The sequence below is a fragment of the Manis javanica genome, chromosome 7, assembly GCF_040802235.1.
Source record: "Manis javanica isolate MJ-LG chromosome 7, MJ_LKY, whole genome shotgun sequence".
NCBI lineage: Eukaryota > Metazoa > Chordata > Mammalia > Pholidota > Manidae > Manis > Manis javanica.
Window position 1 is genome coordinate 17,300,928 of NC_133162.1, and position 72,089 is coordinate 17,373,016.

Below are 72,089 nucleotides of genomic sequence, written 5' to 3' on the forward strand. Positions count from 1 at the left end.
GCCAGGGAGCAGAGGGGGCCCCTGAGCCTACGCTGGGGAGCCCACTGGTGTGCAGGAAAGGCTGTCCTGGAACCCGATCATTGCCCACCCTGACCTTCAGCCCTGGCCCCCTGGGCCCCTCTGCACTGGCACTGGCTGGACCCTATGCTACTAGACAGACTGGTCCCCTCTTAGCCCAGCCCTCCACCTGACCTGAGTCCTTCCCTCCGTGCTCTACCCTTTCCCTAGAACATGCTGACTTTGAAGATTCCCAAATCAGGTGGAGTAGATGTGGAGGGCCTTTAGGGACATAGCCCGGCACCTGCTGTTGTGTGTCACTTTCTGCCCTGGGCCACTGGGGAAAGAGGGAGACAGAATGAGAACCAGGGAGGAAGGGATGGGTGCCATCCAAGTGTTGGTGCTTCAGTGGAGGGGAACATGTTCCCAGTGAGTCTGGTCAGGTGAGCCCAGGAGTGGGTCCTGAACCCCAGGCTGGGTCAGGGTGCTGGAGGAAGGCACCGTGGGCCTGCATCCCAGGGGGGTCTAGGTGGGAGGTGGGAAGGTGTGGAGCTTCTGAGCAGCAGGGAGGTTAATGTTCTCATGGAGGGTGGGAGGAGCACCACAGAGAGCCTGAGGACACAGCGCTGGGGGGTCCCTGGGCCTGTGGCACCGAGCTGCCGGTCAGGACCATGGAGAGAAGCCAGGAGCAGCGGTGTGAGCAGGGGTGGCCGGCCCCCAGGGGAGGGAGCCTGGTGGTGCCAGGGCATGGGGAGAACAGCACTGCCATGTCTGAGCCTGAGGGGGGCAGGGAGCACACAGCCACTCTTTGGCTTGAGGGACCCACCATGCTTACACTCGGTTTGCTTGTAGGAGAAAGACCTGTGTGGGTTTGAAGTAGAAGAAAGCCATTCCATGGGAGGCACAATGGCAGTTGGAAGAGAGAGGGCAGGGGTGCTGGGCCTGGGCCTCTGGAGGAGCGGGTGCCAGGACACTGCCTCCTCCAAGGTGGGGGGGTCAGAGCCCAGACCTCAAGAAACTAGAGAAGCTGTGGGCAGATTGTGAAGGGCCTCTGTGATCCTCTCTGGGGAGTGAGGGAGGAGCCCACTTCCCCGAGGGGAGGCTTCAGGACAGGGGTGCGTCGAGGAAGCAGGAAAGATGTGCAAACCCGAGTCTTGGGGGAGTGATACTTTGAGCAGCCTGTTGTCCCTGCCGTGAGCAGAGCTGGGGGCAGTGAAGGGGCAGCACTCCCAGGGGAGAGCCAACTCGGACAAGGGAGGTGGCGGGTGAGGGGTCCCTGGGCAGGGGCTGGGGACGGCTCAGAGGGGCAGCCCACATGGTGGCCCTGCTGGCCAGTGGGAGAGCTTCCAAACCGTGGCAAGAGGAGGGAGGGGATTTGTACTGGGCTGGGCAGGGTGTGCTTTGGCCTGAACTGGCCTTGGGTCCCTGGCCTCCCCCACTGGGCTGGGCGGGTCAGTGCTGGATCTGGGGCCCTCAGACCTCAGCCTTGAGCAGCATCTCTCCTGCCCATGGTGAGAACCCAGCCTTCAGGGCCCATGGTCTCCTTCGCCTTGCTGTGCCAGTTCACCTTGTCACGTGGGGCCAGCCTGACACAGGCCCCAATGCCCTCCAGGGTCCCAGTGCCATCCTGAGCTGCCTGCTCTAACAGGGCTGACACGCCGTGAGCCCATGGCAGCCTGCATGGACAGCCCACAGGGCCACTTCCCCAACCCCTGCTCTTTTCTTTGGGGGTGCTCTAATTCGGCAGCTTGTTACCTCCTAAGCACCCATCCAGAAGGGGGATGCTTCGAAGGGATTGAGTCACCCCAGGAGACAGAGACAGGGGAGGACAGGAGAGGCCAGTGGTGAGCCTTTTCCAAGCTCTGCCTTAAGTGTAGGAGCACAGTGTGCCCTCACCAGGGTCTCCGGGGGGGCAGTCATGCTGCCAGTTGGGCTGTCCCCGTTTTCACCATGGACAGTCAAGGTATATCCCTGGGTGAGGTGCCCAGGTCTGCCTGGCTTAGAGCCGAGCACAGAGAAAGCCAGGCCACTCCTCTGGGGCTAGAAAGCAGTGTCCCCTCCCCACCCTGCTCACTGGATGGGGCACTGGGAAGATGGGAACTAGGCCAGAAGCGCCGGGACAGGGCTCCTTGACTTGGCCCTCTCTGGTCCGGCAGGGCTGCATGTGCAGATGGAGAAGGACAGCCTGGGGCTGGTTGTAACAGGCAACCCCTCATTCCATCTCCCACCTGCAAACCCCGCCATGTAATACCTTCCGGAGGCAGAAATATGATGTACGGATTGGAAAAGGTACAGAATGTAGACTGATGAGACCTGGGTCTGCTTTATCAAGTTCTTAGAGGGTCATCACTGGGTTATCTCACTGGCCCCCTGGCCCCTGTTTTCCTTCATTTTGTTGCAGGCAAATGCACAGATTCGAGAAATGAGCGCTGCAGGTAAGCTGCTTGCTGACTTCTTTGCGGTCGTGGTTGATGCAGACCTTCCCAGGCCACGTCCAAGCCCTGACTGCCCCTACATTGTCTCCAGGTATAAACGTAAATGGTACATGCCCGTCTGTGAGACTCTGCAACACCCTGTGTGGAGAAATGTATCTGTGACTTACTGGAGAGCTCAGAGACACCCTGAGTGAGAGCAACGTATATGTTCATTAGTGGATGTAGTGTTCTTTTTTAGCCAGAGGGTCCACCACGCCTTCCTCCTCCCAGAGCTGAAGAGGGAGGCAGATGTTAGACCAGAGGACATCTGGGAGGGACAAGATCCCGCCCCTTACCACCCCACCCCCACCCTGCCTAGCTGCTTGTGGAGCACAGTAAGAGGAGGGAGTGGGCAAAGGGGGTGTCCTTGGTGGACCTCACTCAGCCCCCTCTGCAGCCCTGCCTTTCCCGGTTCCAGTCAGTTGTCCCCTCTGGTGTGGCATTAACCAGGGCACTGCCCACCCCCACAAGGAGGGAAGGAGGTGGCCTGCAGCTGTCCCACTCCCCCCACCCCCACCCTGCCAGAGTCCTTAGATGGGGCAGGATATTTTTAGAAAGTGAGTCTCCCTCTGAGCTGCCCCCAGCTGAGAAATGTACGGAGGGAAGTATGCTGGGCAATGCTTACTCCTTACTTTAGACTGGGACCATCAAAATGCACATTTTCTGAGTGCCTCTGGGTCATGTAAAGCATCTCCTTTTGATTCAGGGTGAACCTCCAAGCTGGCCCAGAATCACATGCTTTTGGGAGCTAGGACCCCCCACCTCAGATCAGCCGTAGGTCTCCTATCCAAGCACACAAGTGGGGGCACATACACTCCTGCCCCACATTGGAACGTGCATACCTAATGGAACTGTGGCCTTAACAGTTTCCCCCAACATTGTCTGTGCACCAGGCCCCCCAGAGTGGGCCCAGGGAGGAGCTGGGGTGGCAGAAAGGAGCTCTATTTCTCAAGCCCTGCCTGAAGGCCCCATCTATGCTCTGCTGACAGTCTGCACGCGTAGCAATCTGCAGGGATGTCCATTCGGGGTCGTGCTTTCTGTGTTTTCCATCCCACATTCCAAGCAGATAGGCAGGTGTGAAACATCTGGCCAGAAGTCAACTTCTCTTCCATCTGGTGCCAAGACAAACCCCTGAGGGGCTTGGTGACTCTGAGTGAAGGAGTCGAGTGGAGGAGGAGGAAGGACAGAGGTCCGGGGTCAGGCTGGTGGCTGCCCACTGCTGGAGCCCAGAGGGATGGCTGGGCTGTGACCAGCCCAGGGACTCAGCCTCAGCAGAGCCACCAGGACTCAAAATATAGGGCCACGCAGGCCCGATGCTGGGTGACGGGGCAGCCGTGAGGACCACTAATCAGGGTCTCTGCATGCAGGACTTGGGTCCAACCCTGGAGGGGAGTCCTCAGGAGCATACAAAAACTTCCTTTGTAAATACAAAGAATCCCATTTTTAAACCATGGATCCTTCAGGTCAGTCACAAAGCTTGCAAAAATGTCAGAGACCACTTCAAAATGTGCCCCAGCTTGTTCACATCCTCTGTCAGTTGGGGGATTTCTGTGGAAAAATTGATGTCCTACCATAGGGGCTCCTCAGGCAGGAGACCCCGCCTGACCTTGTCTCTGGGCTGGGCAGGCCCTGCAGGGGACCCCAGGGCTACACAGGCCTTGGTGCTGACCTGTGCCCACATAGGCATCCAGGCCCCAGTGGTACCAGGTGGGGGAAAGCCCCCGGGCACCTTGCCCAGCCTTGTCCTGTAGGCTCTCTGCCCTCCATCTCCACCTGCCTGTGTGCTTGACTGCCTACTGCCCCACAGGCCCTGGTTGCTGGTACTCTGCTCCTCAGTGCCACATTGCTGGGACACGTGGCCACGATGCATGTCTAACCACCAGGGTCATATACAGACACGGCTGCAAACATGATCAGGCCCAGCCCGGGGCATGGGGGCAGTTCGGAGGGAGGCACTGTGTCTCCATATGGAGGAGCCCAATCCACCTGTCTCTCCATGAGCGGCCCTTCTTGCCCCACACCCCTCACTGCTAGTCACCCCCCACCGACATTCTCTCCCTGCCCCAAGGAGCAGGGCTGTGGTAGCAAGGGAGAGGCCTTCAGTATCTGCTCACAGCTGTCCTCCCCCCTTTAGCCCCCTCTGTGTGTGTCTGTGTCCTAATTTCCTCTTCATATAAGGACACCAGTCACGTTGGCTCTAATGACCTCATTTAATTTAATTACCTCTGTAAAGACCCTTCCTCCAAATAGTCACAGTCTGAGGTACTGGGGGGTTGGAGCTCCAACAGATGGATTTGGGGAGGACACGATTTGGCCCATGATACTGACATCAGCTGACACTGTCAGGAGGCCCTCTTCAGGTGGTGGTGTAAGTCCAGCCAGAGGAAATCCCAGGGCAAAATACCTCTAAAAACCGAAACCAGTCAAAGGGAGAAATTAAGTTTAAAACCCATTTATTGCTTACAAACTGCAGTCCTGGGCCATCTCTCTCTTCTCAGGAAGGAAGCAAGCAAGCAAGCCAGCCCCTCCCCTTAAACTCTCAGGTTCAGACACGCCCTCAGTTGCCCAGGTGAATTACCCATTGACATGGAGATGACCTCTCTCCACCCCTGAGGATATGCAAATGAACCAAAGCCCGGCGAGATACTCTGGAAATGTTAGAATTTTGCCCACAGGTGGGTTCTTGGGGTCAGAGGGATCCTGTGGAGAGACTCCAACTTTGTTTTTCTTGTTTAGACTTACCTTGGCTATTCGTGGTCGTTTATAATTTCATATATTTTAGGATCATTTTGTCAAGTTCTGCAAAACATGCTGAAGAGACCACATGAAATCTATTGAGTTTGGGAAAATGGTTATCTTAACAACACTGAGTCTTCTAATCCATGAACACGAAATATCTCTGTAGGTATTTTAATTCTAATCAGTTTTAATTTCCCTCAGCAATGTTTTATAATTTCCAGTGTCTACGTCTTATACTTTTGTTAAATTTAAATATTTTATTCTTTTTAATGCTATTGTGAAAAGAATAGTATTTTTAATTTCTTTCTTAGATTGTTCATTGCTCATCTATAGAAATACAATTGATTTTTGTTTATTGATCTGGTGTACCTGTAATTTCCTATCATTATTTTTATGCTTTTGTGGATTCTATGGGATTTTCTAAATATAGGGTCATGTCATCTGCAAATAAAAAATATAGGGTCATGTCATCTGCAAATAAAGACAGTCTTGCCTCTTCTTTTCCAATGTGGATGCATTTTCCCCTCCCTTTTCCTTGTCTGATTGCCCAGCCCTCTTGGGGCTGATGGTGCTAGACCAGGACACATTTGAGAAACTCCTTGTGGCCACAGACCCTTGCTGTGGCCTTCAGTGGCTTCTTGGACAGCAGCAATGGGTCAACGCAGCCCTCCACCTTTGAAAGCAGGGAGGGTAACCCTATGCTTACTTTTTCAGAGGCCTGCCACATAGGCTCATGTGGCCAGGAAGCCCATGAAGGGCACAGGGCCTTTGAACCCCCTAGTTTGGGGCTCCCTAGTTCTGAGAGCCCTGCTGAAGATTTTAGGTGCTTTATTCCTGTCCATTCCTCTTAATACACACTGCAGCAGGTGATGACTGCCTGGGACCCAAATGGTGATCCTTAATTGTTTTAATAAGATTCATCTTATATTTCCCCTTTTCAGTTACAGAAATAACAGGAATCTTAGGAATAAAGCACAGAGGGATATGGGAAGCTGAGCATGCCCAACTGTAGGACCTGTAGATATGTGCTCCCCAAACTGAGTGTAGAGCTTCATGCCTAACATATTTTTTTTTGCACAGGAAGATCTGGAGATGTCGGGTGGGCTGGGGAGCAAGAGATTACTTTTCATGGGAACCGAGGAGCTTCAGGGAAGGATAAACTGCCTTCAGTGGGGTGACGTACAATGTCTGACAAGGGTATGCTTTAAAGAAAGAATATACCATTCTATAATTTGATATTCGTGTTTCAAGCCTGAACTTGTGCTGCAATATAAACCAAAAAACTAAACAAAATCATCTTTGTTATTGAAAAGCTGCAGAAGATACAGTGCGTCTCAGAGGAAACACGGAGTTTGGAGACTCCTGCAGTTCCACAGCTGGGAACTGCACTGGAGAAATACCACTACTCGGGCTCCGGGTTTGTGTGCAATGAGGGAGCTTGGTCACATCGCCAGAACTAATGTTGGTTGAGGGCTTTCTATTTGCCCAACACAGGGTTAAATGTTTTATAAATGCAGCCATGACAAATGAAGGACCCATCTTGTGTTGATGCAGGGTGAAACGGAAAATACTAACAGTCCAGCAGCCAAAAGTAAGCTCACAGTAATGGAAAGTCTTTACTTATTTTGTTAAAAGCTGTGATGGAATCCAAATACCTGGTCTGCTCACCGACATTCCTAAAGAAGTGCGTCCAGCCCACTTCTGCAAACCTTCCCCACACCCAGAGCTGCTCTGAGGCATCTTTCTGCGCTGTGCGCCCATCACTTATCTCCACACCGAGTCCCTTACCCCTAGAGCAACAGGGCCAGGAGTCAGGCTTACAGCCTCACACTGACAAGCCTGAGGAGGCCCCATTTCAGACATCTTAGATACTCACAGGCACAGCAGTACCAGCCTTGGTGTCTAAATTAGCACCATGCCAAGCACTGTGATGGGTGCTTTATATGTTTATTACAACGACAATAGCCAATAACCCTGATGTTCAGGGTGTGCTGGTCATTGATCTAAACACTTTATATATTACCCTTTAAATCTCAAAACAATTCTACGAAGCAGGTGCTAATATCTCTGCTTTACATATAGAAAGCTGAGGCTCTGAGAAGTTAAATAATCTGCCTGAGATCTCACATCTATTAAACGGCTCAACAGTTTGAAACCAGGCCATCTGATTCAGAGTACGTGCAGTTAATCACAAGGCTATTGCCACTTCTCAAGGTGTATTTCATTTCAGTTCATTTTCACAAAAGTCCTTCCATTCTCACATCATTTAAGAGAGTTGGGATCTTAAAGGTCACTTGCCCCAAATCACAGTTATTAATAGAATATGCGCTGGTGGGGTTGAAGCCAGTACATTGTATTGCACAATTCTGCCATCTAGTGGTAAAATATGGAAACTTCCATGTACATAGAATACCCATTCCCAAAAGACTTCCAAGTTTCTTAAAATTTCAGACAGAAACCCTGCAAAGTCTCCAAAGTGCCTCACCAGGGCGCGGAGCACGGAGCCGGGGCGCGGGAGGCTCGGGCGAGCGCGCTGCCGCCGGGACCGGGGACGAGGGCCGCGCCCGCCTTCGTGCGGCCGAGACCGCGGGGCCGCGCTGGGCCGGGCGGCGCCGTCTCGCCTCCCTCTCCAGCCGCCTCTGCGCCGCGTCTCGCCGGACGGAGGTGCGGGTGTGAAGTTCCTCGGCGCCTCCCGGGACCGTCAGAGCGGTTCCAACAGCACGCTGACCGTTCGCCTGCATAAAGCTTGCGCGGCACCGCTCTCTCTCTGAAGTACTTGCATCTCAAAGAACGTTTAAACACGTTTAATACGTGCTCTTGAATATACCCTTTAGGGAAAGACCAAATTACCTTTTCATTTTACACAAGTACAACTTAAGAATCTGGAGAGGAAGGGACTTCGTTCCCCAACACACACACACACACACTCACACTCACACAGCCTCTTGTACTCTGTTATTTTCTAACCTTTCTCTCTTAGCAAGTGCAGTTCAGAAACATATATTATGTGAAGAAACATAGCTGGGATGATTGGTCCATAAGGAATGATTTCTGGAAAATTATTGACAGTATTGGATATTTTATTGTCTTACATAGTGATTAACAAAAATATTAAAAGAACTTGAAAGTGCACTTGGAATTTAAAAATTAAAAATCCCTCACATTTTAAATAATACCAGTTTTCTTCAAACCTTAAAGAAATGTCTTGGATAGCAAATGGAAATACTGTTTGCTAAATCCAGGATTCTGCCTTGAATTGGGCTTCATTATTGTTAACATCTATACATAACAGTTGTCCATTCCCAAAGGGCCGTCAGGGTGTGGTGACTGTTACTTCCCACATCAAGTACATGTGAATGTATGGGAGAAAGTGGAAAGAGAAATTATTATGTTCACTCTTTTACAGTGTAGTTCTAATCTTGCCTGCTTTTTTCCCCCCTTTCTGTTAAATTGATTCAGATCACCATATCTCTTCTATCTGGTCTTTCACAATTCCACATATATATTTCAACAGATGACAATGATTCTAACTAATATTGATATTTTAGATTGAGTTTACAAAACCTCTAAATGACAATCAGAGAATACAGATTAATGCCCATATAAATATATATGTACATTCTATATATACATAAACAGACATGCTCTTTATAAACTTATTAATATTGGGTTAGTCAAAATCCTTAAATTGTTAAAATCAACCTCATTTTCAAAGAACCCCTTTTTACCCCAGTTTGCTCCTCTATTTTGTTACAATTCAGCTGGCAACCTCAGGTAATCAAAGTCCCAGGTGCCTGGCAATGTGTTAATTGCTATGAGGACACGTGGAAAGAAAACAGATCAGTATCTGTCACCTTGAATAACAGTGTATTTGAAAATGAAACATAAAGTCAGTTGCAATAAAGTACAAAACCTTAGCTGTTTGCACTAACCTTAGAGTTAGCCAAACAAACTTAAGGCCTTACTTGAAAAGAGACAGAAGGATATTGCTTTAATTATACCTCTTAAAATCTGGCCACTTAAAACAACTATTTGTCTCTCTTAGCATTTGAAGGGGGTCAGCTGAGTAGCTACTCTGCAGATGCCATGGCCTGGGGCCAGGGGCCTGGTCCGTCTGGGCCCTGGCTGGAGGTGGGCCTCTATCAGCCAGAAGGTCATCTGGGGTGGCCATTCGGAGCTGCTCAGTTCTCCTCTATGTGGCCTCTTCACACGACCTGAACTTCTCAGAACATGGTGGCAGATCCAAGAGGGAACATCCCAAGAACCTGTGTTTCAAGAGAGAAAAGAACAATGGGTCAATCCTCTTAAGGGCCCTCCATTGCTGCAGCCTCACTACTGTAACAGTCCAGGACCAGCCTCCATTCAAGGGTGGTAGTCCAAGCAGAGGGATCAGTGAGGGATGTGAGGGGGAATGCGTGGCCATCTCTAATCCTCAAGGGATGTTCAAAGGCCCAGAGGTGGGAATTCCAGAGCAAGGCAAGTAGATGAGGAGCAGCAGGGACAGGTTTTCATAGGTTGGGTTGAGACAAATTATTCAACTGCTACAAAGATAGTGAATTTGTTTTAGTCTAAAAATAGGTTTATTACTTCATTTTCCAGTTGTAAAGATAGATGTAAACTAGATATGTAACACACAGCCTGACTGTCGTCCCCATGGCCACTGTATGGTGTGTAGGAAAGCTGTTAGGGGAGTGGATCCTAAGATCTCGCATCACATGGAGAATTTTTTCTTCTTCTCTTTTTACTGTATTTATATGAGATGATGGGTGTTACCTAAACCTATTTTGGTAATCATTTCACATGTACCTAAACCAAGCCATTGTGCTGTACAACTTAGACTTGTGAAAGTGATATATGTCTCTTATTTCTCCACAAAAACGGACACAAAGTAGGTTTGTTACTTCATATTTAGAAAGCCAGATGACATGAGCCATTTTAGCAAATATTTTCGTATTTACTAGTTTACAGCCTGACATCTGAAAAGATCACACCTGGTGAAAGTCTGTTATTTAATAAGTCAAGGAGAGATCATTACCAACAATCTTTGGGGTTTGTGTTTTCATGCAAATAAAGCCACAAACTAATAAGCACTTGCTAATAAATATCACAGATAAGACTGTAAGAGGACATTAAATTTATTTTTGAGGTTATAATATATTATCTACATTTTTAAGTAGTTATATTGAAATTTATCAGTAAAACAGTTAATACCATTGTTTACCTTGGATTTTAATATGATGGGGCTTGTTTTCATTTAGATAGCAGTTTTTTAAAAGTTTTTATCAGAAGGCACAGAAACTAGAGCATAAAGGTGATGTGTCTGAAAATGGACATATATTTCATTCTTCGTTTGTCCAATAATGATGTCTGGAATATGAAAATCTTGAACGTTCACAGTCTGAATAAAGTACTACGGTATTTTGTGATTGGTCTATCTTTGGCTAAATTATCTCAGTTTAAAAAAATGTGCAATGAAAATTGGGAGGTGAATGTATTAAATAGCCACTTTAATAAAAGTAAATTTAAATTATACAATTCATTTCTATATAATTAAGACACATTAGAAGAATTTTCTTCATAAAAATAAATTTAAATTCTATAGTTCATTTCTGTGTAATTAAGACACATATTATAGGAATTTTCTTCACTTTTCTTTCTGAAATTTCAGTGTTTGCCACTACACAATGGTGTAAAATAAAAGTAATCTTAAATATTAAAATGTGGTAATACCCCACCTCTATCAACACTGGAATTCTTCACCAAAAAGGTCCTGAGTCGATTTCTATATATATTCAAGTGCTGTTGGGTGAGGATATGTGGAAGGACACTCTCACAGGATCTCCAGCACACAGAGGAGTTGAAGGGTGTTATCAATTAACTGTGGTACAGCATTAAGAGCGACAAATGCTGAAAGAAAAAGGAAAACGTAATTTCCTCTTGACCTAAATATTTTCTAACTATGCAAGATTTTTGCTTTATGGTGCTTAAACAGTAATCAAATTTGCCTCTATGTTTTCCTCTACCAGTAGAATACATTTTGACTTGAATATATTTTCTTTCCCAATATATTTAGTCATCATTTATTTAACACTTACTATATGCCAGGCATTTAGTAAGCATTTCTTAAGCATTAAGTCATTTCCTCTCATATGTAAATTCTGTTGCCAGATCCACTTAATAGCATAGAAAACTAAGGCTAGGTGTTAGGCTGGAGGAAGGAAAAACAAGGATATGCAAACAGAACAGAGAGATACCATAAAAGGAGAATAGACCAGACCCCAAAGTCTGTGCCTTATATGGAAAGGGGACAGCTCTTCCTGAATTCCATCCTTCTGATGTGCCAACTGAGACCCGGATGTCAGCCTCCTCCCTCTTGGAAGGAAAAAAGTTTCTAGTTGTCTATTATGTCACCTTTAGCCAATCATACCTCTCCACACCCCCTAGGATAGCTTGCCCACTCCTCCCCCTCCTAACCCCTTATAAGCCCCCACCTCCCTGACTGGGTGTGACTTCCCCGGCCTGTAATACCCAGATGGGAGAACATCACCCAGGAATTGTGCTCAAATAAATTGCCTGGCCCTTTGTTGCCTCTCGTCGCCTGCTTATTTCAGCTAGAATTTATCTTACACTAGGCATCTGCAGATATACATGCCAGTAACTGCTAGGGCAAGAGTGTTAACTCAGACATTTGGATCAAGATTCAGTTATCTTAATTACATCATATTTTCCTAAAATTTTGCTCTTTTGTTCTGACAAAGATGTTTAATCCCCCCTTTTCTCTCTCCCTCTTTATCCCTCCTCCTTGCCCCCTCCCCCTCCATTTTATGTTATTTTTACTTCTGTGAGAAGATTAAAGGAGCTAAACAAAAAAGTTGAGTTTGGAAAGATGTGAGCATGGTTTTACAATCTAGAAGCACCTCTGTTCACGTTTGTGTGTTGTGTGTGTGTGTAGTGTAAAAAAGAAGGTTGTGTTGAAGGTAAAGTTACATAATCAAGTATTCCTCTATATTTTACATATAACTATTATTAGATCACATATTAGATTTCTAGCTTCAATTTTACCTTTAATCTTCTCAAATGCAATGTTTGCACCTTCTCAAAATTAGTGTCTTAACTCATATCATGACTTTAAAATATTTAAAAATATTTATTTCAGTGAAAAGTGTAAATTACATTTGGGAAGATGAAATCAGTTGGTAATAAAGTTAATATTAAATTTGAAGAAAAGATTTTTCATAACAGCTCAGTAAAAAGTATAATAAACGAAAATACAAAAGATACAATAAATGTAAATGAAGCCAGTAAAACATGCTTCAGAAGCCACTGAGCAGTGTATGACATGTTCTCCTTTTTTGATAGAGAAAATGAAGAACATCATACACATATTATGTATAGAATATGATTTTTTCTGCAATAATATGTATGGATATGAAAAAATACATTTAAAAAATGTTAAACTTACGATTGCATTTGAGATGTACTTATATCAACTAACATACATTTACTGAATACCTGAACTACCCCAGGCCTGGGGACACAGCAGTGTAACACCACTGGAAAAAAATCCCTGCCTTCAGACAACAGACAGCTGAAGCCAGTGGAGCGGAAGGGCTGATGGCTGGAAAGAAGGCCTGGAGAAAAGCCAAGAGGTCAGGGAATGCCAGCAGGGGAAGTGGAGCAATTTCAAAGGAGAGGGGACGTCCCTCCTCAGGAAGTATCGTTTGAACAGGTGCCCGAAGGACGCAGGCAAGTGAACCTGGGAGGTGTGGAGAGACGGAATTCTAAAGCGGGGTCCGGCTAGCAGAGGCCCTTGGGTGGGACGTGTCTGGGGCAGCAGAGAACGGCATGGAGATGTTGGGAGGGGCGCACGGCGAGGCGGCAGCCATTCAGGGCTTCCCGCCTATTGTACAGATTTAAGTCTGTGGCAGAAACGTGGCTCTCAGTCCCATCTCAGTGAGATGGGAGCCCCGGAGGGGCCTGAGCAGAGATTGATAGGCCCTGACTTACTTTTTAACAAGATCACCCCAGATACTGTGTTGAAAATCGATTACGGGTGGCTAGGAAGGAGACGAGTTGCAGGGACCCAGACGGACGGCGTCTCGTGTCAGGGCGACGGAACAGCGCTGCGCCTCGGGGTGGTCTCGCTGCAGCGGCGCCCCCCAGCGGCGGGCACGGATGCGGGGCTGAGGGAAGGGGCGGGCCCACGGCGCGTGCATGCGTGGTCCGAGCCCGTGCCGGCTGCGCTGGCCTTTGGTCGGGCAGGAAGACCTTGGCTGAAGGCCCTGAACGGGAGGGCCGGGGTGCGGCTGGACGTACTGGCACGGACACGGCACAGGGTGGCACCGTGGAATTCGGGTCTGGATACAGGGAGGGCGTGGACCAAGCGGGAGGCGTGAGCCCAGAGCTCCTCGGAGCCTGTGAAGCCGTCGTGGCGGGAGTTCATCCAGAGGCGGAGTGCAGACAGGCAGCGGTGGAGGCGGACGCGCCCCGACAGTAAGAGCTTGGGGGGCTGGGCAGGACAACCAGCGGGAGGGCCTGAGAGAGGCCGTCAGTGCGGTGTGAGGAAGCCCGGGGCTGTCCGATGAGGAAACCGCGTCGCAGAGGAGGCACGGAGCAAGCCCCTCAAGGGAAGCAGGTAAGTCAAAAAAGATGAAGTTGGAAAAAACATAAGTGGGTTTAGCAATTGTAAAATTCCCTTATTTCATTAAGGCGTAGGAAGGTAACAGCAGTAAATGCAGCCGAAAGTCACAGTTTAAACACAAGGAAGGATGACCTCCACAGAGTCTGATAATAAAGTTTTAATTAACACGACTGCGTTAAGCATTTAATGACCACAGCAAGGGATGTGTCGGATTTTGTGCTGTACAAGTGTGTTTATCTTTGAAAGTAATGATCAAAACAAAATGAAAGGATTCCGAATATTACTAGCTTAGGGGAATTTAAATTGTTTTCTTTCTTACTGTGAAACTAAGACACAATGGATTTTGAACTTACTGCATGTAAGCCTCTCAAACTTTTAATAGGAGCATTAAAAAAAGGCTAAGAGTCAATGGGTCACCATCCTTGCCTTCTGAACCGGTCAGACTAACCTGAGCGTTGATAATTTGCCACTCATTAATATGCTCAGAAAACTCGGAGAAATTACTCCCTGAAGCCTGTGCTGGACTAGTTTCCTATCACAGAGAAAGTCAAAGACACCGGGCTGCTCATAGTTGGTGAAAATGAGACCTGTAGCCCAGTCCTAGTTCCGTCATTAATTAGCTATGCACTTCTGGGTAAGTTAGCTAACCCAGGGCCTAAAATTATTTTCCTGTGATATTGTGGTGTTTTTTAATTATATACTAGTTATGCTTTAATATATAGTCTATATTTTGATATTCTTCAGTCAGTCCTCTATTAAAAAATTGAGGGGAACTACAATATATACAAGATCCACTAGATGGCAATATATGGCTTTGTAAATGGATGCCTTTTCATAGAAACTGAGGCTACCTAACAGTCAACCAAGAGCGTATTTAAGGTTCTCCAGGAAACAGACAGAAGACATTAACTAATTTCTCATACTGAAGTCATTATTGATGTTTGCAATATAAAGAGAAAGCATATGTTTTTAATCCTTTTGTTCTGGACCCACAGGTATTAATAGGGCTGTTTGGACATTTCATTTTAACCTTTTACTGCCTGCGTGGGTTATTTCATAACAAAGTAAACACAGAATTATTTGCATAGAGTCCAATTCTGAATTGAGTCCACGCAATACCCCAAATACTCTTACCCTCAGTCAAATGTACCAAGTCAATTATTCTTAAACTTTTTCATTGTAAAGAGCCATCATACTCCTCCACTAGAAAAGAAAAGGAAATATTTCCTTTTCAGCATATACATTTTTAAAATGGTGTTACCATTATCATTTTTTTATAGTAAGAGTAAAATATCCTTACTTTTAAAATTATGCTACTCATAAAACTATAAAGAAGAAAATAAAAGTCATCCTCAAGCAATAACAATGTTAATATGTTTCAGACAAACTAGTTTTGGTAGATGGAAAAGACAGATAGATGCATCTTTTTTATGTTAAAAATATTCTGAAAGCTTTCCATGTTAATAAATACGTTATTATATTAATGATCAGTAGCATTCAGTCATTTACAGGTAAATATTTACACAATTTATGCAGATAATGTTCTGAGGCAACATACTTGAGCTGAAATATATGGCTTTTCCCAAGAACACTATTTTTCACCAAACTGACAGAATTGGTCCCATTTAAAGATGATACCTGTCAGAGAGGGCCTTGTGCAGAAAGAAGGAAAAAGACAACAGAACACACCAGAACCTAACAAATGAGCTAATGAAAAATACATATCAGAAAAATTTGCCAGAAGTGGATTAGTCAACAAATATCAGGCAGCAACTTGAAAACAGTGAGGGAATGTATGACCTCTCTGAACATCTCATGGAAGGGCGCAAAGGAACACTTTTGAAAACGACATGGGCGACATGGAGAAAAGGCCAGAAAAAGAAAGTACAAAGTAACGCAAAGACCTGAGTTGAAGGTGAGTTGAGACAAAATGGCAGATATGGAAGGGAGATACTTTGCATTTTTTTGACACTCTGAGATCATAGTAAATGGAACAGAAATAAACTGTCAAGTATTAGAAGGAAGCTTGGCTGAAAATAAGGAAAAAGCTGAATTTTTAAGTCAAAAAGTGGACATGTCCCATGAAAAACTGACACAAACTATTAATAAGATACGTCTTTATGAAATTAATAGATTTGAACAAATACAAAAGAAGTGCCACTGAAATAAAGCATCTCCGACAGGCTAAAAGTAAAAAGGATGTACCAGACAAATGAAAATAAAATCTAAAAATGAGCATCTCATTTATCAAAGTTGATTTGAAAAGCAAAACAAAATTCGAATAACAATAGAAAGAGAGAACCTTAACAGTTAAAGGGTATAATTGCAATGAAGATATATTATTAATCAAATAACATGGTATCAAAAATGATAAAGCAAAAATTGCCCCAAAAAACAGGAAAGATGGAAAGAAAGACAATAATAATAGGAGAATTAAGTTATCTCTCAGAACAACACAGTTGAAGTACTCAAAAATAAATAAGGATATAGATCTAAATAAAATTAGTAATTAGCAGTCCCTTAAACATCTTAGGAGTCAGTCCATATGGTATTGTGTTATATAAATCACTAATACAAACACTGAGAAATGCTTTCAGAATGAAATGTTGAAGGATCTCTCATCACATACAAGACTATGTAGCTTTTAAAAATTGGAATATGCAATTTACAGCACAACAGAATACACTGACCAATAACTGTGTTTTTAAATGTTATATTATTTAAGTCTCAAAATCAATCCTGTTATTAGAGACTCCATGGCAATAAATTATCCTACTTTAAAACAGACTAGAGGCAGACTCCTGAAAGGGATCTTTGAAATTACTTTTCTACTTTTCTATAGCTATCTAATAAACGTTCCAATCCCTTCTTTATTATTGCACACTATAGTATAAAAGAAGCTGTATTGTTAGTGCATGGTAGAACTGATATTCAAGGAAAAACAAATTGCTTTCAAGATGTCATAAGCAACTCTATTCTTTCTCAGAGAACAATTTCTATTACAGTTCTAAATCTAAAGTCTATGAACCATATTTATTACCAGTGTTATTTCTAATAGTGGCATAAGCAGCCATTTCTCACTCAAATCCAATATCAATGTTAGTCTTGGAAGAGTCAAAGGCTCCAAGCATCTCAATATCCACCACCATCCCACATTCCCTAAGCCTTAGCCACTGTCCCCAGGCTCTGCTTGTTACAGCTCGTGGGTTTCAAGGCAAGTGAGTATAAGTCTTGGGACCTGGGTCTCACCTTTTACCTGGCTTCTCCCTCCTCCTTTAAAAAAAAAAAAAATATATATATATATAAAACAAAATCATAGTATATGTATCTTAAATACTATACAATTCATATAAACCTAAAGAAAAAAATTCTTTAGGTTTCAGTTTGACCTAGACTATTATCATGAACCAAATCATAGTATCAGTTTTTAAACATGCAAATCAATAGAATCCACAATATATCCTTTGCTTAGAGAGTCAAACTGAATTCCTGTTCTTCGAAGAACTCCCATTCCCTGAGGTAAACAGCACAGGCTGAGGCTCACTGTTCACGATGTCACCTTGAAGCTGCAGAATTTGAGGAACTGGCATAGTGAGGAAAACAATATCAAAGTGCTCGGGGGAGCCTGTTTCCTTGGAGACTTCCCACTTGTCATTTCTCAGGCTGATTGGGTCACACATCGTCTGACACAGACATCAGCACTTGTTCCAAAAGCAAAATCATGCTCATATAATCGGGGTTGTCCATTTGCATGAAGGGGAAGAGAGGAGTCATAAACTGGGTCCATTCAGGTCAATAAAATAGTGAAGTTCATCTTCTGCAACCCCTGGGGTTCACTTTCTTTACTTTCTTGTTTACTGGGAATTCCTCTCCTCTGGCATCCTTTGACCTCCCTATCAATGCCTGTTCTGGGGAAAAGATGACTACTACTATAATAAATACTAATAGGAACCATACTGCCTTTAATTAAGTGTTTACTGTATGCCAAGACTATGTCAAGCACTTAATATACATTATACCCATTAATTGCACAGATTCAGAAATGCCATGATTTAAAACTACATCCATGTAGCACTACAGCTCATTATCTTTGTAGGGCAAGTATTCATTTTAGTCAAGGTATTAGCAATTCTCTCTCATAGTAGAAATAAGAGCAATATTCCCTATTAAAGGAATTAATATTCCCTGTTAAACCTGAAAAAGGTCTCTGCAAGAGAAATCCGAGTCCTAATTGATGGAACAATTACCTTTATTAAGAAGAATCAGAATTAAGAGAAATACAATCTAAAACATCCTCTCACCACATTTTTCTCCTTTGCACTTATCCCATAGGTATTTTAACAATTGAGTAGTTCCTTGATTCATATTTTCTTTCCTTTTTATCTGTAAATCCCATGGCCAGGAATTATGACTACCTTGTTTCTATGTATAGTAGGTAGTATATATAGTATAGTACTTGGCACATACTCAAGTGTTTGTTTAAGAGAATGAATTCTGAATCATAAACTGAAAGATAACATAAAATTGGATCATTATCTCTCCTTGGTACATTAGCATTTACTTCACATTCCAATTTTCAGAAAACTTTGATTAAAAAACAAATCCACTTTTATGCAGCCTCAGGATTGGAAATGAAAAAAGGAACAAGGAAAAAGCACACTGAAAAAATGTTCCATGTTTCCTGGGATGCCTCATGTTCCTGGCCACTGAAAATTTAGCGGAAGTCCAAACTTGGCCATGAAGCTTCCTTTCTGTGTAGTTACTCCAGCTCAATGTGATCCTTCTCATCTGTGATGCCCTTCAACTGTCATTGCTTTTACCTCTCACTCTGACACTCATCCACAGTATCTGTGTGTTTTAGGTAGGTCTCATCTATCCAAAAATACCCCTGGCTCCTCCATGTCAGGTCTCCACAGCTCATATGCCTTTACATCTCTCACTTGAATAATGCTACAACATAGTAAGTACTTCCTAAACCTGTTTGTAGAAAATTAGAAATCAAATGCAAGTGTGTTAGAAGAAACATGGTGCTAACTAGGCCCAGGGGTCAATCTCTTGGAGGCAATTAGCATGCATATGTTCAAAGAATAGAGCAAGGGCTTGTAAACAGCAATCTGACTTGCCTGGAGTTTTCTCTGAAGCTGCTGTTTGGGGAAGATGCAAATAATTAGTGCTTTCAGCTCACACCCACCATCTACTTTACTCCAACCAGGACAGCTCCACTTCACTCTATTCTAATTTTTTAGGATGTCTCACCCCTGACCAAGTCACTGCTCCTGCCTCACCCTAGTCCTCACCCTCACCTGGATCTCAACTAAGTCAACTGCTTTTACATATTTTATTCCATTATGTCTTCACATAATATCCCCTTTAAAAAGGGCATTACATTGTTGGTGGTGAGCAGGTGTGTCTGTTTAAGGGAACTGAAGTCCATTGACCTGGAAATTCTCCATATCCAGACAAGCATCTTGGATATGTATCCCAGTGGTCCCAAAATGTTCTGAAGGTGTATGCAGTGGCTAAGTGTGGACCTCAGACCAGCAGCATAAGCAGCAACTTGGGACTTGTGAGAAATGCCCTCTCAGGCCCTCAGCCAGACCTACTGAATCAGAAGCCTTGAGGTTCAGGCCCAGCAACGGGTATCTAACAAGCCCCTTCAGGCTTGTTACAATGCACACTACAGTGTGAGAACCACTGGGGTAGACAGATAAACCCAAATCTAACATCATAGCTATCAAAACCACCCAAAAAGTGGTCTTTATCATGAGTTGAGGCAATGGTATTGCTGCACTTACTAGCCAGGAACTTTTCCTTTCCAGCTGCTAGGAGTGACATTTCTGGGAAAGTGGCATTTCCTTGTGAAGGTAATTAATGACTTTCAAAAAGACCACATGTTAAAGTCGATAGGCTCTGGAAAGTCATTTTAAAACAGAGATCTACATAAAATCTCTCAAGTGTCACTTCTGGCTCAGTAAATCTGGCCATGTCCCTCCCTCTTTTGTTTACTATCTGTTTATGGCTCCCTACTGCGCTGAGATGAACAATAAAATCTTTAACGCTGCTTACAGAGCCCCTGCCTCACTTGAACTTCATCTCCTACCGCTTTCTTCCCCATTCACTGCCCTCCAGCTACAAGGACCTTTTAATTCCTTGAATGCATCAACTCCCTCCTACTTTAGAACAGTTTCGATCTGACGTGCCCACTGAATGCAATTCTCATCATTCACCTATTGACCTAGTTCACTCTTGTTTACTCTTTGGGCACCAGTGAGAACAGTAATAGTTCTGCAAAGACGCTTTCCCTGACACACATTCCCCCACACTCTTCTGAAACTCACATTAGGTTTGGTATTATTATATGCTCTCTCAATGTTCTCATTCATTCTTCTTAGCATTTATTATGCACCTTGTGTGTGTGTGTGTGTAAATTAATTGTCTTCCCCCTCCCTGTCCCCACTGCGCTTTATATTAACAAAGGCAGGGGCTGTGTCTCTTATTCATCACTGTTTCCCCAGCACATAATATTTAATAAGAACTTAAAAATCTGCAAATAGCTATAAAGATATCAGAATACCAAGAAGGTTTAAACATTTTATAAAGACAAGTGTGTTTCTGTTATACACTTATTCAATTTATCCCCTGCCTTCCTCCATTTTAGGGAGAAAATACAAATTCATTTTCCTCCCATAATTTCCTTCAAACAGGTTTCAGGGAGCAGCAGTTCAGAACTGTTGAGATGGAACAGGAAGAGATGTGAACAAGGTCTAACTAAATGCATTGCCTAAAGTAAACAGAAGATTCTTAACCAAAACTCACAGGCTATCTGCCAGCTTCTCTGAAGGGACACTATTATGAATAAGGGCCATGATCACCTGCCTGGGAGAAATTTTAAGGCAGAACTGCCCAGGCTCACTTCCCCTACACCAATTTTATAAAGAAAATAAACACAAAAGTAAAAGGTTTAATTTTCAGATTAAACCTATCTTTTCTAATGAAAAGATCCTGTCAATTTTGATAAGTTACATTGCACATGTTGACTTTCCAGATTGTCCCTTTTAGAGTAGGCAATAAAATGAAAACAAAAGAAGGCAGCAATAGTTCTTCCTATTGGCGGGCAGGCCAAACCAAAAAAAAAAAAACCAAAAGAAAACAAAAAATGTTATCACCCTGACCTGGAAGCTAAATTCATCATTTTATGAATGATTTGAAAATATAGGTCTTATTCAAAAGCAAAAGGACTTCGTTCATCACTTCCCAAATGTCACTAGGAAGGAGCCACAGGTGAGTGCTCTCCCTGGGTGCATAAAGAAAGAAAATGGCTTTATTCCTTCCTGGGCCCTTCCCCTGGCGATGAGAGAGGGCAAGTACAAAAGGCACTCGGGGACTGTTCTCGTTGAGCCATGTGCCCACTGACCTGGAGCACCAGGGTGGGAGGCGAGCAGTCTTTCGTATTGTAGAGGAAAGGTCAGGAAGGAAATAGAAAGCCCTACAAAATAAATGTTAAATCAGAGAGTATGAGCACCCCTCGTTGCTTTACATGTGCTACTTAATAGAAGACAGCAGGGTCAGCTAGAATGGCATTCTGGTTTGTCACTTACTAGCCAAGCCTCCCTAGGCAAAGTACTTAACATTTTTCTCATTAGTGAATGGGGTAAAGATAACTATCTTGAACAATTGTTGTGAGAATTAGAAATGACACCTGTAAAGTGCCTAAAGTAGTGTCAGATAGTTAGCACTTAGTAAATGATAGAGGAGCTTTGTTATTTTGAATTTATCCTATCCCAACAACAATGAAAACCAAAAATATAAAACAACAGAAAATCACATTTTACTCATTCAAGGAAAAGATTGTATTAATGAGGAAGGCAGGCAGTTGGTAAAACTGATGTCAATAAACATAGTTTTCTCTAATATGTTTAATGGGAATATATCAGAATAAGAATAGAATAGAAGATCAAGAAGCACACATCTATTTCACAACCTGTTCTTGTTCTAATTATATATTGTCTATAGAAATTTGAACCTGTTCCAAAGTATACCTGATTAGACATCATATGTAGATAGTTTCCCTGGAAGTTGGTCCCTATCTAAATGACTATTGGTTGGACCGTCAGATTATGGGGTTGCAAGTTCAGCTGATTCCAAAACAGAGAGTATTTTTGGAATGACTTGGCCATTTGGATTCTTAGGCACTGGGGACATAAAAAGGTCAGCTTCATTCAAGTAGTTCATTATTTAAACTAATATTTATCAAGTGATTACTATGTACTTGGCCTGTTATTTGCTTGGCTCGACAAGTACATTATACCCTTTATTCCTCACAACACTTTAAAAGAGGTACTGTTATTACTTTCATTTTTCCATTGAAAGAATTAGAATATAGATTTTAAACCTTTCCTAATATTACATAGCCAGGAAGAGGTGGCAGAACATAATCTGAACCCAGGTCATTCTGATTCCAAGAACTCTCAATGTACATTGTGGAAATGCTAAAATACTTCTGTGGGCCATTTATAGGCTATTTTAAAGAAGCTTAAAGGGTGTTTAAAGGGATATAACAAAACAGAGAGTATTTTTGGAATGACTTGGCTATTTGTAAAGTTAAAAATGGTACAGACAGGGTCTACAGATCCCATAGTACTAGATCTGGTTAGAGGGAGGAAAGGACTCTTGAAACATTACAAAGAGAATATTAAAATAAAGAAAAAGTTTATATATACTCAAATTATATAGACCTTTAACTAAATTATATAAAAATTCATTTCTTAAGTAAAGCAGAAAGTATATCAGAAAATAGACTTATTTATTTATATAAGGACTTTTATCCTGCTATTTTCCTGTGTTTTCCAAATTTTCTACTAGTGTGTCTTAAAAGTTACTTTTTGAAATAAACAGTATTTTACATAATGATAAGAAAATTTATAGATGTCATTGTCCCAAGAGGCTATACAAATTGAAAATAAAATGTTTTCACTAAGAATTGGCTAAATTAGGACTGTCATCTAATATACATAAACATATGTGTTTTTAAGTTTATCTATAAACAATATATATATATTAGAAATCTATATCACTATACCTACCATGTGCAAGGTACTATTAGATTCTATGTGAGGTACAAATAACAAGATCTCTTTTTCCAAGAGTTTCCAAGGCAAAATTGGAAGATAAAACATAAATTCTCCCAAATACCTAACAGAATAAAGATGTAGGTATAATGTATACAAGGACTGTCCCTCTGCCAGAACATCAGCTATATGAGGGGACAGACTGTGGCTCTCCTATCACTAGTGCCTAAAATAGTGTCTGGCATATAGTAAGTACTCAATAAAAGTTTTAGAAAGAGTGGATGAATTGGTGTGTACATGCACGGATAGATAATCGGTAAGCAGTTCAGGATTTCAGTAAGCATGCACATCTAACGGGTCATGTGAAAATCACGATAGAAATGTATTTTAAAATGCTATGTGGTGGCAACATATGAAGCTGATGGTGACATTCTACAAAATATCCAGCAATGTCAACATCTGTGATAGTTAATTTCATGTGTCAGCTTGACTGGGTCATGGGGTGCCCAGATATTTGGTCAAAATTATTCTGGGTATGTCTGTAAGGGTGTTTCGGGTGAGATTAACATTTAAATTGGTAGAGTGAGTAAAGCAGATCTCTCTCCCTAATGCAGGTAGGCCTCATCCAGTTGAAGGCCTGAATAATACAGGAAGTCTGCAAATACAGAATTCTTCCTGCCTGAACAGCCTTTGAACTGGGCATCAGTTTTCATCCCTGCCTTCAGATTCAAACTGTTAACATGCTCTTCTTGGGTCACAAATTTGCGAGCTTTCAGACTAAAAATACACTGTCAGCTCTCTTGGCTCTCAGGCTTTTGGAGGGGAATTAAATCATTGGTTTTCCCAGGTCTCCAGCTTGCCAACTCGCCTGGCAGATCTTGAGACTTGCCAGCTTCATAATCACATGAGCCAATTCTTTATAATAAATCTCTCTCTCTCCATACATATATATGCACATATATATGTATATATTATATATCCTATTCTTTATAATAAATCTCTCTCTCTCCATACATATATATGCACATATATATGTATATATTATATATCCTATTGGTTGTTTCTCTGGAAAATCATGAGTAATACACATCATAGATTGAGTCCTAGATGCAGAAATGGTCTAACCCAGAATTGTGTTCTCATGCTGGATATTCAACCTCATTGACCTCTGCCATGTCAGTGATGATGCAAAAATATATAAATCATCCATTTTTACCAGGGTTAAACTTTGCCTCTTTTAATAGTTTTTATAATAGTTATTAGCTAAAATAATAATTATATTATCATTTTTTATGATAATTATTATATCAGGGATTCTTGGGGTTCTCACTAAGTAATATTTAAACCAAAACATTAAATATTCTAGAAAGAGCTTATGAAACAAAATAAATTCTCAGCTTATACCTTTCATCAGAGATCTTGAATTGGGCACTTAATTTTGATTCATCAAGAAGCCTACTTCTGTTAAAAAAAAATCATTTATTATCCAAGATCACTATCATCTTTTTTTAAAGTACACTTTCAAAACACTCATTAAATACGTAAAGACCAAATGAAATCCTAATAGAAAATGAGCAAAGATTATAATAAGAAATTCACAGAAAAAAAATTCAAAGAGCTGTTTAGCAAAACAAAGATGCATAAAGTCACTCGTAATTAAGTAATGCAAATCAAAACAAAAGATGATACCATTTTAACCTATTGGCAAAAATTTTCAATGTCCATAATATGAAGATGTGCAGATGTTCTCATTCACTGTTGATGATTATACAGTCTTTAAGAGAAATAGATGGCACAGCCTAGTTATATGAAAAATGAATATACTGTTTGATACAGCTATGGTATTGTTAGCAATTAGTCCTACAGATACGCTTACAAAAATATGTTAGGGTCAGACACTGCAGGAATATTGGTGTTAGCAAAATCCAAAACAATCCCACACCTTCCAAACCTAAATATTTACCAAAAAGTTAATAGTTAAATAAATGATGGTACAAATATACCATGAATAGTGAACAGGCACTGCAAAGAAGGACACTCCTTGAATCTGCTGATATGAAAATAGACCCAAGATGTGATTCAGTCTATCATGATGTATTAGGATTCTCCAGAGAAATGGAACCAACAGTATATATATAGATACAGATAAAGATAGGTAGGTAGAGATACTGATTTATTATGAACATAGACCAAACAAGGTATACAATGGTTATGTAAAAAAAAATACTGTGTGTATATTTAAAAAAGTAAATATAAACGTACATGATAGATAAATAGAGACAGTCATGTAGATCAATAGATAGATTCATAAACAGCTTTCTGGAAGCATACATTGGAAACTGTTTTTAATGATTCCTTCAGAGGAAGGAAACTAGCTTTGGAGTCATGAATATGAGAACAGCTATTTTACTTTATAACTTTATAGTATTATTTAATTATGTGTATAACTTTTATTTTTAAATGCTAATTTAAAAAGAAGGCAGAGAAAATTCTATTCTCACCTGTCTTTCAAGTAATGCTTAGTAATTGAAGAAACTCCTTGAGGTGCCACAAAGTTAGAATCTCCTTCTTTCATCACCATTCCTTCAATAGGAGAGGCCAGAAGCTTCAAAATGCCATGAGTTATGTTGGTTTTGAGGAAGAGGACAGAGCTGTGATGAAATAAAAACTGAAATAAGACAATATATATGTAACATAATTATATACTATAATTAGCTATAAAATACTATATTCTCTTTCAAGAATTCTTAGAGATTATAATCCTAAATAATAACTAGAAATCTTCATATGATCAACTCAACATGTTTTGTGTTAATAAAACTTATAATTCAGGCGAAGAACAGATATGTTTTGAGAATCCATAAGTCTTTTGCTGACATTAGCCAAAGGCCTGTTTTCTCATACACTTCAAAATTAAAGTCAGTGAAGATAAAGACAGGTATTCAGTATACCAATTTTAAATTTAAGATTGACTTCCATCACAGCTCTGTCCTCTTCCTCAAAACCAACATAATTCTTATTTATTGAGCCTTTATGTTCCATGTAACATTTCATCCCATCTTCACAAGAACCCCGTGAGCCATATAGTACAGTTTTCCCACTTAGGTCAATATTTTATTGTTAATACTATCAAGAAGGATAATATAATTATTATTATAGCTACTATTATAAAAACTATTACCAGAGACAAAACTTTAACCCTGGTAAAAATGGGTAATTTAAATATTTTTACATCATACAATTAGTAAGTCTGATTCCAACCCTTTTAACTAACTCACCTTTGGTGTTTTTTGGCATAATGAGGAGTACAGGTGACATACTATGCACCCAAGTCGATGGTGCTCTGTGGATTCTGAGGGTTGCTGGCAGGAGTCATTCTTCCCCCTTGGGTTAATCCACAGGAAACTGTCTTAAGTGCATTAGAATCCATCTTTTGCAATTTAAGCTATTCACCTCAGGCTACCCCAAATGGATTATTTTACAGCTGTTTTAGAAGACGTTTGGGTTTTTTGTTTTTTGTTTTTCAGTTGAAGGCTTTGTCATCTAGTCAGGAAGTAGTTAATAGAGACAATCTGGTCTCCTATTTTTTAAAAAGGACACATAAATAATGCAGCAGTGTTCAGCACTGTGCCTGCAGCATACATTTACCAATTTAATTAAAATGAATGGATACGATAAAACAAAATAATGAGTGAAATGTCAGAGTGAATCCCTTTCTGATTTATTCATTCAGGCTATCACTCTTGCTGTCAGGTTTCATGAGAATAACATAACTGTAAACTAGATCTTTGTAAGTCCTTGGTCAGTGGGGTCTTCGGGATTCTCATAATCTGGAGAAAGCTGCACAAGCACAGACGGGCCAAGATGAAAAATCACTTATTGGCGATAGGCCCAAGCTTTGCAGACTGACCAGAAGTCCTCCCAGCCCTCCTCCGAAGTGTGCGCGATGCTCCCGCCGCGGGGCCTCAGCCCGGCCGGATCGGCCCCCAACCGGCTAGGGATCAGGCCTCCGCCCGGCGACGAAAGCCCCCGGCCACGTGACGCGGCGCGTACTGCGCATGCCGCTGCCAGGCCCGCTATTCACAGACTTAGCCGAGTGGGACCCTCGCCACCTCAGGAGCCGGGGGCCAAGCTGGCTTTTTTCCCCATTTCGTTGGTTAGAGACCCACCTGAGTCCTCAGCCTTGCCCCACACAGAGAGGTGCAGAGGGCCGTACGTCTCTTTCCTCAGCAGCGCAGCACCCAGGCTTCCTGTGAGCCCGACGCCCACGATCAGCACCCGCGCCATGGCCCTGCGTCTCCGCGGCCAGGCTGGTGGCCGGCAGCCGGTGGGACGGCGGCCTGGGGCGCCCTCCGCGCTCCAGACCCCGACGGGCCCCTGAGCAGTACCCCGAGCCGGCCTGCAGGGGGCAGAGAGGAGGCGACCCGAGCTGCGTGGCCGGTCAGCCTTGAAACCGCGGTTTGCGGATACAGAGCTGGGTTCCCAGGACGCTGGAGCCGTCAGACGAGCTGTCACCTCGGGCCCGGAAGAGCCTGGAAATCTTGAAGGTTGGAGTGTGAGGGCCGCCTCGCCACAGGGCTGACCCTGACTACAGCGGAGGCCCAGCCGAACCTCACTGCTAGGGTAACTGTCTGTCTGTTGGGGCCTTTTCTGTCTTAATATTCCAAGTCTGATGCCAGAGCAAGCTTCCTTCCAGCACCTTCTTGGCCACTGTTCACATGCTAGAAAAAGATTTTGGAATCAAGGAAAGCGTTTTCTTAAACTAGCCCTCTGGCTTTGTGTATGTTATGTAACCCTTATCAACCTCAATTTGCCCATCCTTACTTAAATGGAGACAATAATGTTCTATATTCCAAATTTGTGGAAGTTAAAGATATTTATTTGGTTGACCATGAAACCGTAGGTAAGTCACTCCTCCAGTGAAATTTTATATCAGATCACATTCTAAATGTTCTAATGGATGCACAGATGAACAAGATAAGAATTCATGCCATTAGCAGTGTTTTTTTCCTACCTAACATTGTCCTGAAAATTCTCAATGAAACAACAAAAAACAGAAGTCTGAGCTATTTAAAAATAAAGAATTAAGTCATATTGAATTGTAAATAAATTATTACCTGGAAAACTAGAGAAACTGAATAGCTCTCAGAACTAATAAGAAAATTGACATTGTTAGCAAATTATAATGAAAACATTTAAAAATCAGAAGTTTTACTTTATGTCTACATAAATAACCAGGTATCAAATTAGTGATGGATTAATATTGTGTGTATCTAATAAAAGATAAGAAAACTTGAAGAAAATATAGGTGAACATATATATAGGCTAAGAAGACATTTCTAAGCATAAAAACAAAAGATGGAACTGAACAAAAAATGTATACATAATAATTTACAACCTGTATGTTACTAAGTACAAATAATGGACAGATTTTTGGAACATGTATTAAAGATGAACATTTAATAAATACTCTTGTATAAAATATTAAAAACATTAAATGCCAATACCCAAAAGGAAAATCTTCACAGATTGAATAGAAAGAAATAGAGTCTGATAAACATATAAGAATGTTTAACTTTTCTATATTCAAATACAAATTAAAATGTAATACCATTTTTCTTTTTGGGGTAATTACTTTTGAAAATGTTAGAAAACATTTTCTTGCTTACATTTGGCAAGAACATAGTAAGATGCACCTTAATGTGTTATTGGTGGAAGTGTAATGGACAAGTTACTGGAGTACAATTTGATAATATATCAAAAGTCTTAAACCTATGCCTTTGAAATGAGACATTCCAAATCTAAGCTTTTAAGAAAATAATCCACAGATATACATTAAGATTTATGTAAACTTTTGGTTACCTCAATGTTATAGAAACATTGAAGTATACGAATCAATAAAAGATTGATTATATTAATCCATACATCTATGTAAAGGTACTAAAAAACATGTTTTTGAATGTATAAGTACATATAAGAAATTAATTATCCTATAATGCTGAAAAACAGGCTACAAAACTAATAAAATTCCAGATTCTTGTAAACACACAGAGACACAAATACATAGACAGTATTAGAGAAATATGAAAGGAAGCAGATGTACTTAATTAAATTTTAAGCATTTTATAAAGACCATATATTTATAACCATTTACTTATTTGTTAGTTAAAAATAAAGTGAGTATGCTAGACAGAATAAGCTAATAAATGTCTGTCTTAAAGTTGTTCATAGTGTCAGAGATTTCTGTGAAATTAAAAACAAATAATGTGATTCACAGCCATATTCTAGAATCTCCAATGTCTAGCTGGGAAGGGTATTTGAGGTAATCTATTTCAACCACCCCTACCACCACCATTTTACATACGTAAATATAGATGCCAAGTTTAATTGAATTTGCCCAAGGTTACACAGTATCTCAATGATAAGACCAGGACAGGTACTCATGGTCTTTTGAGTTTGTACCCCCTTTTCCATTATCTCCTCCTGCTTCCTCACTTCTTGTTAACAGTCTTACCATCTTGCACAATCAGGCCTAAACATCATTGTCATCTTCAATAGCTTCTTTTTTCTCATCCCTAATATCTATCAGTCCTCTGGTGTTTTTGGCCTCTTCCATCTCTTAAATCCAATCCCATGCAATTGTACACTAGAGAAGTCCAAATACTACTTCCACCAGCAATGTACTAAAGTGCTAGTTTTAGTACATTCTTGTCAATGGTGAACATTTAGCATTTTGGAAAGTACTCACCAACAAATTAATTTTTACTTAAGTTCAAGCAGTAACTAGTTCTCACCTGAATTTTACAATAGCTTTCTAACTGGTCCCCCTACTCCTGGTCTGTATTCTGCACCAAGCATCTAGATGGGTCACTACCATCCTCAAAAAACTTTCAGTAGTTCTCAATTTCATACAGTATGAAGTTCAGCTGCTTGGCATTAAAAGAATTCAGTGATAGGATTTCCCCAACCCATGTGTATCTTGTCTTGGTAACCTTTATATGTCCTGTGCTATGGCCAAGTTGATTTATTGTATGTTCCCCAAATACATCATCAGATTTTCCACTTCCCTTTGCTTATGCTGTTCTTAAATATAGAGCATACATTTTGACTTGTGTTTCCAGGAGTTGTAAATTGCATTAATTTTTCACTATCTTTTTCTTCTCCTCTATGACCAACAAAGAGTTATCCAGAATTTTGGATTCTTATGAACCACTGAAGAGAGGTAGCCATGGTGGCTTATGACTTCTCATTATCTTAGTGTTTAGGATTGGGATAGCCACCCCAACTTCCAGCAAGGATTATATTAGTCCAGAGCTATAACCATAGGGTTGTGGATCTACAGTTGCTTACTGGTACTAGTGTATCTTTTGGGGGAGATTTGGGAATGACTAGCTGGACGTACAAAGAGTAGGATTGAAAATAGCTGGGACAGATTTACTGATATTTAACCCTTCCTAGTCACTGTGACCTTTTCTCTCCTTTCGTGTTCCTGATCTTTGCAAGGCTGTCTCCTTCTGACCATTCAAGTCCAGCTTAAAAGTCACCTGAAACAAGGCCTTTAACATTTGACCTAAAGAATGGCTACCCACTGACTCTCTTTTCCACTAATGTTTTATTTTCTTTGTATCACTTTATCACTTTTAGAAGTTATCTTGCTTTTTTGCCTGTTTATTCATTTATTTGGTATTGTCTTTCTCCTACTAGAATTTAAACACCAAGAGGGCAGAAACATTGTCACATTCAGTAAAGTATCCCTGGCAACCAGAATCAGAGACTGAGTTCACTAACTGTTTGCTTAGAAGGTTTACAGCCTTTCGAGGACAATGCTTAAAGTAAGATAGGCTGAATGGTGATATGTCAGTTGGGTGATTTCAGTGTTAAATATCTTTTATGTATAATGTGACTGTAACAATATGAAATACCATGCCAATCAGCAAAGAATATCTACTTGTGTGATTCACAGCTCTGTCCTTACTTAACTGTGTTATTAACAACTTGGATAATCATCGATGGCATGTCTAACAGGTTTTGGAGGGCCTAAAATGAAGATGAATAGCCCTATGAGGCTATTTTAAAATCAGTATTTTAAAGATTTCAATAGGCAGTCACTGAGACAAATTTAACCAGAAGAAAAGTGAACAAAGGTATTCAAAGTTTTACCCTTGTATTTAGAAAATAATTTTACAGAATCAGGAAAAGAGAGTTTAGAATTTTAGTTAACCCTAAGCTTATTACGAGTTAACTATACTAGAGCAAAGAACCTGAGCTATGATAAATGAATTGTAGTGTGCAGAACAACAGAGGTGATAGCCCCACACTGTTTGGACTGGCCGGACCACATCTAAAATATTATGTTCAGTGCTGGATAGAAGATTTTGAGAGGGTCATTCAGAAACTGGTGCCATTCCAAAGAAAAGAGACCAGGATGATAAGCAGACTTGAAATGTGTGAGCAGGTAAAGAGGATGGAAATTTCTAGCCTAGTGAAAACATTGGGGGAACATGAAAGCTATGTTTGAGTACATGAAAAATATTAAGGGAGAAAAACAGTTGGAATATTTACCTACATATCTACCATTTCCAGTGTTCTTTATTCCTTTTTGTAGATCTGAATTTCTATTTTGTGTAATTTGCCTTCAGTTTAAAGAAATATTAGTGTTTTAAGTTGAGCATATCAGCCTTTAATGAATTCTCTTGGGCTTTTATTTGCCTGATTATGTGTCCACTTCTGGATATATATATAAAAGAAGTGAAAGCAGAGACTCAAACAGATATTTGTACACCTATGTTCATAGCAACATTATTCACAATGGTGAAAAGGTGAAGTCAACCCACTGTCCATTAACAGATGAATGGAGAAACAAAAGATGGTATGTACACACAGTGGAATATTATTCAGCCTTTAAAAGTAAGGAAGTTCTGATGTATGCTACAACATAATGAACCTTGAAGACATTTAAGTTTAGTGAAAAAAGCCAGTCACAAAAAGGCAAATACTGTATGATTCCACTTCTGTAAGGTAAGTGGAGTAATCAAGTTTATAGGAACAGAATGGGGAGTTGTTTAATGGTCGTGAAAAATTTCTGGACATTGGTTTCACAATGTAAATATACTTAACACTGCCAAACTCTACACTTAAAAATGATGAACATTGTACACAATTAAAACTTGTACAAGAACAAATGTGATAGAATTACCAATACATTTTTCAAAATTAAAAGTATAGAAGAAATTCCAATAAATCTAGATTCCTGAAATTAGATAGCTGGAACACTGTCCATTATGATAGAAAATAACTTCTTCATATCTAGCTGAAATTCCTTATAAAATGTAAAATATTTAAAAAATATTTCCACTGTGAGTTTGATTTTTTTTAGATTTTTTTTTACAAGCTACAGATTGACATTTCTTTATAAAGCCATCTTATACAAAATATACCAATTATTAATTGCAGTCTTATATATGCACATCATCTAAAACTAAAGAAAAGTATTTAGAATCTTTCAAATTTTAAATCAATTGATTTATATATTCTTAGAAAATGTTTGTATTATATAAGCAATTGGTGGCTTAATTGAAGATCTTCAATTTGTAAAATTTCATTTTTAGGCTTTTCCTTATAATTCTATAACAAAATTTCCATAAGTGTAATAATTTTTGTTCAGCATTCACCTTCTGAAGATTTTTGTGTGTGTGTGCAAGACATCTTATAGTGGTCTAAATTTATAGGTATAGATTTTGTTGAAAATGCTCCAGAAATGTTTGTTGAACATTAAATTCTTGTTTTAAATATTTTTCTTGATACTTTCTGACTTTTCTTAGAAACTCCTTTTCACATTCACTGTGTAATTTGTTGAAAATGTCTCAACATTGTTTACTGTGTTGTCTTTAATTTTTTTTATTACAAGAATAAAAGGCTTTTCATTTTGGTCTGCATGGCAAGTTGCAATTGCTATTCAGTATGAAAATAGGGACATGGCTTTTTCCAGTCTTATTTTTTCATTTACTGACCTGGTTGTAATACTAGCTTCTGCCTCTCCACTCCATTTTGCATCAGTAATGTGATGTCGTTTAATTTAAGAAATTGTCCACACTTAATTTATAAGTTAGAAAAATAACTAAAATAAATATTTCAATTGAAATACCAACTATGATTTATATGACTGTCACTGTAACTCTTGTTGTCTGCATAAAATGCTAAACACATTACAGGTTATATCAGTGAATACAGTATATTATCCAAACAATGAAATCCAGTGACACTGACTAGATTGGTGGTGTATTTAGATGTAATATTACAAAATACACATGCCCAATATGCACATTACGATAGCACAATATCTTTTGTAATGCAGCAATTCAAGTGAAATATAATCTTGTTAAAACAAGGAAGTTTTGTTTAATAGAAAAACATTCTATGCTGTTTTAGTTAATAAATTAAAACAATTTAAATAAAATTAAAATTTCAGTTCCTCAACTGGCCGTATTTCAAATGCTCAGTGGCCACATATTGAACATCACAGATATAGATTTTAATGATCTTTTTCTTTAGTTGCTTATGTGCACTTGGTAAGTTACTGTAAACAGCAAATAAAATGAATTATTTAATTTAGTTTAAACATATTCCATTGGTGGTTATTAGGACTTATCAACACCTGTATGCCAAAGGTTCATCCTTCTGTATTTTCTTAGGATAAAAATATCAAAATTTGGGGAAATAAGGATATAAGTTGTGTGGCCATGAGTTCTACTTGCCTAGGACAGTCCAATTTATGCACGTTTTCCAAGTTAATTCTTAACATTTCATTTTCAAAAGTGTCTCATTTTGGGTAATAAGCCATGTGCTTGTTCTAAATATAATGCAAAGTACTTTAAAATCTCTGCTAGGAAACAAGCAGTGTATCTATAGTAAGATGCAAATCCAGTTAATACAGACAAGAGGAAATAGCCCTTTCCATCCTGTTTGCATGAAACTATCCAAGATAAGTAAGTAACCTTGCTGCCTGACTAGTACTGTTCCAAAAACATAGCCAAGGAGGAATATCTAGGTTGTGGGTACAAATGTCAATTTTTTTTCTTTTGCGCTTAAATTAGCAGTGTTCTCTGTCTTTGGCAGAAAAACTTGGAAATGCCATTTTGAAATTTGCTTTTCACTTTCAGTGAAAAGCACAAAAAAATTGTACCAATTACAATACAAACCTAGACCAAAAGGGGAGAAGTCCAGTTTCCAGAAACTAAAGCTTTAAATTGGAAAATATTTTTTAAGAATGCCATTTGAAACTTTCAGACCCACATAATTTGTGGCAAGCTATTAAAATGTTGCACTGGAGACTAGCCTAATATGTGAGAAAGACATATCAAATATTTGCATATAAATTATTTTCCTAAATTGCTAATAAGTAGTTTGTTTTGTTAAGTGAGGAAGTCTAATACAGATTAAATGTTAGCTGTGTAACTGGTATACTAAAAAAGCATCATACCATATTTATCAAATTTAACTTCTATAGCAACTGTGGCAAGTAGGTATTATTCACATTTTTATAAGTAGTGAAACTGATGCTCAGAGATTTTAAGTAACTTGCTCTAAGTCACTCAGCTTGTGAGTGGTGGAGTAGGGGTTTTATAAACTCTGCATTATATCCTTCCAGGTATAGTGACTGGTTTATCAAACAAGACTTTTAAGATCTATAAGCTTTTGGGGAGAGAATTCAGTGATGATCTCTGTGGTTCCCTGGTTTCTACTTTTAGAAAGAACTTAAGTGTCATGGCTTCCCAGAATTTAGTATACTCAAAACTCCACAAGACTCCACAAGACTGAATGACAATTAAGTTATCCAAGCTTCTTAATCTATGCACCTGCCTCTCTTCCCTCCCCCGAACCCAATAACCTTTAAACATACTTGAAATAAATGTTAATCTTGTAAGAATATTGTTATACTATTAATTCAGGTATCAGTTAACTTGCAGTATATGATAAATCTCTCAGAATCAGGCTAAACAATACTATAATGGAGACTTCAAAAGGAATTTATGCTACAAAGTAGGTAGTTGGAAAGCATGGATTTTGGAGTAAAGCAGGCCTGATTCTGAATCCTGACTGCCAATTATACATATTGTGTATGTGTTCTTAGACAATTTAGTCAATTATTCAGAGCTTCAGTTTCTTATCTGAAAATGGTAATATTCACCACCTCACAGAACTATTTAAATAGTCAAATGGTATTACTTGGTATAATTTTAATAGTATTAACATCTCCTTTTAAATATAGATCCCAAATGTGGTACCTTTTCAAAGTGATGTCCGTCATCCTAATTCTTAGGACTACTCATGGTGCCTTTCAATATCAAAGATCTGTGAACCCTGAAGCAAATATGAATATTGTAACTTGGTAGGGAATAAGTTGCTGAAATGATAGGGAATGCTACTTTTGAATTTGGGGTTTTTATTTTAACAGATCTACAAATTTGTATCTCTGCATTATATTTTGATATGGGTCAGCTAAATATTCCACACCTACTATTCTGTAGCTCAGTTTCTCCTTCAACCTTATTCTGTTTCTGTGATGAAAATATATGGAAATATATCCATATCTTCTTGGAGGACTTATAAATTATCTGTTTTATATATGCACATATATACAAATTTCACATACAAGCTTAGCTATATACATAGACATGCAGTCATTTATGGGTAAATATTTTAATTTGTTTATGGGTGAGTAGGTAAAAGTATGAGTGATTAATAGTTACAAAAACATTAATGGGTTAGTTCTTGAGATATCTCCTTGAAGGTGGGGGTTTTACTTTTATTCATGAATCCCTAGTGTATGAAACTGATGCTTAGTAGGTGTTCTATAAAACTATTTATTATTGAATGTATCAGTGAATTTATGAAAATAAAAATAGAACGCAGGTTGATAGAGAATACAAAAGTGCATTGTTACATTGATAGGTTAGATTAATTAGGTTATATTAATTGACTAACAATCTTATTCTAAAAGCTTTGCTTTTTCTTTATCTAGAGCCAAATTATTTCCTACTGGGCTACCCAGATGAAGCATATGATACTGTAACTGAAGATGGTTATATCCTTGGCCCTTATGGAATTCCTTATGGGAAGGCAAACAATGGTAACAATTCAGGTAATATTCATTCCAAGATAAATTGGTGACTGTCTGGGACCTGAAGTTCTTAATTTTCCCATTGCTTTTCAGTGAGTTAAGGACAAGAAAAAGATTTGAATATTAAGTGAATAGTTAACTTCTCATATATCTCTACATGCATCAAGAAGAGTCTGATTTTCCAGTGGCTTCCTGTTCACTGAATAGATTTAAAGTATGGTGAAACACAAGTTGTTTCTCCCACGTTTTCTCTGTGTATCACTTTACACATACATGTTGATTCTCTAGAATTTTCTTTTCTTAATGAGGAGTTAGAAATGCTCTAAAACACAATCATATTATTCCGTAGGTTTTAAGAATGGCTTGTAAATAGTTCCTTCCTTGTCTTTATGGCTCCTCTAGTAAAGCAAAGATATCAAGTTGGTAGCAGCCTCATGGCTCTTTAGTCCAAAAATAGGTACATTACTATCAGAAGAGTGAGCCACAAAAACAAAAGGGGTTGGGAGCTAGAATTTTTCACTAGGTTTATAATCCTACATCTGACCCTTACTTGCATAACATGTAACATTACTTTTGCTTATTCATCTAATTGCTCAAAAGCCAGGTTGTTTTCTTCTTTTCTCTTTAGATTTTCTCATAGGATACCCTCTCAAGTTCTCATTTTTAATAGTAAAGTGCATTTCAGAGAAGACACATTAAATGGAAACGTCAATCAATGTAATTTTGGATTCTTATAAGGTCACATTTACTAGGCAGAAAATGTAAACTTAGATTTAACATAATTATTATGCTCATTCCTCAGGATATGACCCAATTTTGCAAATACTGTAATAAAAGATTTAGAGATAATTTTAAAGTACAGTAAGTGACTTAGAGCTCTATAGAAACAGAGCTTGAGACAGGTTCAGGTGCATGTGTTTTATTGATGGAATACTGTCAGAAGAAAGTTACGTGGAAATCAGGGTAGGGCAGGGAAGGAGCTAAGGAAGCATATAATTCAGCCAAGTCTAACTGCATTATGATCTCAGAGGAGCTCATAGATCTGTGAATTGCACTATAGAGGTGGCCTCATCCTGAAGTTAGGGGGCTAGCTTTTTGCATTCCCATGTCAGTTAATCATTGCCTGAAAGCTACCCACAGAAAGAAGTGTAATCCCCTGGGTGAGGCAATTCTCATTTGCCTGGGGGCATTTCTAAAGAGGAAGAGGTAATAGTGAACCCGCTGAAAGCAATGTAACAGCTAGAAGAATGGTGCACCTGCTTAGTAAAGGAAATCTAGATAGGGCACCAAAATAATCTAATACAGTGCACCCATTGCTCCACTCAGCATCCACTTGTTTTTCATGTTAGTTTTATTTCATCCAGGTACACTTTTCCAGGATTCTGGCAGGTCAGAATTTCTGGGAAATCTACAGGAGGAAGGTTAGTGTGGCAAATCACACCATCTGCTATTATAGCTGATCCTAACACCGTAACTGTACTACTCATCCATTCCCATCTCCACTACTCACTGCTGTAGATTCTCTTCCTTCTCAGTAATATTCCCTGATGTGGTAAGATGAACCCTTATCCCTAATGGGTATATGTCCATACATGTCCATACATGCACAGTTAAAACAAGACATGGGAGTAACAAAAGATACCCCAGTGGATCATCTGAATACCAAATGTGTTTTTCCCTGTCTTCATTATTTATCAGCAGTCCTACTGCTTCATGATGTTCAGCGCCAATTACTCCTATCAGAATAATAATTCATTTCCTTGCCTCCCAGTCTTCTAATATGAGGAGCCCAAATCAACCAGGAGCAGTCATTGCTTTAGGTTATTAAGTTGTTTACTGTGTCCCATTTGGCATCTCCCTGAGCCTTCATGGTGATGTGTCATTGCTCTCCCACACTGGCAGCCTCTTGGTGGTAGTTACGTGGTAGGACCAGTGGCCTTCCATGGGCATATGGCAGTGAGTACACCTTCTTTGACCTGAAGTATCTATCGCTTGATTCGAGGTGATGTTATGAGGGGTCCTATGTGGGTCGATTAGACTCTCCATGTACTCTTGTATGGTGATGCTGGCTGTGGTACTGTGTGGAAGGAAAGGCAAATCAAAGCAGACATGCATATCAATCCTAGTCATAATGGCTAGTTGACCTTTCCAGGAGAGAGAAGGTCTGATGTACCCAGCTTGTCTCCAAGCGGTTGGTTTGGTCTCCTCGAGAGATGGTACCGTGGTGGAAGCTCTTTTGCTGTCAGGTCAGACCTACTTCCCTGGCAGCAGACAGATCTGCCTTGTCGAGGGGTCCCATAACGATGGGCCAGTGTGCAGCCTATATCTCTGCCATCGTGGCTACTGCTTTTTGTGAGCCCATTGCATAGTCCAGGGCTGACTGAAAACAGCATCTGGATGACAGCTATTGGTTGAGTCATCCTGTGCATCTAGCTGGCTAGTGTACCCTGTGTATTGTTTGCTGCCCTTTCTACCCTTTCCCTACTCCACACACAGAGTAAGTGCTGTTCTGGAGGGCAGATCAGGGGAAGGATCAGAGGAGAGTTGTTTGCCCCTCCTGCATAACTGCTGTTTCCTCTTACATGTCTGTACCAAAATGGACACTTTCAGAAAACTCTTCCCAATCTTTTCTGTGAGGTTCATGGGAAAGAGCTTGCAGGAGGGTATGGACTTCCCCAGTTTGCCCTGCACCCAGAGGCTTCTCTCTCTTCTTGGAGCCTATACCTGGCCTTCACCAATTCTCCAGTTACTCTATCTGAACTATTCTGATGTGTCTCCCTCATTAGGGAGTGCTTATGTCTGTCTCCCTGCAAGAACCTGTCTCTCTTCAAATTTTGGGCAAGATTTTTGCCCTGTGATATCAGCTCTCTGAAGAGTTTTTTCAAAGTCTTGCATTTGAACTTAGTTCATTATAAGAGTGGAAGTGGTACTTCTTTCTTGTTACTATATAACCAAAATGGAATCAGAGGTTCTCTACTTCTGAGCTTCCAAATTCTGCTGCTGTCCTCACCAGTATATTTTTTTCAACTCTGTAAATAGAATATTCTCCAAGCTTTTCCAAAGCACATTACAACTGGGGGATTTTCTGATCATATTTAATAGATTAAGCATATCTATATCCAAGACCTTTTATTCTTTCCACCATAATCTGTTCTTGCAGTTCTGGAATTTTCTAAGCTTCAAGGAAATCTGAGCAGAGTATCAATACTGACCTCTGAAACCGTGCCAGTGTGTTAAATCCTGTGTCATGGGAAAATAGTCCCATAAGAACAAAGTCTCCCTTATCCAGGCCTGTGCACATGTGTATGGTCCCCTTTGATCCAACACCTAGGTGTACTCTCCCAGTTTCCACTATTAGCCAGATTTTGTCACTCCATTAGTGTATAATCTCTTCTCTCCTTCAGCAAGCCCAATCCCTCTTCAATTAAGCCATGTGAGAATTCCACAATAGTTACTGATTGAGAATCCAGGAAGGGTTTGAAGTGGATCTTGAGATAGGGACACTTTGTTCTGAAAGATACATTAAGTCAGGGCAGCATTATCCTCTAACAAAGAGGAGTGGGTCATCTCTGTATTCCCATGAGTTCAGGGAAATCTGGGGTTCAAGTTTCTGAAGTTCTACCTGGATATGCTCATCTCAAGTCTCAGAGACCTACTGTTAAAAAGGAGTTTGGTTTGATGACAGAGAAGCTGAACAGAGTGAAACTAAAGTCGAGGAAATTAAGAAAGCAAACAGGTTTATTACAGTGTGTAATAGAGTAGACCCTGACTTAATGTCAGACAGGCCTCAGATATTCGGGGAGAGCTTTTTTTTTAATGGGGTTTGCAAAGGGTTTTTAAGAACAGTAGTCTTATGTAAACAAATGTTGATTGATGAGCTAGCAATGCCATAAGCTAATTTTTACTGCGCATGCTCTTAGAATTCTCCATGCTCACTAAGAGGAGCTAAACTGCAGTGCAGAATTATTTTAATGACTTTATAATGAAGAAAAGTCACTTCAAGACACCCCAAAAATATGCCCAATTAGACTCTAGCTTGTGGAATTTCTCTAGATGGTTTTACTCTTTTTACTAGGGATTTTCTCATTAGTAGAGGCTATCTGTAGTTTGAATCTACTCTGTCCTCTCACTTATCTCTGGCTTCCGGCTTTAACACTGTTTCCCCATCAAGGCCCTGAATATGGCATGGGGTTCTTTCCAGTTCTGAGAATTCAGTCTTCCTACAGTTCTACTGTTCGTAGAATTAGGTTCTGACCATTGACTTTTCACCTCAATTTAGCTACAGAAGAGGGGGTGTCAGATGCTACCAAAAAGGTCTTATGACTTTTACACTTTGAGCTGTGATTGATCGCCCTGAGTCTGTAATTTTCTCTCTTTAGAACATCATTGACACTCAGTAACAGCTACCCAATTTCCCAGACCTGATAAGTGTATTTCCCCTGTACCTCTTAACTGTCAGAGATGTATACAAGCCAGTCATCCTTTTCCTGTATTGTAACAGGAAATGAGGCTATTTCAGCCATTGGAGTGCCACAGCACGAAAGGTTTTTCTGTACTCACCTACAGCAATCCTCTTTGCCAGCCAATCAGCAAGTAGTCCAACCCCATAATCCCATCATTTTTTTCTTTTATGGATTGTATGTACTGTATCATGTGATAGACACTGTCTTGGAATTATTAGAGGAGCTGAGTGCAACGTCAAATCTAACCATGGCTCTGCTACCAACTACCGAGCCGTATGACCTTGAGTAGATTGTTTCTTAACTTTGGCCTTTGATTCTTCATTTATATATTGAGAGTGTTGTGTCTTACATTTTCTTCCAGTTCTTAAATGTGGATTCTGTATTGACAACTTTAGTAGCTAGTACCTTCTTTTTATTTTTATTTTATTTATTTTTTTTGTAGATAATTATTTTTTATTGAAGGGTAGTTGACACATAGTATTACATTAGTTTCAGGTGTACAACACAGTGATTCAACATTTATATACATGATAATTCTAGCTACCAGCTATCACCATACCAAGTTGTTACAATATTTTGACATTTTCCTTATGCTATACATTACATCCCGGTTACTTATTTATTTTACAATTGGAAGTGTGTACTTTTTTTTGTGTGTGTGTGAGGGCATCTCTCCTATTTATTGATCAAATGGTTGTTAACAACAATAAAATTCTGTATAGGGGACTCAATGCTCAATCTATAATCATTAATCTACCCCAAGCCTAATTCTCGTCAGTCTCCAATCTTCTGAAGCATAACGAACAAGTTCTTACATGGAGAAAAAATTCTTACATAGTGAATAGGTGAATAGTACAAGGGCAGTCATCACAGAAACTTTCGGTTTTGATCATGCATTATGAACTATAAACAATCAGTTCAAATATGAATATTCGTTTGATTTTTATATTTGATTTATATGTGGATACCACATTTCTCTCTTTATTATTATTATTTTTAATAAAATGCTGAAGTGGTAGGTAGATGCAAGATAAAGGTAGAAAACATAGTTTAGTGTTGTAAGAGGGCAAGTGTAGATGATCAGGTGTATGCCTGTAGACTATGTGTTAATCCAAGCTAGACAAGGGCAATAAAACATTCACGGATGCAGAAGATTTCTCTCAGAACAGGGGGGGTGAGGTTCTAAGCCTCACCTCTGTTGATCCCCAATTTCTCACCTGATGGCCCCCCTGTGACTGTGCCTGTCTTAGGTTGTTCCTCCCTTGAGGAATCTTACCTGTCTCCGGCTAACCAGTCATCTTCCAGGGTCCTCTTTTTATTTTTAATTTAATTTTTTAAACCGAAGTATCATTGACATACAATCTTACATTGTTTTTAAGTATATGGCACTGTGGTTCAACAACTACCCATATTATTAAAACCTCACCCATTCTACTGTGGTTAATATCTGTCAACATAGAAAGATGTTACAGAATCATTGATTATATTCTCCATGCTGTATTACTATCCCCTTGACCAACTTATATTATGATTGAGAATTTTTGTGCCCTTTTATTCCCCTTCCCCTCCCCATGGTAACCACCAGTCACTGCTAGTGTCTGTGAGTCTAGTGCTATTTTGTTCCTTCGGTTTTGCTTTGTTTTTATATTCCACAAATAAATGAAATCATATGGTATTTGTCATTCTTCATCTGGTTTATTTCACTGAGCATAGCACCCTCTAGATTCACCCACATCATTGCAAATGGCTGGATTTCTCTTTTTAATTGCTGAATAATGCATTATGTATATTGCCACATTTTCTGTGTCCATTCATCTATTAATGGGCACTTAGATTATTTTCATATCTTGGCTATTGTAAAATAAATAATGTGGTGATAAACATAAGATGCATATATCTTTTCAAATCAGGGATTTTGTTTTCTTTGGGTAAATTCCTAGAAGTGGAATTACTTGGTCAAATGGTATTTCTATTTTTAGTTTTTTGAGGAACCTTTATACTGCTTTCTGTAGTGGTTGTCTCAATTGCCATTTCCACCAACAGTGTAGAAGGGTTCCCATTTCTCCACATCCTCACCAACACTTGTTATTTTTTGTCTTTTGGGCAGTGGCCATTCTAACTGGTGTGAGGTGATATTTCATTGTGGTTTTGGTTTGCATTTCCATGATTATTAGCGATATGGAACATCTTTTCATGTGTTTGTTGGCCATCTGAATTTATTCTTCAGAGAACGATTCAGGTCCTCTGCCCAATTTTAATTGGGAACACCATCTTTAAATGTCTGCTTCCTTTATCGTTTTTGGCAGTAACTCTTCTTTTAATTTTTTTAAATTGAAGTATATTGGATATACAATATGATATTGGTTTCAAGTATACAACATACTGATTGAACAGTTACCTACATTATCAAATGCTCACCCCCCACCCCAGAGTACTTACTGTCAACAAAGAAAGATGTTACAGAATTAATTGACTATATCCTCTCTGCTGTGCCTTCATCACCATGACTAATTCATACTATGATTGAGATTTTGTGCCTCTTTATTCCCCTTGGTAGTAATTTTTAGCTCAAGTCCCCTAAAAGCAGAGCCTGTGATGGAGGTTTAAATGTGCATGATTTAATGAGGGAGTCTTAGAAGAAGTAATGGGGAAGCAGAGAGAAGCAAACGTGTGCTCTCAACCAGAGTCTAGCTTCAGCTTGGCCACTTGCAGAGATACGGAACAGGAAGTGCACGAGGGTGCGTCCGACCTTGAAGCAAGGGAGTCAGCTTTTTGTACCTTTGTGTTAGTTGGTCCAAGTGTAGGTCGTCTCCTTCCTCCCCTAATGTGGGAGCTGCCGTTTATCCAGTACCTCCAAGAGTGCTTCTCCTGAGAAGGAGCAACTGTATATAGTTAGCAACTAAAACAACCGCTGGAAAATAGGATCATTAGCTTAGTTAGTTGAATCGATGCCGGGCACCAACAGCATTGCTACAATAGACGACAATGATGTGGATTATGTGTGAATGGCAATTTAGGGCTTCACACAAAGTTAATAATGAGCACACCTTACATTATTCAAAAAGTGCTATTTCTCAGAAACCTTGGAAGTACATAAATTAGGGCTCTGAGGACGCTTGACAGCTGACTAACACAGTGGTTCTAGCAATAACGTCTATATTGAATATGGCTGTGAAGAATGTGATTATTATACAATTCTTTTATGAAATGAAAAAAGTAGAAAATCATATATAATATTTTATGTTTATTTAAAATTTATGAGTGCCCAAATTAGATAGTTGAATATTCTATATCCTTTAAAACTTATATATTTAAGTGGGACATCACCTAATTGTCCACCTGGTCATTTGAAAGAAATTCATTAGTGGACTGTGTTAAGCAACTCTGACATGTAGTGGGATTAAACATTAATAGCTACCCTATTTATGCAATGTTTAAAAATCTTCAAACTGTCATTTATAAAAAGATTGAATTTCAGGTGAGATACTCATGTAGACACTACAAACTTAAAAATGAATTTCTTTGCTGTTTTTTTTTTTTGTAGCTCAGAGAATTGTTGTTTACTTGCAACATGGTTTGTTTACATCTGCCACCAGCTGGATTTCCAGTCTTCCCAACAACAGCCTGGGCTTCCTCCTGGCAGACGCTGGTTATGACGTGTGGATGGGAAACAGCAGAGGGACTACCTGGTGGTCCAGGAAACACTTATACCTAAAAACAAATTCCACAGAATTTTGGGCTTTCAGGTACAAATAAATATCAAGTAATGTTTTATTTTAGTTTACATGCATTGAATATTTTTTTCTTTATGAGTGAAATAAAATATAAGTGTATTTTCTCAACTCAGAGGTTTCAGTAGACCATCAAAATTTATGTACATTTTGGCTTAAAAATTAGTGTTTGTGTGATTTTATACTTGTTTCTCACTTTTCAGCAATAACTTTTATTGACTAACCCTACTCTTTCTTCAGCTCTTCTTTCACTCTGTAACCTATATATTTAGCCTCACTGTATTTAGAATATACAAACACCCTCCTTATAAGACTTTGTGGCTATTTTTTTCCTTGATTTTATGTTCTCACAGTCTCTACTCAGTAGGTAAATCATACCACAACTATCTTTCAGTACCCAAAGAGAGTTGAAAATTGCTTTTATTTATTCACCTGTTCATTATCTTCAAATGTTAATATAGCATTAGTAGAACTGCATCTTTATTGTCCTTTTTCTTTTGTAGTTTTGACGAGATGGCTAAATATGACCTTCCAGCCTCTATTGATTTCACTGTGAAGCCAACTGGACAAGAGGAAATATTTTATGTAGGCCATTCACAGGGCACTACTATTGGTATGGAAACAAAGATTGTTGCTAATATTCCTTACTTTTTAAAGTTTGTAGATATACTTTCTAAGGATGTAGGTAAGCTTAAAGACCTCTCAGTAAAATAAAGCAGAATTGTGAGGTGAGCATAGAATAGTCAGTGCCCTGGAAACTTACATGCTGCTTTGAGTCCATGTAGTCTTCTCTAGTCACAAAGAATTGCTTGTAAAAATAAGGGTTGTGGTTTTGATTGTTTCCCATTGTATGGAAGGTGGATATCCATCTTAAAATCAAAGTAAGATCATAATTATCAGTTGTTCCACAAATAGAAATTTTGTATTTTTTAAAAATAATGTAGCCTAGGGTTTTATAACTGACAGACCTGAAAATGCTATTTGTGTTTTAACATTTAAGAGAGATTAAGAAATGCACAAAAATGAGGAAAGCCTTCTTATATTTAAAGATGACTAGAAAAGAATTTTCATCTCTTCACAGCATAATGCTTCTGTCTAGGAACTTTACTTTCAGAAAAAAATTCCCCAAGACCTAGCATAATTCCCTTACGTGGTGTTGTAAATCTGTTAACTCTTACTCTTTATACTTTGGAAGTAGAAAAGGCCATTTTATAAGAGAAGCCAATATTATATGAGTCTTGTCTAGGCTGTGTGTCATTTCTTATAGGAATAATTCATTCCCTACTAGAAAGATTTGCTGAGTAAGTCTAATTCCACTTTTCATAGCTCTTTACTCTGACGTGAATTAACTATGTGCAACTTTTAGTCTTGCCAGATATTCAGTTATCTGGAAACAGGAATCTCAGAAAATTATTAAATAAGAAAAAAAAATGGGTGATGTGTCAGAGCTTATTGACTCATAATATGATACATAACTTTGGTTATTTGGCTTCTCAGAATCCAGGGTTATAAAACAACCAATAAAATAGAAATGTGCAAATACATAGTTTGATAGGATGTCAAAAGTGAAAAACTACTATTTGTCATATTAGTGACTCCAAACTCTCAATAAAATACAAATTTATGTTTAATATCCTCTGCACCAGAAGGCAAGGAGGTTCTAAAATATATTCGAAACATTACAATTTAACATTTATTGAGTCTCATACCTAAAGTATAAAACTCATCTATCTGAAAAATTAACTTACCTCATTTCTACCTTCACCAGTTATACAAATGTTCAGTATTATTTCTGAATTTTTAACTGTCATGAACAAGGATGATTGCTGAATTATCATTGTTTATCATCTATATATTTCTTCTCAATCCTAATGATCAGCATTATGTTGTGACCAGTATGCATCTTTCATACTGGGTAATCAATAAATGTTTGGTAAGTGAACTTCAGAAATGAATGAGTAAATTAATTGTTCAGAGCCTATTGAACTTTTATTTGCCATGGTATCATTTCTTACATGTTAGTAATTACTTGAGAATAGGTGATTTATATCTTATTTTCTTTCAGCTTTCATAACATTTTCCACAATGCCAAAGATAGCTCAAAGAATCAAAATATTTTTTGCCTTAGCACCAGTTTTTTCCATTCAATACTCAAAAAACCCTTTACTTAAAATGGAAGCCAGTGATCAAGGTATGTTATTCCTTTCCTTTACGTGGTTGATAACTCAAAGTGACCATGATTTTGTGCTTTCAAAATAAATGTCTTGACTATGTTTGCATGGCCACATGTATGAATTGGATATTTGGTTACCTTTACACTGGATTCTTGCCTTTGTTTCTATAAAGGGATAGGATTTTATTTATGATACCTTTGGGCATCTCATTGTGAAAGAAAATTCAGCTGTCAAATCATCTCTACATGCTGCCCCCAATATGGCCTTAATTTAAATGTTTTAAACTACTGTGAGATAATACATTTGGTTGTAAGCATAGTGAACTCACCACAGCATTTCTTGATATTGTTTTGGTCTTCCAAATATGAATAAAGTAAATTTATTTTACAGATTTTTGCTGGCAACAAAGACTTTTTACCTAATTCATCATTTAAAAGATTTGTGGGTTCAAAGGTGTGTCCACTAAAAATTTTTGGTAAGATTTGCCATGACATCTTGTTTATGATGTCTCGATATAACCGGAAGAACTTAAATATGGTGAGAACAAGTTGTATTTGTATGTATTTTATTAAGTTTTAGAAAGTAACTCTCAATAGTGATTATTTTATGCCTTGGTAGTCATTTTATGATTTACCCATATATACTAGCAGTTAGATTCTTAGCCTTTTTGATTTTGTGACTATACCAACAATGTGAAACTAATTTGCATTGCCATGCCGGTATTATTTGACCTCCATATTTGTCTTCCACTCTGTAAAGAGCAGAGAACAGCTGCTGTGATGGCTAACTTTATTATTAGCCTTTGCTATTAGGTGTTAATTTCTTTACATTTCTTGCATTAAAGTTGTCTTCTATTAGCTTATTTCCAATAATTCCTCCTCTTCTGTCCTGGTTCCTAACACTCTTTCCCGTCCTTGTTGATCCTTCTGTAGTTAGAATTAGCACCTCCTAATTATCTTACATACTTCTGGAGTGGGAAATTGTTTTGATGGTTAAGCGACATGGCCATTTGGATTGATTGATTGTTGATTATCTTAGAGGCCTCTTAAAAATATAGGCATGCATTCTAAGATTTTTTTCAGCACATTAATTTAAAAATCCAGATTTAACAGAAAAATTGTGTCATTTGGATTCATGCATATGGACCCTTTAAGAACTTACCAGTGAGAACCAATTTATTCATTTAAAGAAAGAGACGTGTCCCAAATATTTTCATACAACAAGGATATTTTTATTTTATTCAGTCTCAAAAGGTCTTTTACCCACTCATGGAGAGCTATATAGACAATTACATAAATTTGAAAGATATTGAAAAATTGAAGAAACATTTCAGAGTAGAAGAGATGAATTCAGTTCTTTTCCTTTTTCTCATAAAGGTGAGAGCAAGTTTACCTTTTGCCATAGAAGATAAAAAAAGAATACTTTAATACCCTCTCTCATATTCTTCTGCCCATCTACTATTATATATACCTACCATGGAATGACTAGAAGGATCATAAATATACTCTTTATTTTTTCTTGCTTTATTCATTCATTCTATGTTTTGGGTAATATATATGGCCATTGCTGTATTTTATATAATTACACTGTGGTGTCTTTGAGAGCTCTTTTTTATTTTTCTTTGTTAACTATTAAGAAAGCTTACATCCTGACTTCTTAGCATTTAAACTTGTTTGTCTCCTTTCTGGGACAAAGACTGACAGTAGTGTATGTTGTAATATGGTTGTCTCCTAAATTATCTGGGATTGGGGGAAGTTTGAAGTAAAAAAATTTCATGCACATTGTGTATGGGAACAGTGAAAGTAATAGTATGGTTCAGTTTGATTCAGTCCCTTTGGGCCTAATAAGTTCTTTGAGGACAGTAGTGTCTGACTTAGTATTCTTCCCTATAGGCAGTATGAAAACGCAAAGGAAAATCTTGCAGTTTGTAAAAATGACAGTTATTAGGCCAGTGTCACTCAGACATGGAAAACCAAATAAAAGAACTGAGAGCAAGCTATCATGCAAAAGAGTCCAGGTAGCAAAAACTCTCATCAATGTAACTTGGGGAAATGTATCATCAAACAACCCAGAATTTTGACTTCATCTAATCCCTATTATTCTTTTGTGGTGGTTTACAAGAAAAATTCTAACATATATAAAGAGAAATGAGCCTGAGATATCTGAGTATAGTTATCTAGTATGTGTGGTTATGATTTGAATCCCTTTAGGGACTTATTACATCTTTGATAAAGTTGAAGTAGAGACTCTGATATACATCTCACATTACTCATGAATGGGCATGATGAACATTTATGAAAGCCACTTGTGAGCTTCGTCATCCATGGAACAAGGTGTTTTGGGTTGAGTAAGCCTCTAATCCATGTGAGGGTAAAGAGTAGAGACCTCTAATGGAAGCAGTATCTGGAATATGTGCATACAGGATAAACATTATATTAGAACATATTTCAAGCACAAGGAAGAATTGTAGTTAAAGGATCCAGTGAATACCTAACAGTTTTAATTGTACAATGTTTCTGTTAAAAAGTTTTGTATAGGCCATTTAAAGTTATCCTATCAGAACTTTCCTCTTGCCAATTCAAAGTGCTTTGAGTTGCAATGGAAACAAAAGAAGTTTTCTTTTCAGCCCCCAGGTAGTCAAATGGCAAAAACTTTAAAGAGGTGACATAACAATTAAGAATATATTATGAGGATTTCACTTCTGGCCATGAGTTTGTACAGAGTCTAGAATTATCCTCTCAGCATAAATAGCTATAAAATTGGTAAAAATATAGGAAAAAATAACCCAGGTATGAAAGGCTGGGTCAATATTAAAAAATCAATTAATGTAATCCATTATATCAGTAGGGTCAAAGGAAAAATCACATGATTGTATCAACAGGTAGAAGAAGCATATGACAAAATCCACACAGAAAGCACATAGTGAATCTGCAGGATCTTACTACACTGATGGACAGTGACTGCATTGGGGTATGGGTGGGGACTTGATAATTTGGGTAAATATAGTAACCACATTATTTTTTCATGTGAAATCTTCATAAGAGTATATATCAATCATATCTTAATAAAAGAAAAAAAAGAAGAATAAAATACCTAAGAATAAACCTAACCAAGGAGGTAAAAGACCTATACTCTAAAACTACAAGATACTCAAGAGAAAAATTTAAAAGACACCAATAAATGGAAATCTATCCTGTGCTTATGGGTAGGAAAAATTAATATTGTCAATATGGCCATCCTGCCCAAAGCAATTTAAAGATTCAGTGCAATCCCTATCAAAACACCAACAAGCATTCTTCAATGAACTAAAACAAATAATTCTAAAATTCATATGGAACCACAAAAGACCACTAATAGCCAAAGCAATCCTCAGAAAGAAGAACACAGCTGGGGGTATTATACTCCCTGACTTTAAGCTCTACTACAAAGTCACAGTAATCAAAATTTCATACTGGCACAAGAACAGACACATAGATCAATGGAACAGAATAGAGAGCCCAGATGTAAACCCACACAGATATGGCTAATTAATATATGTCAAAGGGTCCATGAATATACAGTGTGGAAAAGGCAGCCTCTTCAACACCTGGTGTTGGGAAAACTGGACAGCTACATGCAAGAGAATGAAACTGGATTATTGTCTAACCCCATACACAAAAGTAAACTCAAGATGGATCAAAGACATGAATGTAAGTCATAAAACTCTAAAATTCTCAGAAGAAAACAGGCAGAAATCTCTTGAATATAAGCATGACCAGTTTTTTCCTGGATACATCTCCTCAGGCAAGGGAAATAAAATAAAAAATGAACAAGTAGGACTATATCAAACTAAAAGCTTCTGTACAGCAAGTGACACCATCAGCAGAACAGGAAGGCATCCTACAGTATGGGAGAATATATTTGTAAACAACGCATCTGATAAGGGGTTAATATCCATAATATATAAAGAACTCATATACCTCAACACCCAAAAACAAACAACCTAATTAAAAAATGGATGAAGGAACTGAACACACATTTCTCCAAAGAAGAATTACAAATGGCTAACAGGCACATGAAAATATGCTCCACATCATTAATAATCAGGGAAACACAAATGGAAACTACAATGAGATATCACCTCACACTAGTTAGAATGGCCACTATCCAAAAGACAGGGAATGACAAATGATGGCAAGGATGTAGAGAAATAGGAACCTCCTACTCTGTGGTGGGACTGCAAATTGGTGCAACCACTGTGGAAAGCAGTATGGATATTCCTCCAAAAACTAAAAATAGAAATACCATTTGACCCAGTAATCCCATTCCTAGGAATTTACCCAAGGAAAACAAAAACCCTGACTCAAAAAGATACATGCACCCCTATGTTTATCACCACATTATTTGCAGCAGTCAAGATATAAAAACAACATAAGTGCTCATCAATAGAGGAATGGATAAAGACGTACATAACACAATGGAATATTATTCAGCTGTAAAAAGAAAAGAAATCCTACTATTTGCAACAACATGGATGCATCTAGAGGGAATTACGCTCAGTGAAATGAGGCAGGTGGAGAAAGACAGATACCATATGATTTCACTCATTTGTGGAACATAAAAACAAAGCAAAGCAGAATGAACAAAACAGCAACAGACTCACAGACACAAAGTGACTAGTGGTTACCAAGGGGGAGGGGTTAGGGTGGATGCTGGGTGGAATGAGAGAGAGGAGGATAAAGGGGCACAATAATTCGCAATCAGAGTATAAGTTGATTATGGAGGCTGTTGACCCACTGTGATGTACATTTGAAACCAACATAAGATTTTATATTACTGATAGTTAAAAAAGAGATAACCAGGTGGTTCTTGAAAAGTAAACGCAGATTGTCTCTGAAAAGGAAAAGAACGTGTTTTCTTGTTAAGTAACTGAAACCAATGTAGTTATTTAAAAGAAATAAGCATGATCTTTTTGGCTTCAGATACACTTCTAGGATTTGAAATGTTGGTCATTAACATGTGAGAAGCCAAGATCAACCAATCAAAATATGAGTGAATAAGCAGCGAGACAAGTGAGTACCGCTCTGCGAGCTGCTACAGTACCAAGGAAGGGGCGTCGAATGCTGCTAGATGCAAAAACATTGAACACTGAGTGACTTGACAAGAAAGTGCGTTCCATGTAGATGCCACTAGAAAAAACAAAGGCTGAGATTCTGCTATGATATTTCTGCATAGAAGACAGAGAATCAAGGCCACTAAAATTAGGAGAGAACTGGAAGCAGGACTAAAAATTTTTAAGGCACTTTTCACAACATAAACCAAAATTTACATATCAAGAACCCTGGAAGAATTTGAAGTTTTCATCTGACATTGAGACTCGCAGCAATCCTTAGTCTTTTAAACACCTTGCTATGTTCCACCAAGAGAAAATGCTCATTTTTTGAAGTTATTTGACTCACAGAATAATGTCAAGCCTAAGAACATTCACATAAATGCCAATGTTATCAAGAACATATCTTGAAAGATGAGACTATCTCTCTGATTTTTGTGTTTTGATGAATTTGAAGAATACAAAATTTTTCAAGGTTCTGTCTAGATCAAGAATGGTTTTACAATTAACTCGCTTTTGGAAAAGAGGGACTAATGAGAATCTCTGTCAAAGTTTAGATTTGTGTAATTAAAGTTAGCTTGGAAACACAAGCTAAAGTTCTGAAAAAAAAATCACAAAGAAAAAATATTAGGAGGAAGGAGGACCCAACAGATTAAAATTATGAGACGTAACAATGCAGCATGTGGATCTTATTTGGATTATGATTAACACAAATTTGCTGGGAAAAGAAAAGCATAAGACAATGAAGGAAATTTAAAGAGTGATTAGTTATTTGATGATATTAAGTAATTATTGAAAATGTTCTGTTAATTTTAAAAAGTCATTTTATTTTAATAAATATATTAGTAAATGTATATTTACTTTATACATTCAAGTACTTACAAAAGAAATGATATGTCGTTTCAGATTTGCTTCAAAATAATTCAGTGCAGGGGTGGGTAGTTGGAGGTACAGATGAAACAAAATTGGCCATAAATTGGTGATTGTTGAATCTAGGTGCTAAGTACATGGATATTCACTGTATTATTCTCTTTACTTTTGTACTCTTCTTTTATTTTCCATAAAAAGGTAAAGAATAAAAATATAAAATATTTAAAACTCTCTTTACAATATAATCAAAAAATATAAAATACTTTAAAATAAATCTAGCAAAAGATGTCAGACCCTTATTGATAATTATAAAATACTAAGACTATTTAAATATGAAGAGAGATAAGAGCATGTTCCCAATTGAAGACTTAGTATCCCTCAAACATCAATTTTACCCCAATTGAGTTATACATTTAATACAATCATAATTAAAATTCTAAACAGCTTTGTTTGCTTCTTGTAGGGAATTGCAAGTTGAACCTAAGTTTTACATAGAATTGCAAATGGCCAAAAATAGTGAAGAAAATGTTAACAAAGAGTAACAACACTGGAGATTTGCACTAATATCAAAAATAAAATTATAGCACTTAAGACAGTGTAAATTGTTGCAAATACAAAAAAACATGCTGATGGAACAGACTAGAGAGTCCAGAAGCAGCTCCACACACTGCTTTTGACAGAAGTAACAGTGTAGTATGGAGAAAAAATTGGGTGTTTACAATAAAGCAACATACAAGCATACAAATAAGTAAATCTTGACTCCTGTTTTGCCTGACCACAATGGTTCCGGTGAATTGCAGACCTAAATGTGAAAGGCAAAACAATAAAGCTTCTAGAAGAAAATGTAGTATCTTCATGATGTTGGAGCAGGCATAGATTTCTTGCACAGAACACAAAAAACATAACCATAAAGTGAAGATCCATAATTTAGATTATATTAAAATTAGGAATTTCTGTTTATCAAGATACATCATTAAGAAAATGAAAAGGCAAGCCCTGGTGTGAAATACATAATTATGAAAATTCTCAATTATTGATAAACTGCTCAGTGTATATAAAGAATTTCTACTAATTTAATTTAAAATGAAGACAATACAGTTTTAAAAGGGAAAAAAGAGTTGAAGAGGCACTTTATAAGATATTCAAGCAGCTGATAAATAGAAGATGCTCAACCTCATTGTCATCAGTGAACATAGAAATACCCTAAAAGCCACATTAGGATGACTCAAATGATTGACAATGCCAACTTGGTCAGTATATATGGAAAAGCAAAACTGTCATACACTGCTGATGGGAGTAAAATAGGGCAATCACTTTGGAGACTAGCTTAGAAATATCTATTAAGGCTAAGATATGCACACCATATGACCTAGGAATTCAAGTCCTCAGTAGAGAAACCAAAACATATATGCACCAAAGCTGTGTACAATAATGTTCATAGCAACATTCCTCATAATATCCCCAAATGGAAATAAGCTAAATGCTATCAACAATAAAATGGATAAAAAGATTGTGGTGTGTTCTCACAAGGAAATGTTTTCCTAGAGTAATGAAAATGATTGAACAGTTACTATACAAGAACACAGAGAATCTCCAACCCTAAATAAAACTTGCCCATCATTTCCATTTGTCTGTTTTCCCCTCATCTAATAATTCCCCTGGCAGAGCTACCATAGAGAGGAAAAAAGAAAAGTGATATTAGGAACACACTAATCGTACCTCAAAGCCATGAACTATACACATAAGATGTGTGTGTGTGCAAATGTAATGCACATTGGTTGAGTCATTGCTGTGTGTAGGACCTGTCACAGCTTTTATTACTAATATTTATTATAGCCTTGTAAATTACAATTCTGAGACCAGCATAGATCAAGCAACCAACTCAAAGTCAAAGTAAAATGGCTGAGAAGGGGTTGAAATCCAGATCCTCTCGGTACCATCATCCATTGTAGTGATTTTGAATAGTGGTTTGGATCCATGAATCAAAGTTTCTTCATCACAGGATGGATAGAAGAGAAACTGGAAAAAAAAACAAAGAGGAACTGAAATAATATATTTCTGTATAAAAACCTTGCCACCAACAATGGAGACTCAGGGAGTAGTAGCTGCTTTTTCATTACTGTGATTCTCCTTTGAGATGATGCGGCATTATTGTTCAGCATAGTGTTATTACATTTTTATCTTAAGACTGAGACTGTCACAAACTTACTCCTATGTTCTAAGTTGCATTTTCCTTGGCAACTTTACAAAAAGCCTAGTTCTGAAGAACCTGAGTCAGAAGCAGGAGGCCCCCAAAGGGGGCCAGCTCAAGGGGGAGGAATTAAAAAACAGCAAAGCAAGGGTGGCTTCCAGGGGGACCACTCAAATATGGCAGAGAGGCAGCTAAGTGCCCATGGAGAGTGCAGAACAGTAGAAGTGAAAAGACTTCATGTCAGGAATTTTTTAAAAATGCAATATAATTTTGGAAATGAATAGGCAGCGATGTAGCAATGCCATTGAAGGAAAAGGCTTATGGGTTAGTCCTAAAAAGAAATGGTTCTGCACACTGAACCAATAATACATCAAATACCAGTATGTATGTTATCAGATGTCAGTAAATGGCTTAACAATAAATTAATATGGAGAAAATAAAATTCTAGACAGATAAAATTTGCATACAGTCAGCACTCCTATATGCAGATTCCATAATGGCTCATTTTTATGCCTGCTAAAATTTATTTGTAACCCCAGAGTCAGTATGGTGCTTTCATGGTCATTTGTGGACATGCACAAGGCAGCCGAAAATTTGAGTGACCGGTTGTGCAAGCTCTCAGCTGAAGTCAAAGTGATACCCTGCCTTATTCCAGTTCTCCTATTATAAACAAGTACCCTTTTTTTGCAGTGTATTTTGTGCTGTGTTTTTCACATTTTTATGCTTTTTCTTGATGACTTCACTGTTTAAAATGGCCTCCAGTCATATGCTGAAGTGCTGTCTCGTGTTTCTGAGTGGAAGAAGGCTATGATGTGCCTTACAGAGAAAAGTATGTGTTAGATAAACTTCGCTGAGGCGGGAGTTGTGCTGTTGGCCAGGGCTTCCATGTTAATAAGCCAGCAACATACATTAAGTGAGTTATTTTTAAGCAGAAACACATACAAAGCAAGGTTATATATTGTTCATTTGATGAAAATGTTTTGGCCAGAGGCTTGTATGAACCTAACTTCATTTCCCCTAGAAACAGTGATCCAGTATTCACTAAGTCAGTGTTTTGGGTGATTACCTCGGATAACTACCTTGAGTAACAAGAATCAACTATAATTTCTTAGGAAAGAGAAAAGGAACACTGTCATGGATCTTTGTGTCTGTGACTTCCATTGAGGTAAATCAGTTAATGAAGACACAACACTATTTTGAATTTTAAAATAAACCTTTTTGAGAACTACAAATGCACACACAGTTGTGAACGATAATATAGAGATAATCTACATTTCACAATGCTTTTAAGGACAATCTCTCTCAGAAGCCTTTAGGAAATTGTGAGGAGATGCTTTTAAGCATGAACAAATAATGGTGGCTTGGAAAGATAAATAAAAGGTTATGTTAAAGAATAAACCACACAAATGTTAGTATGTAGGAAAGAGAGAGAAGGCCATTGGTTTAATCATGGACAAGGAAGACTGAAATAAAGATGACCATTTTCAAATAGTGAATGTTGTTTTGAATTGTACAGATCAACTGTTCTACTGTAGAACTAATTTAATTTGTTCTAGCTGATGCATTAAGCTATACTTTCTGTTCAAATTAATTTTTATAATAGCTTGCAGGCTACTGTGAAACGGTTGATTTCTTGAAAGTATCTTTTTATTTGTATTTTCTGAGTTCTTAATTCCACAGGTATTTACTAAAAAGAAAAGAATAAATATAATCTCTCTGGACTCAATTTTGTCATATATAAAATGAAGGAAAATAATGTCTAAGATTTCTTAGAGCTCTAGCATCTTGGATTCTGTGAGCATGGGTCTCTTTGTGGGGTTCACTCTCTCTCTCTGAGATATTCCTTCATGACTAAATGTGCTTACAAACAGAAGACTCAGACTCCTTTTTGGCTTTTCCATAATACTCTGCCTTTAATTTCTCTCCTTATGTCCTTAGCTAGAACAAGCTGTTTCAGGTTTTGACCATTAGTGCAGTTTCTATGACATCTTGAGTATAGCCCTCATATTAAAAATTAAATGGTAGAGAACAGAGCGGCTGCCTGAGGTATAAGGACCCTGGCCATAGGAGACCACAGTGGGGATGCCGAAGGAGCAGGGGCTTGAGGGGGTCCTAGAAGGCAGGGCATTGAGGACTGGGACCCGGAAGGTGGGGTATGGGGTGATCCGCTGGTGGAGCTAGACATTATAACCATCCCATTTCTGTGCCAGGCACGAGCTGAGCTCTTCATGGGTATCATCTACTAATCCTCCACACATACGGGAAGCTCCACAGGGTCCCTGGTCCTGGGCCCGGAGTGAACTGAAGGACTGCCTCTTTCAATTCCACAACTTCAAGCTTGAGGACCACCTGAATTTGTGCCCTGGCTTCAGGGCAGTGCTGACCCACTCCAAGGATTCTGATATCTGCAGCAGGGAGCTGGACACCGCTGCCGGAGCTTCAGCCCCTGCTCTTCTCTGCCAGTGCAAGGCCTTCCAGTGATGGCCATAGAAACCCAGATGCTGACAGACTGGCAGGATAAGATGGCCTCCATTCCTGAAGCCGGGTGGAGGCCATGACTTTGAAGCTCCTACCAGCATAGAAACTCAAGAACCAGAAAGTAGAAGGGAAAGCAGGACATGGACCCAGCTTCTGTCATGGGTAGTTCATTTAAAAACCTTCTGTCTAAGATCCAGGGATGCAAATTCATTGATAACCTCATCAACTAGCCACTGGTCTTCAAGAAGACACCCTTGTCAGATTCTGGGCCTAGGTGAAACCTTACTGCGCCAATCACTAGCAAAGGGGTGTACATGCTGGAAAAGCTACTGAAAGATCAAACTGAACATTCTAAGATCCCACACCTAAGGAAACTCGACCCCAAGCACTGGGCACTGGAGGACATGCGAGAGGAAAAACATGGGCCTTCCCAGTGGCTGACAAAAAGGGAGTCTTCATGAGGCCATTGAGCAAAACTAAAAATGTGAATACCCTGCTGAAGAAGTCTGAGGCCCAGCATGAGCAGCCAGAAGATGTATGCCTCTTTGCATCCTGACACAGAGCCTCTTGCAGGCTCTTGTTAAGGAAAGTATTATTTCCCCTAGGGAGGATTCTTCTGTTCCTGACATATCCAAGAAGGAATTGGAGCTGGGGCAGCAGAACCTCTCCTCTTGTTTTTGAAGGACAAAAACAAGTCCTTCAATGGGCCACATACCAAGTCCCTGCAGAGCCACATCAAGGAAAAGCTGGTCACCCAGGGCTTGCTGGAGTCCGAGGACCCTGGAGGTTCTCGCTGAGCTGATGAGCAGGTTGAGCTGAATTGGGCTGAGCAGCCACAGTGGCATCGGGAAGCTTGACCTGCTGAGGCTGCAAAGAGAAGGTAAGTGATAGAAGCTAAAGCCACAGGCTGCAGGACAGACCCCAAGGTCATGGATGCCTTCAGCAGAAGAAGCTGACCCCCACGGAGAAGAAGCAGGCCTGGAGCGCAATGGAGGAAGATTAGATCATCCTGGAGCTGCTAGATGTGTAGCACCACTGCCTCAGGCTGCCTCCTCTCTGGCAGGACGCAGGAGAGGAGACGAGGGAAATCTGTTTCATCAGGCTGTCAGAAGCCACAGACTGTCTGCCCTGCCAAATAGTGACAGTCCTAGAGCATTATGGCCCTTCCCTGAGGTCGTTTGGCCTAGCTCTTTATAGCCAGTTCATGAAGGCCTTCTGTGTCAGCGCACAGACTGCCTGCTCTCCGCAATGATGGGTGGTTTCTTCTCTAGGCCTTCTTCTCCTTCCTCACCATCACCCGCTCCCTTATTTTCCCCTTACTCATCCCTTTCCTTAGTCGTCTTCCCTTACTCCCTTACAGATTTTGCCTGTAAGCATTCCCCCAGCAAATCAGTTAGATAAGATTCTATCTCAAGCTCTGTTTTCCAAAGAATTCAACCTAAGGCACTGGAGAAGAAGTACTGTAGAAAGAGGGAACAACTAGGGCAGTAGTTCTCAAACTAGCTTGTGTCAAAATCACCTGGAAGACATATTAAACATAGAATTCCAGGCCCCACCCATAGAGCTCCTGGCTCAGTTGATTTAAGGTAGGCCCAAAAATTTGTATTTCTAACAAGCTCCCAGATGATACTGCCAGTACCGATCCAGGAACCAGACCTTGTGAAGCCTGGACCAGGGCAAAGCCCTGAGGGAGAGGCATGATCAGAACACACGAGGGCACCAGGTAGTCAGTGTGGCTTGGAAAGCCTGCGTCAGTGGAGAGAAATAGGATGTAAGATCAGAATGTTCCCTGGAGGCAAAGTCATGAAGGATGATTTAAGGTATTAAAATCTGTAGATAAATTGTAAAGCTATTTGTAGATAAGTTTTAAAGCCATCTGTAGATCCAATGCAATCCCGATTAAAACTCCAATGGCATTTTTCACAGAAATAAGAAAAATAATCGTCAAGTCTTTATGGAACCACAAACCCTGGAGGAGCCAAAGCAAACCTGCAAGAGAAGAACAAAGCTGTAGGCATCGCACTTGCTGATTTCAAATTATACTACAAGGCTATAGAGTGATCAAAGCAGCATGGCACTGGCATAAAAATAGGCACATGGAACAGTGAAACAGAATTGATAGCCCAGGAGTAAACCCTCACATATATAGTCAATTAATATTTGACAAGGAAACCAAAAATAATAGGGAAAAGATAGTCTTTTTAATTCTCATCTTCTATAGTGGAAAACTAATTGGCAATACTAGCAAAAGCATATAACTTATAGTTTTGTAATACCAACATAAATGACTAAAAAATAGATATAGTTGTCTAGAGTGAGCAGGAAATGGAAGTGAGAAAATGAGAGGGGGACTAATATGTTTTATACATCTATTCATATTTTTAAATTTGAAAAACATAGGTCTGATAAAAACAAAACCCTAATTGTTGAGATATCAACAATTCATTTTAACTCTTCAGACATGGGCTATCTGTATTGGAAGCCACTCCATACCTCTCATTGTCCAGTTTGGCTCTTCAGTAAATCTTGGTCAATTATGAAGCAGTCTACACTAAATACCTTTTGACTAGTATGATGTGGTTGTTGTGGTTACTCAAATAATCACAAGAAAAATACAATTGACCCTTTCCATTCTTAATAAAATACATATCTTTAGAGATCTTTGATGCATCAAGTTATTGAATGCCTTTCCCCAAATCACCTTAATGTCAGTTATTGCAAGGGCATATGATAATAGATAAGAGAGGAAGAGAAAAAATGTGCTGACCTTCAGGTCTCATTCACGTCAGGTGCCTAGTTAGCTCTTGGGTCTCTGAGTGCTCATTTCCTACTTTCAAATTTATGCTTTTTTATATATGGAAGTATACTGGACAGCCACTATGAACTGGTAAGATCATAATAAAATTAGAATTCCAAGATTTTGAGTGGCAAAAAAGAAGGCAGTGTGAGAAGTGAGGCACAGACCTCATCCCTAAATCACATATAACACAAAAATAAAGCAGATATAACTAATCCTGAAAGAGTGACCCAAAGACTGCAGGACAGACTGCCTACATCTGGGGAAAAGAGAAGACCTCCCAGAAAAAGGACTGTCATGCTGTGCTTACCAGATTGTGGGCTCCTGGTGGGCATGTGTGTCTGTCCTGTTTGTCTTGCCTCCCCAGCTCTTCAAACTGTGTTTGACACATTGTAGGTGCTTCATAAATGTTTGACTAAGTGAATCAACACACACAAGTGAAAATGTTCCATGGAATGAGGCTTTACAGAGAGAGGGTCAAATCAGGGTCAGTGGGGCATGGAGAAGGGGAAGCCTATGAGTCTGGGGCAAATCAGAAATGACCCAGTGCAAAGTCCCTGGGGTGGGACATGCTGATGAATGTGGGTCTGTGCCAGCTATTCATGTTTCACAGAACTCAGGGGTCGTCAATAGGTGCCAGACCGCTCTGACAAGTGGACAGAACCTGGTTGTGCTTGCCAGCAGGGAGCACCCTATGCCTGAGCAGGAAGGGCCTTCTGGTTCTCTGCCCTGTGACTTACGGGTCCCAGACAGAGGGTGAGTGCCATGATTTACATGCACCAGATCCTTTGGACCAGTGACTGCAGTGAATTACATCACCCAGCAGAGGAGATTTATGGCACAGGCAAGATACCAGAGCCTCAGGGAGCATCTGCTCCAGCTCCAAGCTTACGATTAGCTCACCAAAGCCCCAAGAAGTCACATGACTTCTTCGGGGTCAAACACGGGCATCCTCCATGGGGCACCCGGGCCTGCAATCTAGGCCTCCTTGGAGTGTCCTGCCTCCGCTGAGGGCTCTTAGGAAAATAGCAAAATCCAAGCAGTGAGTCTCCCCTCCCTGTGCTTCTTTCTGGGAGGCTGGCATTTAAGTCATTTGGCCTGGCCTAGCTCATACTTAAAGATAATAAAAGTGACAGTTCCATTTTAGTTAAAAATTAAAATTTAAAAAAAATTCCTAACTTTTCCACCAATGGAGCCAATGCTGACAAGTCACTCCTCTGCCTTGACTGTCCTTCAGATTCTTTGATGCCTGAGGACCTGAGAGATGATGGGGTGAAAGAGGGCAGAGTGTCAAGGCACAGAGGAGGCCTATGGCCTCATTCACCTGTTCTGGTTTCTTATTAGACACCCTCTCCATCCAGGTGGGTCCTAAAAACCTGGCTTTGTGCTGAGCACACAGTTGGTGGCTAATTAAAGTCAACTGAGGTATGAACAGCCTGGGATGGCTTGAGCACCTGCACTTCAGATGGTCCTTTGGTGATATACCCCACCTGCTATATCTCAGAGTCTCCCTAACTTACAGAAATGTAGCATCAGAGCTAAAAGGACCTTGGAGCCCATCCCCACCTGTGCAGGTCAGAAACCAGGTAATCATCCAGTCTTTCTTCCCCCCCACATGCAATCCATCCACAAGAGCCACGAGCTTTATCTCTACAACATGTCTCGAATGCCCCTCTGTTCCCCATTGCCACAGCCACTACCTCAGCACAGGCCCTGCTGTCACCCAGCTCCTGAAAGATGCCTTTCCACTGGTCCCTGCCACCACCCTTGTCTCCCATATAGTCCCTATTTCCTGAAGCAGCTTTAAAAGGGGTGATGCTTTTAAGGTGAAAGTCAACCAAATTATCCCAGTTCTCTGCTTAAAACTATCAGTGGTTTACCATTAAGCCAGGAATAAAATTCTGACAGGCAGAGTGTGTGTGTGGTTCCCTCCCAATGCCAACGGCCCCTTCGGTACCTCACCAGCCCCCACCCACTCTTCTGCTGCCCCACCCCCACCACTGTCAGTCCACCCTGGGATCCCTCTGCCTGGAGGCTCTCTCCTTGCTCACATGCCTGCTCCTCCTCACTGTTTAAGCCTCAGCTTAAATGTCACCTCCTTAGGGATGTCCCCACTCCTCCCAGTTTCCTCCCCTGCATCGTGCTCAGGGGTCACCAAACTGCATGGGACAAATCTTACTGCAGCCTGATTTTGTAAATAAAGTTTATTGGCGCACCCATTCCTTTACCTGTGTGGCTGCTTTTGGCTTGCAAGGGGAAACACAAGTAGTTGAGACACAGAACACATGGTCCACAAAGAGCAAAATATTTACCATGTAACACTTTTTAGAAAGTTTACCAATTCCTATTCTAGCTCAGTCTTCTGTTTGATTTTCTGGATGTCGTTTGTCACATATAAGAATCAATGTGTTTTCTTTTGTTGTGGCCTGTCTTCCCATAAAAATGTAAATTCCCTGAGTGTAGAGCCCTTATATGACCTCTTCACACTTATATCCCCAGTCCGAGCAAGTGGGTGGGCATATAGGAGGCATTCAGTTATTATTTGGTGACCAGACTTAAGAAAAAATCATAGGACTGAGTAATGAATTACTGGTCAGATTAATATTTTTGGATTATTTTTAGCCTACTTTTTCCTGACACACACACCTACCCCCTGGGTGGGACTGACGAATGTCTACTGTGCATTTGTGTCACTTCTCACTTGCAGCCATCACTTCTGGGCACAGGCTCTTTTATTTCTCTTCCAACCCTATTGGCCTCCCGGGTCATTTCTGGGAATGAATCAATCACAAATGATAAAAAGTGGATAGAAATGTTCCCTTGCCAGGAGTGGACAGGTTGCAGAAGAGACACCAGGCTGGTTTCTGGAAGAAGGCACCCAAGCCAGGCACCATGTTCTAGTCTGGATGCCACGAACTTGTTACAAATGACCCCAATTTCTTTGAAGTCGGTAAGATTCTAAATTATAACTAACTTACTGCAAAAGGACGTTCTCTCTGGGCCTTTGTGCCTTCATCTGCTAAATGGTTTCCACAGAGCCTAGAATTGCCGCTTTGCTTCCTAGGGCTCTTGTTAGAGTCAGAGCCCCCATGGGAGACAGGTGTTTCTCACTCACAGCTGGACCCACTCAATTAAAAGGTGTCTGAATTTTCTCCCATATCTCACAATTCTTGAGGCTAAATTCTAGTTGAAGTTCTTCTGCAAGCATTTGCTCTGTGTCTTTGGGCAAGATGCTGCCCATCTCTGAGCCATTCTTTACCTGTGGTAGGGGTCCTATTTTAAACATATTAATGACTGACTCCTCCCACCCCGTGCCCAACCTTCTTCACCCTTCCTTCCATTCACCAGTGTGAGGCCTGTCTTTTTCCCTTTCCCTCTTCGGGATAGCAGAATGGAGAAGAAACTGGAACTCTCTTCCTGGCTTTTGAGACCCCATAGCCTAGACCTTCTGGGGAATAGTAAGGACTCATATCAGAGGAAAAATATTTAGAAGGAATCAGGACCCATGAGAACAAGACCGTCTTTCCATCCATCTCTCTAACCAGAAAAGCCTCTCATGGCTGTGGCAGGGAGGCAGCTTGGAGGGGGGTGCAGGGAGGGTATAGACACGGAGAGACCCCACAGGGGCTTGGCTTCCTGCCCCCAGGCTGAGACCTGGAGAAGCAGCACTGTCACCAGATGTATTCATGGGAGCTGAGGGCAGAGAGACTGGTATCTTCTTCAGGGAGGCAGCTGGACCTCAGGGAAGAATGGCTTCCTAATGAGTCTTGATAAAGAAAGCCCTGGATAGCCTAGATTTATCCTCCGCCTAAAATGAGAACGGAGAACAGATGATTCTAGAAGGGTCATGAGGTCAGTGGGAGCCTCAGGGACAGGAGTGGGGATGACTCAGCAGGACCAGATGGCCGCTCCTTCTCTCTCCCCGACCAAGCCTCAGCATTACATAGGCTTTCCTGAACCTTCTGTGGAACCTCAGGGGAAAAGAAGGGAGGTCCTGAACCAGCTGATGTTATCCCAGCACCCCTATCAGGCTTAAAAGAGTATTTTCACACTTGGATGCAAATTTGAAGTTGGGCTTGAAAACAGGGAGAAAGTGGGGTATGGGGTTTTGAACTGATGAGAAAATTGGCTTGGAATAAAGATGTGGAGAGGGAGAAAGGAAGGGAGGGAAAGAGAGGAGAGGAGGACACTGAAAAATCAATCCTGCAGCTGCTGGCAGCCCAGCTGGTGGGCACCAGATGGGAAAAGGATAATCTATGGATCAGGTGCTGCTCACGAGGCTGACGGCTGGAACCAGGGAAGACAACCTGCAGCTGGCTTTGTGGAAAATCCGGCCCCCAAGCATGGGGCTTCAGGTAATCCATCTCAGGAACCACTGAGCCATGAACTTGGTAAATGGTATCCACTGGAGACCTGTGCAGCTTATCCTCAGCTGCCGACAGTGGCAGACTCTCTGCCATGGGAAGGCCAGATGGCGCGGGTGGTGGTGGTGGTCCCATGGTATCTTTGCATTGAGCTTGCTCTGTAGCCGGTGCCCGGGATGGCAACTCCAGGGCTGGCTCAACATGTTGCGGCACTCCCAGAGCAATTGAGGGGCGCATCTGTTCACTCTGTGTGTGCCATTTTCCTCCTTCCAACATCCCCTGTCCTCTGACCGGTGTGTGCCTTGTGCACCAATGGAGCCTGTTGCTTCTGCTCACCTCCACCTACATACAGGGTCAGGCTGGTCTCCACTGGAAAGTGTGGCTGTCGCCCCAGAAGGATAGACAGTGGAGTAGAGTGGATGTGAGTCCTCCGGGCTCATGTGGACTTGGACCCCAATTCTTGTTCCACCCCATCTGTTGTACTATGAGCAATAGTGACCCAATGCACTTTAAGCCTCAGTTTCCTCATCTGTTAGAGGGGGCTCCCTACCTTAGGAAATAGATGTGAGGATTAAATGGAGTGATGCAAACAAAATGCTTAGTTCAGTACCTGGTATCTAGTATCTAGTCCCTGCTCAGGAAGTGTAACTTCAAGACCACAACCAACCCCCCAACATGGGGTTTGCATAACCCTTGACATAGTAATGGCCCCTGCAGCACTGGCAGAGCACAGGGACTCTGTGGCACAGGAGCCCAGCACTCCCAGACCTCAGAGATCTTGTCTTTCAAGCCTGCTTTTCCCCCTCTTCCTGAAATGTGCTCTCTTTTCCTTTTTGCCAGGCCTTGCAAGAGTCCCAGTTGCATGTGGTGGTAGAAGCTGACTCTTCCCAGGCAGAATTGTATTAGAGGCTTCCATTTCCTGAAACTCTCCCCATCGGAGATAGCCTGTTTCCAATTACTGTACCTATCCATAATCCGATGAGAGCAAACTGAAAAAATGGTTTTCAGGGGAGCCATTGGCCCTGGTTTGGCTTCAAAGCTTTTAACCTCATTATTAATAATAAACATTTTGGTGATGAACTTTTGACCAGTCACTTATCAAACATCCTTTCCTCATAAGGTCTCTTCAAGGGTGAGGCAGGATGGCCCCTGGAACCAGAAGGTTGCAGTTCAGGTCCTTGGTTGTGCTTAAAAACTCAGTTTCGCTCTCTGTGCCTCAGTTTCCTTATCTTTAAAATGAGAAGGTTAGAGCTTATGACCTCTGGGGTCCTTTTCACAGCTTTTTTGAACTTGAAGGCTTATAGGAAAACATTAAGCCACCGAGACCTTGAGTAAGTAGTTCAGGGTGACCAAGGGCAATCATGGCCTTTGGTTATCAAAATTCCTCCTCCCGGAATGGATGTTTAGCAGGTACTGATGCTCTGGGACCCTTTAGGAGGTAGATGTTCAGAAATGGCTCCCTGGGCTGACACACTTTTCATGCATATTTTTCATTCCAAAGGTGCTCTGGATTGGATTTAATCATGTCTTTCTAAGTTACTTCTTGACCTAGGCTTTTCATTAGAGTTATCTGGAGGGCTTTTCAAAATTTCCATACCCAGACCTACCTCAGAACCATTACCACAGACTCTGGGCGTAGGATGAGGGAGGCACTAATACTCTGTCAGGATTGCCCACATGGTTCCAATGTGCGGGCGAGGGTGAGGATCAGTGTGTAAGGAGAGAACCTCGCAAACTTTCATGCATACACGAAGCCCTGGGGACTTTGCTAAAATGCAGATTCTGACCCAGTAGGACCTGAGAAGCCCCCCGGTGCTGCTGCTGGTCCCAAGGCTGCGCTTTGTGTAGCAAGACCTGGAAGGCTCAGCCATGTGGCTCTGCTGCCAGAAACTCTAAGTCTTTGAGGAACTCGGGATACAGACATTCACCTGGGAACTTCTCTGTACTCCATCCTCAGCAGAATGAGAAGAAAGTGTAGGTCCCCTTGTCAGGCTAATAATTTGGCCCCTCTTCAAATGGATTGTCTTTGTGTATTTGTTCAATATTGTGTTTAGTGGGGGTGACATTGGTATTGTTAGAATTTTTAAAAATTGTCACTGGAATGTTCTGTCTGCCTCAGGGAGTATGGGCATGCTCTACTTTTAGAGCTGGACAGCATCTGAAGCTCCTTCTTATGCTTTTTTTTGGGAACCATCCACTGTGCACCTGACTAGGTGGAACTCCTGTCATTCACAGAAGCTGATGTGGCCAGATGAGAGCCTATCCCAGGGCAGCCTGGGGAGGCTGTGGGCCTTAGCCTGGATAATGGGATGCTTCTGCCTTTGATTCAAGCAAGAAGTGCCTCAGATGTGCAAGAACAGTTAGAGCTGACTGAGGAGGCAGTGAGTGTATCCGGTCTGGGGATGGTGGTGACATTAATGGTGACCTGAGTCTGGCAGTAGTGGGAGTTGTTTTTAAGCAAGGACATGCCTGTGGTTTGACCTGGACTGGGATTCTGGGCATCCATCTTGCTTGGCTCCAGGTGTCCCAGTGATTTTGTGAAAGGGCAACCAACACCCTTTCAATAAGTGTAGTGTTTGCTTAAATAGGCTTGATTTTTCTTGTGTGAAATCAAAGTTCCTAATTGGTAATATGGTTGTTGGATTAAATGAGATAATCCACATAGATCTTAGAGTTGCACCCAACACATAGGAAACAACCAAAGTTAGTTATGTTGCTGGAGAAGAGGAAGGCGTAGGGAAGGGGGAGGGAGAGCAGAAAACAATCAGGATGCTAAGAGGGCGCTTGCTCTTAACAGAGAGGTCATGGAGACCTCTTGAAGGACATGCCGTAAAGGTTCAGACCTGAAAAATGAAAAGAAGTCACATATGTGAAGAACATGTTAAACAGAGGAACAGCATATGCACGAGCCCTAAGGAAATAAGGAAGCTGGTATGTTCCAGGAATTGTTAGAAGGTCACTGGGGTGGAGTTGAGGTGACTGAGGGGCGAGGCATGAGTTTCAGCCTGGAGTCACAGGTCTTCTGAGTCACAGTAAGAAATTAACATTCCCTAAGAGCACTGCCAACCCCCGTCCCTCCTCCCAGGTACGAGTCCCTCTGCTCCATACCTGAGCCTGGCCTGTCCTAGTACTTCAGAAATTTGAGGGAGAGCGGGATATGGAATGTGTAGCCCCTTCTGCAAAATTAGGATGTGTGTGGAGTTCATCGTGGGGCAGACTATCCACCTCAGGCCTGGGTTCTCCTTCATGCAGACCCAAAGCCCACTGCATTCATCTGCCTGGCTGTGGGAGTCTGTCTTCAAAAGACATCTCCATTTGTCAGTATAGGATAGACTTCATTAGGAACAAATATTCCCCAAATCTCAGTGGCTTAACACAGATGTGGGTCTAGCAATGCTCCAGGGCAGCTCTCCTTCATGTAGCAGCTCAGCGATTCTGGTTGTTTTCATCTTGCAGTGCCATCAGCACTGCATCACAGCCCCTTGTCCATGACTAGTCATATACCTTACTAAATACAGGAGGCCTGAGCGACATCGGGAGCACATGGGATATTTGGTGGGCACTGTTGTTTTGGCCACAACCTCTGATCTAATCTAGTTGAATTTCTTGTCTTAAAAGAAACTGGCATTAAAGGCCAATACTTTATACTTGCCACTATATCTTGGTTAAACTTTACTGTGACTATATGAAATTTAAATATGATACTATCTCCATTACAGTATGAAGAAACAGAGGCTTGAAAAGTGTATTACTGAGGACATGTGATTGCAAATAAGAATCTAAGTCAAATGGGTGCAGGCAAATGGAGAGGGATTTATTCATGTAAGTAGAAATTCTAAGCCTTCAGGCATAGCTGGATCTAGGGTTTTAATGTCAGCAGGACTCCATTTCACTCAGTTGGTTCTCCTTTCTGCTGTGTTGGTGGGCTTTCTTGGTGTGGCAGCTCCAGCAGCTTCAGGTTTATGCCTTCTCATTTTCAACTAGAGTAAATAGAGAGCTTTTCCTTCTTAGAGGTCCCAACTCCAAATCTCAGGATTGAATCTCCTTAGGCTAACTTGGGACATGGGCCATGCTGATTCCATTGTTGTGGCTGAGGGCATGGAACATGCTGACTGATGACCTCCTGAGCTACATGCCCTCCTCTAGAGCTGGGGATGGGTAGTTAGATACCTTCAGCTTGAGGAAAATCATGGAGAAGGAAAAATCAATCCTGTGCAGGCCAACCAAGAAACCAAGAAAATAGGACTCCAGTGAATGTCAATTACATGCATACATTTTTACAGTTATTAAGGGGAAGTAACAAAATTTGAACCATATTCTCTTTGAGTCCAAAGTCATGGTTCTCCCTTTGCTGCTCTGGCATTGTGTGAACTGCCATACAATTCGGGGGCATACAGTCGGCCTGGTGGAGCCATAGTCCTCCAGTGACAGGAAAATCACTCCCCGGTCAGCCTGTTCCACTTTTGCAGAGGGCTCGTACAGAGTGAAATGTGCCTTCGTCCTCTTTAGGGGAGCAAATTTTAGTTCAAATGACCCCTACTGTGGGGCTGATTACAGTGTCATCGTGGCTCTAACCATAGCATGCATGGAAACTCTTCCACCCTCCATGAAGGAATTTGGGTCCTCAGCATGGAGAGGAGAGCAGAGGATGTGGGAAGCCTGGAGGCCCTGAGATTTGCGGCATATCAGTGTGCTTTGTGCCCAGCGTAGGAAGCTCTGAGACTCACTTGCAGTATATAGACTGGGGTCAGGAAGTCTGCTGCAGGCAGGGAGGGGTGAACAGCACTAAGTGTAGTGTTTAACCCTCCACCCCCACCAGCCTGGTAACATTGTATCTGACTTGGCTGCACCTGGCCTTGTCCATAGGTTTGTGAGTATGCAGGTGCCTTCCTCATGGAGGCTGCCTCTCCCGTCTCCCCAGATTTAGAGTCCCTTTAGGGCATGGAATGTGATTTCTATTTCCAGCAAGTTATGGGTTGCTTTGGAGAAGCCATTTCTGAAATTTCCTTGAGCAGACAGGCCTGGAAGGGGAGAAAAGTAGGAGTCAGGCTCTGTCCGTGTGCTTTCATTACAAAGACTACATGGGTATTCCTGTGTGTGTCTATTTGTGTGTGTGTCTGATGTGCATGCATGTGTACTTATGTGTATATGTGTGTGTGCGTATTTGTGACTGTGTTCACGTATACGTGTCTCTGTATGTATGCATTTCTCTGTGTATGTTGTATATATGTACATGTGTGTCATTGTGCACACGTGTTTTTGTGTGTGTATGCATTTCTGTGTTGTGTATGTCTGTGTGTGTGTGTGTGTAAGTATATGTGGAAAATAAATTTTTTGCCTGGATGGTGTGTTGCAGAATAAAAAATGTGAAAGATATCTGCCTTTTTATGTGATAATCCAAGGCTGATAACAGTCTTGCTTTTCCTTTTTGAAAGAAAGGATAGGAAAATATGGCTAGTGATATTTCCCTGGTGGTTCATAGCCGATGGTCTTGTCAGCTGGAGTCATTTCAGGCTTGTGGGCTCTGCAGGAGCCACACTGCTTTGAAGTGACAGAAGAAGGGGTCAGTGGCTTACGATTTATGGGCTGAGAGCTCAGCATGCCCCTCATCTTTCCACCTCCTTCCACTCAGCTATTACTTCCCCTCTTCCTTTGTATATGACTGATTAAGATGGAAAAAAGTAAGAAAAACATAACAGTGACCAACTCTGGAATTTTACCAAGCATGTTTAAAAAATTTTTTTTAAATCTTGTTCCCCACAAAGAAGGGGTTGGACTGGGTGATCTTCCTGATCCCCTTCCCGGGCCACCACTCCTATCTCCCTGGGCACCCTCTGCTGGACAGGTGGGTCAGGACCTTAGGCAGCTGCCAGTCTTAATCCTCTGCCATCTTCCTACATCAGTCAGAGAAAAAGCAGCGAGATGAAGGACGCAGGTCTGGGGAGGTCCCGTGCAGGCCACTTTCCACAGCACGGCATGTGGAAGGAGTCCCATCAGACGGGGATTCTTCTGAGAATTAGCAGGGAGCCCCAGAGAGACTAACTTCACTGCTCCGGGGTTTAGCTCCAAAATGTGCATTTCTGACCATACCCCAGGCTAATTCTGGTGTGGGTAACCTACAAAACATGAGCCAGAGTTACAGAAACCCAGGACCACTGGCCCTGGGCGGGATGATTCTTAGTGCTGAGGAGCCGTCTTGGGCACTGCAGCTTGCCCAGCAGCACTGCTGGCCTCTGCCCACTAGATGTCAGTAGCAGCCCCCAAAATGTCTCCAGACACTGCCAACTGTTGCTTGGGGGTAAAATTGCCCCTGGTTGAGAACCACTGCTATGGGCAGTGTTTCTACTTTACAACTGCAGTCACGCATTTTGATTAACACAAACAGGTTGCTAGAAGTGAGGGGTTCACATCATCATGAGGCAAAGCTACTCTCCAAATGAAGCCAACCCAGGTGGTGGGGGTGTCTTTGCATGCTGACAACAGCCTGAGGAGGTGAGGCGGTGTCCTTTGGAGCATTCTTCTGGTGGGACCTGCTATATATAGCTCTACCTGACACACTCGTGGGACAGGGAGGCCCACCAACGTCCCCCAACTCCGGAGAGGCCACTCGGGCACTTGGAGAGACCAGGAGTGCTAGGGTCCTCAGGTTCCTTCGTCACTTTGGAAAGTCGGCAGCAATCAGCGCTGCTGATCCAGCACTTGGTTTATGCTGATCCTCCCAGCAACCTTATGATATGCTTCTATTATTAACCCTACTAAGCAAATAAGAAAGTTGTGTTAAGTAAGGTGTCCATATGGTTGGCCTGGGATTTAAATTTGGACAATCTCACACCAGAGACTGCATTGTAAACCACTGTGCTGTATGAGTGTATGTATACATGTATATGTCTCTCCCCATTTCTTGAAAAATATACCTCAGTCTTGCCCAAACAACAGGGACATACAGTTGAAGGGGAAAACACATTGTGATAATAATTATGGGGTGCCTTTTGAACTAAGCCTCCCTGACCAAGGAGAGCTCAGCCTGGGCAGCGGTTTGCTCCCTGGGAAGCAGCTTAGGGAGGAAATCCCACCTTTGGCATGTGGCACCTCCTTTGTCCGTGTTCCTGGCTGTTTGACAAGTTTTAATGTCAGGGGTGAAGAGGAGCAGTTAAATTATTATTTAACTAATAAGTAGTTAAAAACGCCTTAATTTTTATATGGACTGGAAATAGAAAAAATCAAGGAGAGAGCCAGAGACAAGTGTGAGTACAGAGCACCAGTGCCCTGGGAGGGCCTGGGAGGGGTGCCACATTTATTGTCTTGTCGTTGAAGCTGCACCTCAGTAGACAGCATTAGAGAAACAGGATGGTGAGTGGAGCAGGTGCTGTGGGTGTGACTGGTTGCAAACTGACAAGAGAGGAAAAGGCATCACTAAGGGCGAGCCAGTGGTGAAGACGGTGGGCGTGTGTCTTGCCTGAGGGTTTCAGCCCCCGGCAAGTTCACTATGGATTCGGTGAGACTGAAATGACAACAGAACATTCTTGGAGTAAAAGGGTTTATACCCAGCTTTATTCTGATAGTGATAGGTCACGCACTAGAATCACATCTGCATCCGGCAGTCTGCAGGTCTGTAATCCACTTCCATCTCTGCCTCTGCCCAGAGCCCTGGGTGGAGCTTTTTATATAGTGACTCAGTAAATAATGGTTTATTGCCAATGGGTGTGGAAGTAATAGCCTAAGAGTAGGCCAATTACATATCAAATAGTTTACGGTCAGGTGAGGATCCCAGCCATTGGAACTTCCATTTGCCCCATGCCATGTTTAGTTGAACATGAAAGTGACTTTCCTTGTCCAATAAGGAGAGTGTGGTTAAGGCACAAAGAGGCATGTGCCAAAAGCAGCCCTGGTGCT

At 40.5% G+C, this 72,089-nt stretch overlaps 2 protein-coding genes and 1 pseudogene across 2 annotated transcripts; 2 read left to right on the forward strand and 1 right to left on the reverse strand.

Moving 5' to 3' along the window:
* Positions 1-8,134: 8,134 nt before the first annotated feature.
* LOC140850537 (uncharacterized) lies at positions 8,135-27,940 on the reverse strand. Its single transcript, XM_073241666.1, has 3 exons — positions 27,934-27,940; positions 27,089-27,640; positions 8,135-9,475 (listed from the first exon to the last, which is right to left on the reverse strand). The coding sequence occupies exons 1-3, from the start codon at positions 27,938-27,940 to the stop codon at positions 9,252-9,254; spliced, it is 783 nt and encodes a 260-aa protein (XP_073097767.1). The 3' UTR covers positions 8,135-9,251.
* A 7,689-nt stretch (positions 27,941-35,629) lies between these two features.
* LOC118971164 (lipase member J-like) lies at positions 35,630-46,949 on the forward strand. Its single transcript, XM_073241667.1, has 5 exons — positions 35,630-35,633; positions 35,941-36,060; positions 44,047-44,248; positions 44,737-44,846; positions 46,299-46,949. The coding sequence occupies exons 1-5, from the start codon at positions 35,630-35,632 to the stop codon at positions 46,490-46,492; spliced, it is 630 nt and encodes a 209-aa protein (XP_073097768.1). The 3' UTR covers positions 46,493-46,949.
* Positions 46,950-56,639: 9,690 nt separating this feature from the next.
* LOC108401924 (transcriptional adapter 3 pseudogene) lies at positions 56,640-62,041 on the forward strand (annotated as a pseudogene).
* The last annotated feature ends 10,048 nt before the right edge of the window (positions 62,042-72,089 follow it).

Excerpts from the sequence above, each read along its gene's own strand:
- LOC118971164 (XM_073241667.1), top strand. Across the intron at positions 36,061-44,046 it reads AAACAATGGTAACAATTCAG|CTCAGAGAATTGTTGTTTAC; the intron begins GTAATATTCATT and ends TTTTTTTTGTAG. Across the intron at positions 44,249-44,736 it reads ACAGAATTTTGGGCTTTCAG|TTTTGACGAGATGGCTAAAT; the intron begins GTACAAATAAAT and ends TTTCTTTTGTAG.
- LOC140850537 (XM_073241666.1), bottom strand. Across the intron at positions 9,476-27,088 it reads GGGCAAGGCTGAGGACTCAG|GTTCTTGGGATGTTCCCTCT; the intron begins GTGGGTCTCTAA and ends CTTGAAACACAG.